Source organism: Suncus etruscus, chromosome 14 (assembly GCF_024139225.1).
Source record: "Suncus etruscus isolate mSunEtr1 chromosome 14, mSunEtr1.pri.cur, whole genome shotgun sequence".
NCBI classification, from domain to species: Eukaryota; Metazoa; Chordata; class Mammalia; order Eulipotyphla; family Soricidae; genus Suncus; species Suncus etruscus.
Genome location: NC_064861.1, coordinates 19,806,481 through 19,878,569, shown reverse-complemented (window position 1 = coordinate 19,878,569; position 72,089 = coordinate 19,806,481). Strand labels below are relative to the sequence as shown.

The 72,089-nt window shown below is 35.1% G+C and overlaps 1 non-coding gene across 1 annotated transcript; it reads right to left on the bottom strand.

Annotated features, from left to right (window-relative positions):
- Nucleotides 1-49,307: 49,307 nt before the first annotated feature.
- Nucleotides 49,308-49,414, bottom strand: LOC126029062 (U6 spliceosomal RNA). The gene has a single exon (XR_007502718.1). It is a non-coding gene; the product is annotated as a U6 spliceosomal RNA (small nuclear RNA).
- Nucleotides 49,415-72,089: the final 22,675 nt, after the last annotated feature.

Here is a 72,089-nt window from a genome sequence, read left to right as displayed (position 1 = left end):
GGCCCTTACAACATTTTGTGGCCCGCGGCCAACCTTCAAAAATCGCAGTATTTGCGATTATTCACTTACCACAATAAAAATCACATTAGTAAGAAAAAAAATCGCATTAAACATTTGCATATCCCGAGCAGTTCTGTTCGGGGTATGCAAACGTTTAATGCGATTTTTTGCGATATTTTTTCTTACTAATGCGATTTTTATTGTGAATTTTCGGTAAGTGAATAATCGCGAATACTTTGTGCCTAGTGCAGACATCATTTCTGCTGCTCCTGCCCACTGTCCCTTGCATTATCAGAGGCCTAAGGGAGAGAAGTTTATTACAGAATTAGATTTTGTCATACCTTCATCATGACTTCATCAAAGCCTGCAGTGAAGAGAAAGATTGATAACAAGCACAGACAATTTCAGGAAAAGTAGGAGATGCAGTACTTCTTTGTTGAGCACAGGGGCATCCCCAAATGTCTTATTTGCTCAGAGAAAGTTGCAGTGCACAAGGAATACAACTTGAAGCTCCATTATTCAACTAAACATGCTGAGGAATGTGCAAAACATCAAGGAAATGAGAGAGCCAAGCAGGTTGCCAGTCTTAAAGCACGTCTAATGAGGCAACAAGATTTCTTCAAGAAAGCAACCAAAGAGAATGTTGCATCAGTCGAAGCTAATTACATGGTTAGTGAGATGATTGCTAAGGCAGGGAAACCATTTACAGAAGGAGAGTTTGTTTTAAAAAATGCATCTTACAGGCTGCAAGTATTATCTGTCCAGAAAAGAAAGGTCAGTTTAACAAAATCAGCCTTTCTGTCAACACTGTGGCAGAGCACATTTCTGACATGTCAAGTGACATTTATCATCAACTGTGTGAGAAAGCCAAATGTTTTGAGGCATACTCAGTTGCTCTTGACGAGGGCACAGAGATAACAGACACTGCGCAGCTCACAATTTATGTCTGTGGTGTTGATTGCAATTTTGAATTGACAGAGGAGCTGCTCACAATAATTTCAATGCATGGACAGACCACTGCTAATGAGATATTTCAGCATCTGTGTGATGCCATTGAGCATGCAGGTTTGCCATGGAAGAGGTTTGTTGGAATAATAACCGATGAAGTGCCATCCATGACAGGGAGGAAAAATGGACTGGTGGCACTTGTTCAAAACAAACTTGAAGAGGAGGGTGTAGAGAAGGCCATTGCTCTTCACTGCATTATCCACAAGCAGGCCCTTTGCAGTAAATGCCTGCCTTGTGACAATGTGATGTCTGTTGTGAAATGCATCAACCAAATCAGATCCAGGGGCTTAAAGCACAGGAGGTTCCATGCTTTTTTAGAGGAAATGGAGTCAGAATATAAAGATGTGCTCTATTTCACCGAGGTACATTGGCTCAGTAGGGGAAATGTCCTGAAAAGATTTTTTGAGTTGAGAGAAGTGAAAGCCTTCATGGAGAAGGATGGGAATGCTGTTTCTGAGTTGAGTGATAACACATGGCTCACGGACTTAGCTTTTCTTGTTGACATCACACATAAGCTGAATGTACTAAACAAGATGCTACAAGGCCCAGGACAGTTTATTAGTGCTGCCTATGACAACGTGAGAGCATTCTCCACAAAACGTGTGTTATGGAAATCCCAGCTCTCTCAGACAAACCTTTGCCATTTCCCAGCATGCAAGGAACTTGTGGATGCAGGCATACCATTCAGTGGTGAGAAATATGTTGATGCTATTTTTAAGCTAGAGAAGTAATTTGATCACAGATTTTCAGACTTCAAAAAGATAGAGCCACTTTCCAAATTTTTGTGGACCCCTTTTCCTTTGATGAATAAGATGCCCCTCCTGTGCTTCAAATGGAGCTCATTGACCTGCAATGCAACTCTGATCTCAAAGCCAAGTTCAGGGAAAGCTTGGGACCCATCCAGGAGGGACCACCCAACACCCACTTTTTCTGGCCACCTGCACTGGCAACCCAGGGAAGGCCTGAAGGTGGGAGCAGAAGAGAGGAGGACGGCTGGGGCATATCAAAGTTCCCAGCACTTCCAAACCAGGAAGAAGGCCTTCAACATGGGGTCTCCCTAATCCCCATGCCGGGTACAGCTAGCCTCCAGATCAAGAAAAGATTCGGTAGAGAACTGGAAGCCAGGATCTGCCCACCTTCCGCCCTGTGCCCTTCCCACCCTAGTGCTGTGGGAAGGGTGGGGAAAGCTTGAGACCCCTCCAGGAGGGATCACCCAACACTCACCTTTTCTAGGCCACCTGGGCTAGCAACCCAGAGAAGGCCTGGAGGCCTGGAGCAGAAAAGAGGATGGCTGGGGCCTATCAATGCTCCGAGCACCCCCAAGCTGGGAAGAAGGCCTTTGACGTGGGTTCTCCTCAAACCCCATGCCGGCTAGAGCTAGCCTCCAGATCAAGAAAGGATTCGGTAGAGAACCAAAACCCAGGATCTGCCTGCCCTCCGTCCTGTAACCATTCCCACCCTAGTGCTGGGGGAAGAGCGGGGAAAGCTTGGGACACCTCCAGGAGAGACCACCCAACACCCATTTTTTCTGGCCACCTGGGCTGGCAACCCAGGGAAGGCCTGGAGGTTGGGAGTAAAAGAGAGGATGGCTGGGGGCCTATCAATGCTCCCAGCACCCCCAAGCTAGGCAGAAGGCATTTGACATGGGGTCTCCTCAAACCCCATGTTGCCTAGAGCTAACCTCCAGATTAAGAAAGGATTTGATAGAGCTGTATGTTGGCTTTTAACTTTGACCTACTCTGCATTTTATAGTCAACTGAAAACTCCTTCCCCTACACTTGAAAAGGATGAGCTTTAAATGTGACTGCATTTTGCTGGCTACTAGTCATTTCAATGAGGGGATTGACTTTTAAAATCATATAATGATGGCCAGAACAATAGCACAGCAGTTATAGTATTTGCCTTGCATGCAACCAACTTGGGTTTGATCCCTGGCATCTTATATGGTCTCCTGAGTCTACCAGGACATATTTCTTTCTTTTTTTATAGTTTTTATTAAGACCAATACGAATCACAAGTCTTTCAAATTTATGTTTATGGTACATAGTGCCAGTGAAGTGGGGCAATTTCCACCACCCATGTTAACCACCTGCTGCCCCTGTTCCTAGCATGCATTCCATAACTCTGCCAGGAGCTATTTCTGAGAGCAAAGCCATGAGTAACCCCTGAGCACCACCGTGTGTGGCCCCCAAAACAAAACAAAACAAAACAAAAAAATCATAGTGAAAATACCATCTAGTTTGTAAGCAAACAAATGTTAAAAAAAAAAAACTATTAAGTCCTGAAATACTGTTTCCTCATGTGCGTTTGGAAAAGATCATAATATGTTTTTGCTAAAACCCTTAGGAATATTGAACTTAGTGAAGAATATTATATAGTCATTGGCATACAGTAGGGGCCCAAAGAGATCTTAGAAAGCAAAGACAGCCACATATTATTGAATGCTTATGGTATGAATAAAAGTAAAGAGTTGGCATTTTAAAGAATATGATTAGTTTGTATATCTAAGTTATTATTTTATTTAGGTTATGAGTTTTTTGGGTAACCTACCATCATCTCTTGTGGTTTTTAGGGACCCAACTTGGCCAAGACAACAGGCAAGACAAATGTACTAACTCTTTAGCCCTCTGAATCTGTTTTTGCCATAAAATCTAATGTACATAATTGTTCAGAACTAATTAAATAGCAATATGATTGCTGATACTTCAAGTATGTGTCAGGTATTTAACCAAGTACTAATAACATTCTTTTAAACTCTCTGAAATCCTGTCAAGCATCAGTACACAATGCAAAAATTTGTACAAAAGAAAAAAATGTTACTCTCATATTGGCAGGCAGTTGTGTGGGAAGTAAATAAGGGTGAAGTGGGAATTGGGGGAGGGGGGTATGTGAACACTGGCAAAGGGATGGATGGGTATTAAAACATTTCTGGTAAAACCAATCATGAACAATTTTGTCATTTCATGAAAACTAAATAAAAAATTAAATATTCCAATTAATTATATGAAGTTTTCTTTTATTTTAGGACCTTCAAGGGATTTTTATTGGCTATTTTCAATAGAATTGTTTTGTGTGATCTACCCTTTAAGATCACACTAAAGAAACAGTCACTAAGCTGACCTATTTCTTTTCAAGCTAGCATTTTTCTCTCAATAAATACAATTACATCAGTCCCAGTCCTTGTAGGATTTTTTTTCTCTCTCTTTCTCTCAGGACATGTTCTGCCACTCCAGGCAGTGTGTACTCACATCTCTCTCTATTTCCGGTAAAGGTAATAGAATTGTAATATTGACTTTCCCCTGTGGGCTGCTAGAGTGATGCTCCCTCTAATCATTTCCAGTACAGAGTTCCATTTTGGAGGTTACTTCACCACTCCATCTTCTACTACTGAAAAATCATACAGCTCACTGCTAACATCCTTTGAAAATCACCTGCAAAGGGAGTCCATTGCTAGATTTCCCATTTATTTTCATCAGATCATATGGCTTTTGACAATAGATTCCAGGAAGATATCATTCAAAATGTGTGAGATGCAGCCTGCCTCGGGAAGTTTGCTGTCAGATGATTTTGCACACTAGAATTTAAACTTTCAAATTGTTTTCAGAGTTTGGACATTGTTTTTAGTTGATTGTACCAGGATGATAGCCAGAGACTCAGTCACAACTGACCTGTGACTATAACCACATTACTCTGAAGCCACCACATGAATAAAAAAATTGCAGCAATAGCTGCCTACATTATGGGGGTGACATTTGATAAGAAAACAGATTGCTCCAGAAGATTCCAGAAATTTTCCATAATCAAACTGATACAGGAAAAGATTATTTAAAATATAAAATAATACTATAAATAAAATATATAAATATATAAATAAAAATATAAATATATAAAATACGACAAATAAAATATAAAATACTATATTTGATAGATTGTATTTTTATTAGTCTCTGGAGTCCACACTTTTCAGGCTGAGCAACACCAATATCAAAACTACTAAAACTAAAACTGTTTTAATTCTGGATACTAGTTCTATGACAACTGAAGTTCATTATTGATGGTGGCCTTCTTTTGCATTGATGTACCACACTTTTCAATTTGCAGATCCTAAATAGATACATTCATTCTTAACTGTTCACAAAACTCCCACAATTCCTTGAATCAAGGGTAGAACACATATTGTGGTGCCATTTTCACTAAATAAAAGGTAAGCTTCACAGGGCACATGTTTCAAATGGCCAACAGTAAACAGAGTAAAATCTCATTATATGAGCTTTTAACATTTCTAACCCATATGTATTTAAACCTCTTGTTCATGGTGTAAAAGCACTACAAATGATACCATTATATGAATAATCATCAACTGAAAGCCACCTGCCTGCCTGAGTATGATATTATAGGTTTGATACAGTCAGATCCCAAAGATAACTGCAAAAATTTATAAAAAATACTTTATGAAATCTTCAAAAATATTTACCACAGGTGCTTTTAAAACATGCACTAAGCTTAGAACTTTAGTAAAATAGATTTTTGCCTACTTATTTATCATTTCAGGAGACCTCCTCAGCAGTTCCAGGGGTCACCAGTGTTATCTTGGTTGCACTGTGAAGGCCTTATGGTGCTAAGAAATGAAGTTAGGGTCTGACATATTCAACTTATGAGCTCCAGTACTTGAAGCCATATCTCTCTAAGTTCCTATAATTTGATTTCTGAGCCATACCCTGTGCAGCTCAGGGTCCATAAGAGCCACAAATGGTGATGCCATGTGATTTTGAGATGGAAACTAGAGCCCTGCATCTGCAAGTGTTTGGTGTCAGGTGTTTGAGCTTATTATTCTTCAAGTAAAGATTATTTGAATATCTTTTTTTGTGTTTTCTTCTCATAAATAATAAGCTTTATTATACTGCTTTTATGGTTTTCTCATTCTTCCTCCATTCTTTACAGACAATGATGAGAACTAAAATTCTGGAATGCCCATATGTTCTCAGCTGTTCTTAAGGCCAAGTATGCTTCTTTTCAGGGTCCAGGTATCTTACATTCTTTGCAGCTGAATAGGTCAGGAGGCTGTGGTATCATTCAGAGAACACTATTTTAGTAATCATAGGCCTGACTTTGTGCTAAAGGCAAAAGCAGACTCTTACATAAGCACTGGTGGATTCTAGACTGTGAACTTTGACAACAAATTTCATTGGTTCAAATTTTAGCTGTTACCTGAATGACATTAATGACTCAACCCCCCTAAATGTTCTAATAGGCAAGAGTATTTTATTCATGGTTGTCATTATTAAAGGGAGAGCTAAATAGGAATCATTTAGGAAAAAAACTAATGTAATAAAAATTCCCCCAAAGTATAGTTATTGTAACATAGAGATTAGTAGTGGTGTTATTCAGTTGTTTGTTAATAATTTTAATCACATAAAATTCTGTGTTATGTCAAATGCTAGGGAAGTAATAAAACATCAGGCAATCAATTATGTTCAAAAATGATGGAGTCAAGATTTATAGATAAGTAGGCAAACAAATAAGAACCCAGTAACACCAAGATGGCTATTTTCTATTGCAAGACTGGCATTCCAAAGAGATGTGATTTCCACAATTGTTGCAGTCTGACCTGTAATGATACCTTGGAGAGAAGGAAGTGTTTGTGAATGGAATCTCAAACAAGCAGGGCTGTGTACCCAAGAACAGGAATCTAGTGCTGTGGTGCCCTTACGGTATGATATTTGTGAGGAAATGAACTGCTTCTCCTGAGATGTGCTCAGGAGACACCACCAACACTGCAAAGGCAGAAGTTGGGGATGGCAAGAAGCAAAAGGAGTGTTCCAAGGGAATTTATTTATTTACTTATTATTTGCCATGTACCTGGGATTATAGGGGATATGAAATTGATTAGAAGGAAGGGAACCTCAGGCAATTTTATAAGTGAGAAAGACTGGCTAGATCTTGACAAGAATCTATCATGCATAGATGGTTGATAGTGCTTATTTTGAAAGAGAGCACAATTGACAGATGTGACCTATGTTAGGATTAATTGTAACTTTTCATAGAGTTATTTACTTATTATTTTTGAATTTAATTTTCAAATGCAATGCATTTTCTACATTATATGTAGGACAAAATTATTGACCAAAATCAAGTCTTTTCGGGGGGGGGGGTTGAGCCACACCATTTAATGTTCAGGGGTTGCTCCTGGCTATGCAATCAGAAATTGCTTTTGACTTGGGGGACCATATGGGATGCAGGGTGGTCAAACCACTGTCCATCTTAGCTCATCGTGTGCAAGGCAAACGCCTTATCGCTGCACCACCACACTGGCCTCAAATCAAGTCTTTCTGATAAAAAGAAACTTTATCAGCAGCTCTTAGGCCAAATACATTTTTCACCTTAACATTTTATATTATTAAAGGAATGCTTAAAATGTACATATATGCTTATGAACATAATATTTTGGGTCATTGACAAATGCTGGTGCTATCTACTCTATCTTCAGAACTAAATTAGCTTGTTTACTACCATGAATTCATTATATATCTTATTTTACTATATAGCCTATAAAATTTTAATTTTCTATTATAGTAAGCAAATATTAATCTTATTTTTTGTTGTATTCTTAAAATGTACATGTCACTAAAGACTTGCAAAGAACTATTCCATTGGTCAATAATTCCATTGGTACCTATAAAATTGAATATATTATGTAAATTATATGAGGTTTATCAACTTAGCACTCTTCATTAGATATTCTTATTGTATAATAATGAAATATCTGGAGAAGCATATTTACTACTAATAGATCTCCAACAAATCAGATAAGTGAAACTTTCAGAACTAAGCCAAGTATCAAGTCATGGAACATGAAATCTTTGCACCTGTCCAGAGAACATCAAGTTTCATAACAATGAGAAATAATGAGAAATATTTGTCTCAAAGAGAGAGTTATTGAAAATTCTGGCAATGAAGGTCATGACTCATTCCAGTAAAAATATCTCAATTTATGTTCCATGGGGAAAAAAACAAAGTCAAAGGACTTTTGGTTACCTTGAATAATATAGTCATATAGAATTTTTTTCAGAGATTTGTTCTGTATCCAAGTATTTCCAACTGACAGATATATCAGATGTATACAAATAGAATTAATTCACTTCTCAGGATAGTTTACGTTAGGTAAATGGTGAAACCTGGATAAGGTAGATGTGATAAAAAATAATATTAGTTATCTCTGGTAAAGTACATAGTATACTCATTTTGGTATTATTTTTAAATGTTTTAGTAAGGCACATTCATTCTGTGTTGGAGATTTTAATAAAAGTAGTAGTGGTAGTAATGAATGGAGCAAGGGAAGATAAAGTACTCAAACTCTTCGAGTGTGAACTTTCTCAACTTTAGGACATCCATATATTAGACATTATAAATTTATCATAAAGGTACCATGTTTAAAGAAAATACATCAACTCAGAAAATAATAAGTGTGCTAAATTAAAATTATGTAATTTAGCAAGGTTAATATTATTATCTGTTTAGGAGACCTCATTTTGGTAGATTTATATGAGGATCATCAGGAGACTATTTGATGATATTAAAGTTAAATGCAAAACAAAAAAACAACTACTGAAATTTCTTCATTCAACAATCCAAGATACTCTAAAATATTTTCTATTGAAATATGTTTTATAAAAAATAAATAATAACATTTCTTAAATCAGGATCACTCCTCATATATATATATATATAAAATACAAAGATAAATGTTTGAGGGCAAGAAGTTACCACTCCATTCTAGTTAATGAAAAGCCCAACATCCACCCCCTCAACAATTTATTTTGTACTTATAAGAAAAAAAGGACACTAGCACATGGCTGTGCTCCAGCGGGAGGGAAAAATGGCAAGTACAATTCCTACAGTAGACATTTCCAATCACAAGCACCACTACAGCAGATTACAAGTGAGTGCCCTACAGGAAACCCTTCCCTTCCATTGGTATGCTACTGAGGCTTGATGTAGAGAGTTTATAAACTCTGAGAATTCATTCATAAGGAAATTTTCAGAATACTCCAATGTATGTCTAAGAATTTCACTGTAATCCCACAGGCTTCTGGTGTTGTTGTTGTTGTTGTTGTTGTTGTTTGGGGGGGCGGGTCACACTCGGCAGCGCTTAGGTATTACTCCTGACTCTATGCTCAGAAATTGCTCCTGGCAGGCTTGGGGGACAATATAGAATGTCGAGATTCAAACCACCATCCTTCTGCATGCAAGGCAAACACCCTATCTCCATGCTTTCTCTCCAGCCCCAGGAACCACTTTTAAATTCATTTTAAAATAAATTTATTTCAATCATTCATTATAAAACTGTTCTGAGAAAGGATTGACTCAAGAAAAAATCAGCAAAAATCTGATCTTCCAGTTTAATGATTGACTGATTTTCAGGCCATGTTCTGCATTGCTCAAGGTTTATTCCTAGTGTTCTTACACATGTATGTGCAGACTACTGAAAACCTCCCAGGTACTTGTTTTTCATACTTCACTCTGGTGCATATCAGCCATTTGTTGAGGGAGAGTCATACCTGGAACTGTTCAGGCTTTAGACCTTTCTCTAAACTCAGAATATGCTCAAGAAGCATCATATCTGACTCTCCAAGAACAAAAATGCCTTTCTCATCTAAAATGTGGTATGTATGCTAATATATCAAAGATAGGGTTTATATATATAAATCTTTATTTAAGCAGGATGATTAAAAGCAAGTTCATAGTCATAAACAGAATACCCTCCCTTCACTAGTGAAACATTTCTACTATCAGTGCCCATCTTCACTTCCACCCTGCCTGTATGTGTGACAGGCATTCTATTTCTCTCATTCTTTAACATTGTCATGCTAGCTGTTAGTGTAGTTATTTTTCTAATACTAGCGTTCACCTTTCTTTGTGGTGAGCTTCAAATTGTGAGCCAGTTCTTCCTGCCCTTCTAGCCCTTAACTTTATTGTCTCTGAGCAATATTACAGTAATGTCTTTGATCTTTCTCAAAACCCATAGATGAGTGAGACTATTCTGTGTCTATCTCTTTCCATCTAAGTTTCTCAGAATATACATTTTAGGTCAGAAGGTTTGTAACTGTGATATTGTATATATGTACCTTATATATAACTGTGAAAAACTTGTAAAAAAAATAGAAAAAATATATTGAACTTTCATTTGACTAAGTTTCTCAGAATATACATTTTAGGTCAGAAGGTTTGTAACTATGATATTGTATATAGTTCCTGATTAAAGTTCTATTTTTATTGATAAAAATAAAAGAAAAGATGACTGGATAAAGAAACTATGGTATGACTATATTTGCCATAAGAAAATATGAGATTCTACTATCTGAGTGAATCTGAATATATTGTGGGGAATGAAGAAGAGAGACACAAAATGAACTCTCTCATGTGCAATTGCAGGACATAAAGAAACAGACAATGCCGCAGTTGAGCAGAATTTTTTCTGGGACCATAAAGAGAGACATTGGGGTTGGATAAATTACATGCCCGGAGCCAGTCGTCAGGCAGAGACACCCTGTATCTCTTAGGCCAAATGAATTTTCTTTCTAATTTCCCCAACATTTGATGTGCATATACCAAAAAAAAAAAAAAAAAAAAAAGCCACACCTGCCTCTGCCCCTTAGTTTTTCTTTTCTTCTTTTAATTTTACTTATATTCTAGATAAGGGTAGAATCATAGAACTAGAGTCACTTTGTTCTGTTTCATATTTCTATGTCTTTTTACAAATTGAAAAAAGACAAAACAAGTGGATGGGGTGCAGGGCAAGGAAAATTGAGTGAGGAAATAAAAAGAGGTCAGCTCTAAATACCCAAGCCAAAGCCAACAACAACAGAATCCAGAGACCCAAATTATAATAAATTAAACACAAAATAGACTTGTTACACTACTAATCCAGGGGGGCTAGAGGTGGAGGTTTGGAATGCATGTCGGGAACTATGGTAAAGGGAGATCAACACTGGTGGTGGGAATGGACTGTCACTCAATACTTGAAATACAACTGTGAAAGACTTGTAATTCACATCGCCTCAATTAAAAAGAAAAAGAAAGAAAAAATAAGAAACAGACGATGAACGTAGCAAATATTCTAAGGCAATAGGATCTCAGAACTTATCTACAAAAGGAAGCTACCACTGTAGAAGAAAGTGGATAGAATGAGTTGGGAGACACTGAAACAATTGAAACTGGTGAATGATGTGGCTCTAGAGCATTTTATGCTTGAAACCCTACCAGGGGCAGAATTGTAAATGAGGTGCCTAAAATTAAAAATCAAGCATATGTAATTAATTTTTTAAAAAAGGAAAAAGGGAGAGACATTCCATACAATAAAGTACCTAAAATGTCAGAAACACTGACATTTCAGCATTGTTTGTTATGTTAGAAAAGAAAGCAAATATGTTTTCCAAAACAGGAAAAAAATAAATAAAAGGTTGTGGTTTTTTTCTATCAGAGTGCAAGTTTATATATGTATATATAATTTCATATATTGATATATGTTATGTTTTTCACATATATATTTTAAAAACCTAACCCAAATTATTTCTATTATGTTCCTTTGACAAAATATTATTAATTCAGTAAATACAAGTTTATGGTTGAACAAAATATATTAGTTTTGAAAAGACCAGGATGCTAACTGTGTGTGGTCACTTGGGCTTAATATTTATTCAGTCTAATTGCTTTGGGAAATAGTCTTCAGACAATATCAAATATTCTCTTTTTAATATGCTGAATTTAGCCAGTAGTAATTGGCTTATATGACCAGACTCTTGCTATTTTCTATTTGTCTTCACACATAAATAAGCAATAACTTAGCATCTCTAGTGCAGCTGTGGCTAAATCAAATCTAGTCATGTTCAATGATGATTTCTATTAATCACTTTCTATGTCTAAAAATTCACAGGAGTTTTCTATTTAAAAAGGAAACGTTTTTTTTTCTAAAATATTTATATGCATAAGCAAAAATTATCAGCCTAACATCTAGTGTTATAAAATGTAGGAGACCGTTTCAAACTAAAAAGCTTTGTGTCAGTGTTTTTCTAGTTAACATGACCAAAGTGTAGAAGGGGCAAGAATACAGGCTAAATTAATCAAAATATTGTTCAATATCAAGTTCTATTTTTTATTCTTTAATGGAATATAGAGTTATTTCCTCATTTTGTATTTGGGCTTGTTCCACACTGGTTTATTTAGTTACTTAAAAATTAAATGAGTGTCTATATGTGAAGGACAAGGCTAACACAATTTTTAGCTTTAAGCTCAAATGCTTTTCATGAGAATACACAGATTCAAACTCTGAATTCTCTTTAATTAAGATTCGAGGCATATTTTAATTTCTTTATAGTTTATATATAATATAATTTTAAGTAGTAATGATGTTGTTAAAAATTAATGAGGGATAAAGCTTTTTCCCATGCCTGGTCCAGAGGATGTTTTGTTTTAAGCAGGGGTGTCTGGAGAAGCTTTTCTTATGAGATAATATTTGATTGGATACCTAGACCTTTAAATAGAAGCAATAATTCAGGCTCCAAAAAAAGGAAATTTCAAGAAAATTTAGGAAACATGAATTCGGAATTAAAATTATTTTATGTGATTTAACAGATGCTTGTGAGAGTAATAAGAGTAAAATAAAGATGTATGTGGGAAAAGGAGATAGATGTTGATTAGGCAAGGACTTAGGAACTAAGTCATAATTTTTCATGGAAGAAATTTAGTTTTTTTGTTTTTGTTTTTTTACTTTTTAAATAACTTTTTATCATGACCAAAGCGAATTACGAATCTTTCAGTGATATTTAAGGTACATAGTGACAATGAAGACATTTAGTTTTTACTTTAGAAGGTCAGTGGAAGATTGAAACTGTAGACTGAAAAAAAAAAGAGATTTAATCTTTAAAATTACATGTATAGAGCAGGACAGGTTGAAATAAACAGAACAGAGCAACCAATTCAGACTGAGAAGTGATGGTGTTTTGGAATATGGTAAATTCTAGAATATGGGCAAGATATTACTTCATTCAGGATATCTTTGAAAGCAGAATTAAATTTCTACTGGATAGATTGGAAAGTCTGAGAAAGATCCAGTAAACCCACATAAGTTTATTATGTATTCAATTAGTTACCATTATTAGTTTTGTTCTGGGGAGGCATCCAAAGCTATCCTTGGGAGATTCAGGGCCCCCGTGGCATTTCTTTGCTAACCTTTGGGTGGGTGAGAACAAGAACTTGAGGATGGAATTCTGCTTGGGGCACTTCAGTGTGGGGGTGGACTTGGAGAGGAATACACTGGGTGTATCTGGAGAGAGGGTGCCTCCAGAGTCACATTTAAATGTGCTCTTGGGGACCTCAGGGCTGCACTCAGAAATTCTCAAACAGGTACTCAAACTTGAGTCAGGCTTCTGTGCTCTAACCACTTTACAATTTCCTGCCATCCCTAGTATTGTGAGTTGTGCTATTACTGACATGGACCAGTCACAGGGTAAAGCATGTAATTGGAAGATCAGTAATTCAGGTTTACATATGTTAAGTCTAAGGTGTCTAAGGTGTCCTTCAACTACAAAGGAACATATGGCCAGTAAATTTCAGCCATGAAGTCTAATGCTAAAAAATTTTTTCCTGTGATCTTAAAGAATTTAATAATTGATAGTTGATCAAACATTTATTTTTTCCTGCATTGTATTATCTCTGTATTATAGTCCTCTAGAGAAATAGAATTTATTACATATATGCTTCTTCCATTAGTCTAATGTACATCTTTCCATATACATATACAGAGCTCTATATTAATATAAGAAATATTTATTATGTATTGAGTATAGCCCAAATAGCTATAAAATATCTACACCTATACTGTATATTTAGATATGTACTTTAGGTAAGATACCACTTACAATGTGTTTCTATATGTTAAAATATACTTACAGTGGATTGCAAAGAACAGCGCTAGTCCACATGTATAGAAGTTTGAATACCACTACTATTTCAGACTTATATGTAAAAATTTTAAATATATAAAAATGTTATTCATACATTATACACTTACAATATATTAACTAAATATGCATATATATGGAGAGATAATGAAGAACTTGCTTATAAATTATAGAAGTAAAACTCCACATTCTCTAGATCTCCAGCTGACTGCATAATGGAAACCCTAGAAAGTAGGTGGTTTAATTCTAGTGTGAGTAAAAATCCTGGAATCAGGAAAGTCACTGATAGCTCTCTCAGTCCAGGTTCAAGAGATGACAGCATAAGCAGGCATAAGCAGTTATGCAGGGAGAAAAAGAAGATCCATTTCTTCCATATGTTTTATTTGGAATTTCAATGAAGAAATTATGTTGTCTGCATGGTGGAGGAAAACCTGTTTTTACTAATTTCGCAATTTGGGGGGGGGGGTTGGACCACACCCCGGGGATGCTCAGGGGTTAAACTTCTGGCTATGTACTCAAAAATTGATCCTGGCTGGGGGACCATATAGACAACCAGGGATCAAACTCAGGTCCGTATTATAAAGGAATGATGCACTCAGATAGTTGGTACTTCAAATTTTTCATAAAAACAATTATTCACCTGGTCCAAGTGCTAAACCCTTAAATAGCATGTCTGAACTGTTTATTTTATCTGATTTAAGATGTTTACCTCTAATTAGTTTTATTGGCATACTCTACTCTAACCAAAATATTCATTTTAGATATAAAAGAAAGTGAATAAAAATGAGGTATTTTTCTTTTTCTTTTTTGGCTGAAGAATGATTTTCAGAACTGAATAATTTCCTCTGTTTTCACTTCATTTCATGTATAGCCATAGGCAAAGAACTCCCAATAAAGCATTTCTATTCCCACAACAGGTTGTAAGTTCCTCTGGCATGGCAAAAAAACTTCATTGCTAGTGTGCCAGGCACACAATTTTCCAAAGCTCAAGCTAATTATATGAGATTTATCTATGTGAAAACACGGGGATTAAACAAACAGAAAATAGGCAAAAGTTATTTAGTGACTGTGTTTAACAAAGATAATGAAAGTAGGGTGATGCTAAACAAAATCTCTTCTGAAATAAAGACCTAAACAGTGAAGGGAATCATATGCTTGCTTTTATCCTGGGCTAACAAAAATGCTACCAGTAATATGAAAATATAAAACTAACATATTTGCCTTTAAGCCAGTACTAGAACCTCTATTAAGCTTACTTCTTTAATATACTTGTAATGAAGCTTCCTGGTTCTTATTTTCATATTATTTCTTAGTGGAGCCCATGCTAAAATATCCTGCTATCTTGTATGCTCATTTTTCATGGAAAGCATATTATTTAAATATACTTTTATCCATGAATAATTATTTATAATTAATTACTTTGTCTGGAATTTTAAATTTTGTTTGTACATTTTTTTCAAGAGCCCCCTAAATTAATTTTTTCTTTTAATGCTAATTCCACACTATAATCAGCTCCAAATTATTATATTATACAAAAATTTTAATAGGGGAGGCACCATTGTTTTAGTTTTACTTCATTTTAATATAGAATTTTAATATCCTCAATTTGTAAAGTTAATATCTTTGTTCACTTTTATAGACTAAATTGTAATATTTTATACCCTGATGACCTTAAACTTTAATACATTATTTAAGAATCTTAAAAGTGAGTTATCATAGATATGGATTACTACAATTAGTCTTTTTATATGAATCAGAATAAAATGTCTATTCAGGTTAAGGCAATATTAATATTTTTACCAACTTAATTAGCAATAACATTTTCTCTTTATTACCTCACTCCTAAAGGGTCAATTCTTTAGGAAGCTCCTCCTTGGCTGTCATTATGTTTCTTGGTTTATTTGAGAGATAAAATTCAATCAGATCAGAGAAATCCCAAAATGGTTTTCTTCCGTATAAGGCAATTTCACTGAATTGCCAATTGTGGACTGAACTAATGCCTGTTTGGAGCCTAAAAACCTAGGGTAGGCACTTGGTACCAACTGGTACATGTCTTTCCAAGTCCCTTAATCTCTCTTTATTTTCCTGTAAGTCTCCTTATATTTCCCCCTTCTTGTCTGTTATAAATATAAAGGAAAAAAATCTAAGAAGGCAGATGCCTAAGAGAACTGAGACTGAAGGATAAGGTAAAATATTAAGTATACATTCAAAATATTTTATGCCAGTAGGGTATATAAAGTGCTTCTATATGATGTTTTATATTTTACATTATATTTTATATTTAAAATCTTTAAAGTATTGAATATGGGAGTATCAATGATGTTGAAACCAGTGATCTGTCCAGATAGTTGTTCAGAAAAGCTAAATGGAAGAACTACAACATAGTTTTCAGCTGCATTTATGAACAGTTTTATTTACTCTTTAAGGCTGGAAGTCAGATAACCAAGAACCATATGTCAATTAATAAAACCAACTAGTCTAAAAATTAGTCCAACAGCTAGTCTACTTTTTTTCTTCAGTGTTATTAATAATTTCTTTATTTAAGTACTATGGCTACTAAAGTGTTTGTAGCTTGGTTTTAGTCATCCAATGAACACCACCACCCTTCACCAGGGTAACATTTTCCTGACACCAATGTTTCCCTCACTCTCCTCTCCCACTCCCTGTCTCTATCGCTACCATTGTCATAGTAGTTGTTAGTTCAGTTGTTTCTCTAACTGTTCTCACCACTCTTCGTGGTAAGCTTCATATCAAGGTCCTTTGGCCCGTATCTCTGTTATATCTGGGTATTATTACCATATTGTCTTATTTTTCTTAAATCCTGCAGATGAGCAAGTCTATTCTGTGTATATTTCTCTCTCTCTGACACATTTAACTCAGCATGATAGTCTCCGTATCCATTCATAGGCAAATTTCATAATTTTATTTTTCTAACTGTTGTGTAACAGTCCATTATGTAGATATGCATAATTTCTTTAGCCACTCATCTGTTTTCATGTTGTTTTCAGATTCTGGATATTAAAAGTAATTTTTCAATAAACATAGAAGTGTAGAGGGAATTTTTGTATTGTGTTTTTGTGTTCCTAAGGTATATCTCTAGGAGTAGCATTGCTGGATCAGATTGTAACTCAAGTTCCAGTTTTTTGAGGAATATACATATTGTTTTCCAGAAAGGTTGGACTAGAAGGTTTTTGCACCAGCTGTGGATGAGAGTTCCTTTCTTACCACATCAACTAGTCTACTGAACAAGGCCTTATAAGATTTTTAATTGAAGCCAGAACGATCCAGAGAAGACTGGACACCACTCCAAAAAAAAGTTTCATCAAGAATAAAAGCCAGGAAGGAACATCAAGAAACAATATTTATCAACTGAACCCAACCTTTCTTTATGGCAATTATGCTAGCAACAGACTTTTACCTAAGTAGAAAGTCCCCTGTGGGGTAAGTTGGAATAAAAAAAAAGCCCTATATAAACCTAAAAACAAGGAGGTGCACCTCTCCCGATCATGTGACGGTAGGAGAATTTCCCCTACCTCTGCCCTCCCCTGATTGCGTCCCTGAGGCATTCGGTGCCTGTTGATGATAGGGGACCTTCCCCCATCTCTGTCCCTCCTCATAGTGTCCCTGAGGCTTTTGGCACCTGATGACGGTAGGAGACATTCCCCTGTCTCTGCCCCTCGCACGATTTTGTCCCTGAGGCTTCTGCGCCTGCTGATGTAGGGGACCTTCCCCTGCCTCCGCCCCTTCCCCAGTCGCATCCCTGAGGATTCTGGCACCTGCTGACGGTAGGGGACCTTCCCCCATCTCTGTAACTCCCCTAATCGCATCCCTGAGGCCTCCAGCATGGGGAGACAGTAGGGGACCTTCCCCTGCCTCTGCCCCTTCCCCAATTTTGTCCCTGAGGCTTCTGGGGCTAGCAGACAGTAGGGGACCTTCCTCTTTCTCCACCCCTGCCCCACTAGGTCTTGGCGCCCCTGGGACGAGATAGGAAGTACAGATGGGAGGGGCTTCCGGCAGAGGCCTGGAGGGGGCCCAGCTCTGCTGACTTCCAAATAGGGGAGGAGGACAAGGGAGCCAGGCTCAACAGCGTTCTCCACCATTGTGGCCAGGAGCAGTACTGCACTGGCTGACAACAAGAGGGGGCAGCAACTAATCAGGCTCCGCAAGAGGGCACTCTAGAGGCCAAACCTCAGACAGCTCACCCAACAGTCCCACCCAGAGCTGCAATCCAGAGAAGGGATCCAGCCCCAAACCACAGAGAGCAAAAGCAGGCCGAAATCGGAAGGCTCTGCTCTCCAAGCCACACTAATAAATGCAAAAAAACATGGGTAGACTGAGGAGGACCCTAACAGCTGGAGATACTGCGAGAAGCCCTCGTAAGTTCCCAAGTCCACCAAAACGCACAACTCCAAGAGCTGAAGATTTAAAAGCAGCTATGAGAAAGGAAATGCAAACCATGGTAAAGGAAATGAGAAAATCGCTAGCCATTGAGTACAAGAAATCCATGGAGGAACAAATTAGCCAAATTAAAGAAAATCTGATACAAAACATGAGAGACTCCATACAAAAGGAATTAAAGAAATTAAAAGACACAGTTAAAAGCTATATGAGCAGAATCAAGACTTGAACAAGCACATAGAAGTACTCAAAGAAAAACTTCAAACCAAAACGACCAGGAAACCTACAAGGAAATAAGAGGCAATGGTTAGTACTCAAGACACGAAACCTATAAATATCCAAAAGTTGATCTATTATTTTCCTTTCCTTACAAGTACTATACCTACCTATCTTTCTGTACTCAGCATATCTCTTGCCCTGCCCACCTCTCTACATTAATATATACCTAAGCTAACTTCTATATGTTTATATTGGGGCAGGAGCACAGAGAAATAGGAATCCTCCTTAAGAGACAAACCTAAACCACAAACAACTCATACCTATACCCTATATAACTCCTCCCATGTACTATTCTCTCTCCCCCCTCAAAAACCTGACTATCCATTCACCCCTTAATCCAATCCCATTATCCCCACCATGTTATAACTCTTCACCCTTAGTTCTTAACCATTAGGCATCAAGACCAACCTCCTACACCAACGAACCAGTACCCAGTACCCAAGTGAAGAGACACCCACTCAAACTCACACCTCGTTCCTGTCAAGAAAATACAACCAACACCCCCACTGACTCATGAAGTGTGGCCCTCCTAATCACCTCTCCCTATCATGAACTGTGGCTTAATACCGGTTTAGCTCCAAAAGTACTCCCATTGTAAGAACTCTAAGACCTCCCTGCCTGGAGCCCACACCTCGCAAGGAAATCTTAAAAGACAATGGGGAAGCCTACACTATTATCATAAGTGCAGACCTATATAACACTACCTCTTATACTCTTTCTTCCCAAATGTAATCTCCTGTATCACTTTCTCCATTTTTCCTTGTTTTTTTTTTTTTCTTTTTCCCCCTTGTTCGTTTATTTTTTATTTATTTGTTTTGTTCTAGTTATTTTTTTATTTGATTTGTTTTGTGCTTCTTTTGGGTAACAGTTGGCGGCGCTTGGAGGATGCTCCTGGCTCTGTGCTTGGAGGTTGCCCCTCGTGGGCATGGGGGGCCATGTGGGATGCCAGGATGTGAGCCATCGTCCTTCTGCAGGAATGACAGACGCCTTACCTCCATGCTATCCCTCCCTGCCCCACTTTATTCCTTTAATTATGTCTTTTATTTAATCTTTTTTCTTTTTAGTAACTCTTTCTTCTTTAGATATGTCTGAGCATATATATTTTTAGTTTTTGTCATTGATCTCTATTCTTCTCTCTCCACCCCCAAATCTACCAGTAATATAATGTAGCACCACTTCTTCCTGCAAAGGCATATTAAAAGTAGGGTGAATTTTACATGTAAAAACAAGCTTTTATCTACTAGGGATAAGAACCTATACTTTTTTACAATACAGGGACATCTCCCACCGTGAATATATGTCATGCGGAACCAACCTAGACTCCAGGGCAATAGGCACTGACCGTCCAGCCTTGACTCCTGGATCCCAGACATAGAAACGACAGAGTTCTCCACAACAGCTCCAGGAACCAAATCCCCTCCAGGGCATTCATAATGCTGCTCTGACGAACAACATATACCAGTTCTAAATTGATAACCTGACAACGAGGAAATGGGAACAAATAGATCTAAGAGCAAGTTATTCTACCTCACCAGCCAACAATAAGACAAAATCAGAAGACATGTCACCCTTTGATCTGTGCAAAAACCAAGATTGCTATATACAGATGACTGGTTGTTACAACCAGTACTACACAGTACTTATCCCGGGACCAACAACAACAACAACAACAAAAAGCTCTAACCTAGGTTTTGGTCTACAATCTGTTCAACAAACAAGATCTCTAATTCCAGAGGTCTGACTGAGACAACCGCAAGTGAACGGGTCTTCCAGAAACATAACGGAAGACTATCCCAGGCTCCATCCTAGGAGCAACATAATGACCAAGAACACCAACTACAGAAGATGAATTAAAACGACACTGAAGAAGCAGAACTGCTAGAACCACAAAGAAAACCTTCATCATAAGCTCCATTCCTTGAGCTGCATAGTCACCAAGATCTCTAGATACAAAAGTCTGATTTTATCATCCATGATGAAGCAGAAGTCTTCCATACACCACAAAAGCACTGAGGGGAGAGTAAATGATCATGCAAGGAGTCTATATTTAATCCCATGACAGTATAATTCAGGGATGGAGAAATCCTGTATCTCCTAGGCCAAGGGAATTCCCTCTATAATATCCCCAATAGTTACTGTGCCTATGCAGGGGAAAAAGAAAAAAAAGGGGAAAAAAAGCACAAAATAATCATTTTCCACATATATATTTATTTATTGATTGATTGTTTTTTGACATTCTTATTTTGGTATAGATATTGAAGTTGATGTCTCCCTTTTATTTTATATTATTTTATCTTATCTTTCTCTTTCTTTTTGCATCTGGCATGATTTGATTTCAGAACTGAGACTAGTGTGTGGTGCTTCTCTTTATTGCTGTAGGGCTCACTGGATATTTAATTTGACATTTATTTTTGTGTTATGGTATTTCAATTACCTTTTTCAACTGAAGTTGATAGCCACTAGAAGGAATCCGCCCATTTTCACCATTTTAATTTAAAAAAATTTTTTTTGATTCTTTACCCCATTCTATTGCTTTTCTTTCCTTCAAACAAAACCACATAACTTGATTTATCTAGATTAGCTCTCAAATAGAGGGAGAAACAAGGGAGGGCACCAGGACCAAACAGATGTATGATCACTGATAGTAAGCTAGACAAAAAGGGGACCACCTATTCTAGCAGCCCGGAGGGTGATGGTGGGGGATATGGGTTGCAGAAAGGGAATGGGGAAAGGGGGAGGACAAATTTGTTGGTGGGTATTCCCCTAATTTAATGTTAATATGTACCTAAAATTCTAATGTGAATGATATGTAAGCCACTATGATAAAAATAAAAATTAAAAAAAAAAGGAAGTGCACACATGTTGCCTGCAATCCCCTCTTGAGATGTGGGTTTTCCTTCTTGAATTCTGGGTTGTGTACCAGGGCTCTCTCCATCTTAGGGAAGCCCACATTTTCCTTTAATTGAGTTACTCTCTTATTTCTTTCCCTCTTACTCTCTTTCTTCAATACCTCCCAAGAAAACCTGTATTTACTTCACTGCTCATCTCCTGAAATTCTTTTCTGAGTGAAGACAATAACCTGAACCTGAAAGCAATGCCATAGTGGTGGAAGTGGAGAGAGAGCAAGCAGCAGATTCACTTCTCAGGACTAATGTTCATTCTTTTTCCTGCTCCATTATGCATCACTTTGCAAAGTTTGTGAGGTCTTATTTCTAAGCAGGTACATAGAATATCTTAATCTGTTTTCCTCTAACCTACTCTTTGTCCTAGGGTTGAAGCAGATACCTATAAATGGTATCCCCAAGGTCTAGGGCATTTCTACTTCCTCTTGGTTTCAGTAATAATATGCTGAGCATATTATGTGGTACATATTTATCTTTCTATATTTCTCCCTATGATTGAATCCAGCCTATATGATAACTTTTCCTCATCATCTTCTAGTTACATAATGAATTCAGAGTGTCCTGAAAATTTCTTCCACCAATATCTGACTTAACAAATGTCCATCTACACTGATTTATAACATTGAGAGTGGTTTTTATGCTTTACATATCACACATTAAATTGCATTGATCCCTTTTATTTCTGTCTAAATTGAAAGTCAATGAATGTGAGCACCAGTATGACATATTAAAGTGTCACTAAGACTCAAATTATTAATTTTAATTGATTATTTAGTGGTTCACTAGTTATAGACAATAAATAAATTAACCAACTGATAAATTAAATTTAATTAATTAAATTCATTGATTAAACTATTACTTTTAGAAATACTAGCTGAATATATGATAAAAAGCCAAAAAGGAAAGCATTTTCTTATAAAAATTTGTGAAATAAATATGGAATTTAATTTTTATATCCTTTAAATTTAATCTCTTTTTTTGCTTCAGAATTCTGTTCCAGATGTCGAAATATTTTTGTATGTGAGCCAAGTAGTCAGACAATCTTTCTAGGTTCAAATATTGACCTAACCATTACCAAGTTTTGTGATTTTGGTTGGCATACTAATTGTAGAAGTTCTATGTTAACATATAATTAAAATAGTATCTATCTCATAAACTTTTTTGAGAACACTAATGTACAAATTGGGATAGTATCTATTTAAAATACATGACAAGAAATTATATAGCATTTCTCTCCACAAAATAGTATCTATAAAGTCTATATAAGTTAAATAACAATGTAGAAAAGTAAAACTTTAATACTCACTAAAAATATTTTTCTGTTTGCGAGAAAATAACCTTAAAATAAGATATAACAGATATTAACCATAAAGTGAAAAATGTATAGTTTGAGAACTGTCACTAAAAATTGTAAAAAATAGCTTAGAAAAGTTCAAAGACAGTGAGTAAATACACAAATAAAAAATAAAATATTTACTTCAAAAATAGCTCCAGCATAATTTAATAAAAAGTTAAGTCTAACATAACCTGCTCATTGATTGGGAGGAGTAACTTCATTAAAATGTCAATACTGCCCAAAGCATTGTACAGATTTAATTCAATCCTTCTAAGGATACCCATGATATTCTTTAAAGAAGTGAATCAAACACTCCTGAAATTCATTTGGAACAATAAACACCCTCAAATAGCTAGAGCAACCCTTAGGAAAAGGAATATGAAAGACATCACTTTCCTCAACTTTAAACTGTATTACAAAACTATATTCATAAAAACAGCAAGGTATTGGAATAAAAACAGACCCTCAGATCAGTGGAATAGACTAAAGTATTCAGAGAATATTCCCCAGACATACAATCAATTAATCTTCGATAAAGGGGCAAGAAATGCAAAATAGAGGATGAAAAGCCTCTTCAACAAGTGGTGTTGGAACAACTGGTCAGCCACATGCAAAAAGGCAAATGCATACCTCTATCTAACACCCTGTACAAGGGTCAAATGCAAAGATATTAAAGACCATAATATCAGACACAAAACCATAATGTATATAGAACAATACATAGGTAAATCACTCTAAGACCTTGAGACTAAAGGCATCTTCAAGGAGAAAACAGCACCCCCCAAACAAGTCAAAGCTTATATATATACATTTGGGACTATATTAAGCTGAGGAGTTTTTGCACCTCAAAGGAAATAATGCCTAGGATCCAAAAGCTACCAACAGAATGGGAGAAGCTATTCACCCAATACCCATCAGATAAGGATCTAATATCTAACATATACGAGATACTGAAAGAACTTTACAAAAAAAAAATTAACCCCATCCAAAAATTGGAAGAAGAAATGAACAATTTCCTAAAAAAATACAAATGGCCAAAAGACACATGAAAAATATTTCCACACCATTAATGAGATGAAACTTAAAACAGCAATGAGATACTATCTAATGCCACTAAGACTGGCACACATCACAAAAAAACAAGAACAATCAGTGTTGGCAGGGATGTGGGGAGAAAGGAACTCTCATTCACTGTTGGTGGGAATGCCATATAGCCAAGCCCTTATGGAAATAAATATGGATATTCCTCAAAAACCTGAAAATTGAGCTCCCATATGATCCAGATATACCACTCCTAGGTGTATGTCTTAGGAACACAAAAATACAATACAAAAATATCTTCCTCACACCTCTATTCATTGCAGCACTATTTACAATAGCCAGACTCTGGAAACAACCAAGATGCCCTTCAAAAGATGAATGGCTAAAGAAACTGTGGTACATATATTCATAATGGAATATTATGCAGCTGTCAAAAGAGAATAATTCATATAATTTTCCAAAACATGATGTACATGCAATCTATTATGCTGAATTATATAAGTCAGAGGGAAAGAGAGAGAAACACACGTAATAGTCTCACTTATCTATGGGTTTCAAGAAAAAGAAAAGAGATTATTAAAATAATTTCCAGAGATTCCAGGGTCAGAAGTATCAGCTCACCATATGAAGCTCACTACAAAGAGTGGTGAGTGAAATTAGAGAAATAACTACATTGAGAACTATCACAACAATGTCAATGAGTGAGGGAGATAGAAAGCCTGTCTCAAATACAGACAGGGGGGAGAGAGATAGGGTCTTTGGTGATGTGAATATTGTACTGGTGAAAAGGGATGTTCTTTTAAGACTAAAACCAAACTACGATCATGTTTGTAATTATAGTGTTTAAATACATATATTTTATAAAAGGTTGTAGTCTAATTATATACACTAGTGTCAAATTTTAATATCTTGTAAAATATATGGCAGAAATTAAGCCAAATGGTATATATTATTTGCTAAATTAAAACTTTGACTCACAAGTTAATTAGCTAATTGTATGAATTTAACTATATTTATATTTTTATATAATGTTATTAAAGTTGATAAAAATATTAGCTCATTGAAATAAATTTCCTTGACATCAGCTACTCAGCATTTTGCCAGTAAATTACAAGATAATATTTAAACTTTAATCCAAAAGTTGCCCATTTAAACTCTTTTTATTCTATGAAAATGATAGAGTATACAATATAAAAAATTTCAAAAGATATTTCTGTATTTTTATGTTGCAAATAACTGTGTATATGGTGACTGTGCTCATCTAGAATAATTACAATCAGAATTTTAAAAGTAATTTCTTGTTAGTTGGAGACACTGGAAGCCATTGTATGATAGTAAGAAAACTATGTTTTCAACATTTAGATTCACCTGGATTCTATATAAGAAAAGTAGCATTATTCTATATTTTTTAATTAATTTTGCTTTGAAATCATATAGGTGAGAGTTAAATAGTTATTAATGTCAGAGGCTGTATATAATGATTGCCTTTCATTTTTAAAGTACTAGTAACTATTATTCAATCAATGATAACTTTGATCTTACATGACTAATTGAATCTAAATTATAGTAAATCATTAGGTATACATAATGTCTTCTTTATGCTGGGTTAAAAAGAAATTGCTTTTTTCTGCTGTTTAAAGAGTGTGATTCAACATTCTCTTAATTTTTTACACCTGAAGGAAAAACACATCATAGGTTATAGTTATGAATTCCTATTTTATCATTGCAGTCTTCTCCAGAGATACATGACAGTGACATGAACATAGTTATAGGTAGTTATGGCTTCTCATAAATATCTACCTCATCAATGCAACATGTATTGGTAAAACACTGTTAATGAATGATAAAATGAATTGCTCACTAATGATTTGCATCAAAGTTAATAATCATAGTCACTAGTCATCACTAATAATCTGGGTAATGAAATCCTATCAAATTCATGTCAGAGGTACACTACTACTGGGCCATCTTAGCAAAAAAAATCTAAAGAAAAAAATCTTAAATAAAGGATTTTATATCACATTTAAAATATGCATTCCACCATGAAGAAATATCCAGAGGAAATCCATTCCAAATTGAGTAACTTATGAAAAATACCCTGAGATAATAAATAGATATACAATTTACTACAAGATAACCCATCATTATTTTTGAGTCTTTTGAAAAAGAATCAAATGAGCAACATATTCCATTGAGATTAATATGACCTTTCCTGACATGTGGTTAAGTGAAGTCCTAAATGCCAGCTTGTTCTACAACAGATGAGAAGTCATATGCCAGACATATTAAAACAAAGTCATTTAATGTGTAACATGAAGATCTAGAAATAACAAATGACAGGAAGGTCTTTATGTTCTGCTCACCTGAACAGTATATATAACCTATGATAGATTTTCTTCCTTTTCACTGAAAAGCAAGAAGACTTTGTAATAATTTTCAGGTACAAGCCTACTATGGTACTTAGCTTTAACACCAAACTACTGTGCTACTGTGTAGCGTGAAGACATTGTCAGTGGGAAGGCATGAGATCACAGTACACAAATATTATTAAATAATAAAAGATATAGTTAAATCAAGGCTACTGATAGTGCTGGGATTCAACTGGTATACCTAGGAGAGAAGGAAGTATATATATCTTTGTTTCGTTTTGTTTTTTGGGGGGTCACACCCGGCAGCGCTCAGGGGTTACTCCTGGCTCTAAGCTCAGAAATCGCTCCTGACAGGCTCGAGGGACCAAATGCCCTACCTCCATGCGATATATCTCTTTGGCCCCTGAAGAATATATATATATATATATACACACACACATATATATACACACACATATATGTGTGTGTGTTTCGGGGTCATATCCGGCAGCACTTAGGGGTTACTCCTGGCTCTACGCTTAGAAATTGCCCCCCGGCAGGCTCAGGAGACCATATGGGATGCCGGGATTCAAATCAACTTCCTTCTGCATGCAAGGCAAACACCTTACTGCTTTGCTATCTCTCCGGTACCAGAAGAATACATTTTTAATCTTAAAGCTACTGCTTGTAATTCTTTCTTTTTGTTTTGTTTGTTTTGGGGCTACATCGTGTTGCACTCAGGGGTTACTCCTGGCTCTGTGCTCAGAAATAGCTCCTGGCTCAGGGGACCATATGGGATGCTGGAGATCGTGTGGGCAGCATGCAAGGCAGACATGCTACTGCTGTGCTATCATTCCTGTCCCAGACTTTGTGTATTTCTTTTAATTTTTTTTTGACTTTGTGTATTTCTTAGCAACTGCTACAATGGGGGTGATGACTGGAAATCAAAGTAATGTTTTACACAAAAGGAATTATGAAAAGCCAACTGACTGAGCAAAACCAACAAAAATAAATAAATCAAACTTTCATGGTAAAAAGAAAAAAGAACACATAAAGTAAACCAATACTAATTTTAGTTGCCAGTAAACAAAATATTTTCTCCCTTTTCCCAACTTTCAAACCTAAACTTTATTTTTATCAAAGTTAAATCTAAAATGCTAGAATTTTCAAAGCAAGAAGTACATCTACTCTGTGTATGCTTTTTGGGATATGATCAGTGCTTGCTACTTCATTTTTGAAAATAAGACACTGCAAGTATGTCGTATTTGTATTTGTTGCTGTTATTGTTGTTTTTGTTTTGGGGCTACACCTGTTGACGCTGAGGGGTTATTCCTGGCTATGCACTCAGAAATCACTCCTGGCTTGGGGAAACCATATGGGACTCCAGGAAATTGAACCACAGTCACTCCTAGGCTTGCACTTGCAAGGCTAATGCCTTACCTCTAGCACCACTAGGAATTGACCAAAAGTGAACTAACATATGACTTAAGTTTTATCAAGATCACTCTAGCTACTCTATTTAAAACGGGCAGTGTTTGAACAAAAGAAAAATAATAATTGGAAGGATGTTGCAGTAGTAGCAGTGAAAGATGATTAAATTCATTTTTTCAGAACAGAATTTTCTGCCTAATATTTCTACTTATATGAATCATTTATTAAATGTTTTTATTTTATATTTAACTACTTTGTATTTGATTTTATTTAAATTTGTATTCATTTTATGCTTAGCTTATTCCAGGGACATAAATCTCTGTCTCTTCAGTTTCTTCTGTGACATCCATTTCTTCTGTGAAAACTCCACTTTACATTTAGTAACAATCGTTCTTTTTGCAGTTAAAGATAATTTCCAAGTCAGATAATTTCTGAAGCATTTGATCTGACCAAAGTACTCTAATTTCTACAAAACATCTTGGGGACTTTTTTCACTTGCATATGTTTAAAGACTGAATAATATATATTTAAACCCTTAAATTCAGCACAACTTGCTTTATTTTTAAAAAAAAATATGCAATAAAAATTTAGCTTTCACTCTATGACCAAGACCACCAACTACAGAAGACATTAAAACGACAGTGAAGGAACAGAACTTCTAGAACCACAAAGAAAGACTTCATCATAAGCTCCATTCCTTGACCTGTGCAGATACCAAGATCTCTAGATATAGAAGCATCTGATTTTATCACCCATGACGAAGCAGAAGTCTTCCATACGCCACAAAGGCACTGAGGGGAGAGAAAACGAACATGCAAGGAGTCTATAATTATTTCCATGACAGTATATTTCAAGGGTGGAGAAACCTTGTATCTCTTAGGCCATGGAAATTCCCTTTAAAATGTTCCCAATATTTACTGTGCCTATGCAGGGAAAAAAAGCACAAATAATCTTTTTTATTTACTTATTTATCTATTTATTTAGTTTTTTTATTTCTTTGTTTTGGTCTGGATGTTGAAATTATTGTCTTCAATTTTTTTCCTTTTTGCACTCTGTTATGTTTTTATTTGAGGACAGTGGTTATTATGTGGTGCTTGTCTTTATTTCTGTAGTGCTCACTGGATACTTTATTTGATATTTCCTTTTGTATTGCTGTGGTGTTTCACTTTTTCCCTTTCTTCTCTCAAACTGAGGTTGAGAGCCTCCAGAAGGACTCCATCCATATTCGGCTTATTTGATTTTTACCCCATTTTATTGCTTTTCTTTTCTTCAAACAAAACCACATAACTTGAACTGTCTAGTTCCGCCTCTCAAATAGAGGAGGAAATCATGGAGAGTACCAAGACCAAACAAGTATGATCACTAAGTAGTAAGCTAGACACAGAGGAGACCACTCATATTAATAGCCTGGGGGGGTGATATGGGATGCAAGATGGGAAAGAGGTGGGGTGGGGGAGGTAGACAAATTTGGTGATGGGAATGCCCCTGATTTAATGTTAATATGTACTTAAAATATTACTGTGAAAGATATGTAAGCCATTTTGGTCAAAATAAAAATTATAAAATAAATTTTAATAATTCAGCTTTCTTTTGAGGTCACTGACCGTATACCAGTCTCACTGTTTTGCGTGAATACATCTGCCATTATCCTCATTGTAACGATGGAATCACTCATCTTTCTTTGACAGTGTCATTCTTCAAATATTTGATATTTTCAGGTTTTGTGACATGGATGACTGGAAAGTTTTAGTAGGAGTGTTATAAAGATGCACATGAGGGCTTGATTTTATTTATTTTGTATCATTTGTGAGTTTTTCTGAGTCAAGTAAATAGCAAACATTTTTAGATCAACTAAAAACTCTAATAGGAGTCATATATCTATCTGTCTGCTTATCTATCTATCATCTATCTATCTCATCTATCCTATATAATATTTTTGAAGTTAGTACAGTTATGAATTGGGTAAGGGCAAAGATAAGGCATAAACCAGCAGTTATAGTTAGAATAAAAAGTCAGAAGAAAAGTTGCTTTTTGATGTTTTTTTAGGCACACCCAGAAATGTTCAGGTGTTTCTCCGGGCTCTGTTGTCAGAAATTATTTCCCTCAGGCTCAGGGGACAATAAACCCAGGTTTATCTCTTGCAAGGCAAATGCTCTACCCTCTGAAAAGTTTTTTTTTAAAGTGGGGGATAGTATCTCTTAGGCCAAGGGAATTCCTTTTCGAATGACCCCAATGTTTACTGTGCCTATGCAGGGAGATGGGGGAAGACAAAAAACACAAAATAATCTTTATTTTTATTTTTATTTTTTATCTTTCTAGTTTTTATCGATTTCTATGATTTGGTGTGGATATTGAACTTGTTGTTTCCATTTTTATTTATTTATTTTTCTTTCTTCTTTTCTCTTCTTCTTCTTCTTCTTCTTCTTCTTCTTCTTCTTCTTCTTCTTCTTCTTCTTCTTCTTCTTCTTTCTTCTTCCGTATTGTGCTCTGTCACGTTTTTTATTTCAAGACCATGGCTATTATGTGGTGCCTATCTTTATTGCTGTAGTGCTCACTGGATATTTTATTTAATACTTCTTTTTATACTTTTGTGGTGTTTCACCTTCTTTTCCCCTTCATCTCTCAAACTGAGGATGAGAGCCTCTAGAAGGACTCCGTCCATTTTTGGTGTATTTGATTTTTACCCCATTTTATTACTTTTTTCTTCTTCAAACAAAACCACATAACTTGAACTATCTAGTCCCACCTCCCAATTAGAGGAGGATATAACGGAGGTACCATGACCAAACAGCTATAAGATCACTAAGTAGTAAGCTAGGCACAGAGGGGACCACTCAGCCTAGCAGCCCCGGGGATGAGGGTGGAGGATATGGGAGGCAGGATGGAGACGGAGGTGGAGGGAGGACAATTCGGTGATGGGAATTCCCTTGATTCAATGTTAATATGTACCTAAAATATTACTGTGAACAATGTGTAAGCCACTATGATTAAAATAAAAATTATATTTAAAAAAAGTTGGGGATAGCATCAAGGCTTTTAGGAATAAAAATGGAGTTGCAGGGGGGAGGAGCAATAGCACAGCAGTAGGGCACTCTTTGCTATGACAGACCTAGGACTAATGCTGATTCAATTCCTGACATTCCATATGTGCCCCCGAAGCCTGCCAGCAGCAATTTTTTTCTTTTTCTTTTTTTAACTTTATTTATATTGATTGATTGACTGATTTTGGGGTCACTCCCAGTTGTGCTCAGGGGTTACTCCTGGCTCTGCAGTAAGAAATTGCCCCTGGCAAACAGGAGGACCATATGGGATCCAGGGAATCAAAACAGATCCCTCCCTCCTTGGTAGGCCACATGCCAGGTAAATGCCCTACCACTGTGCTATCTCTCTGGCCCCAGGAGCTATTTCTGAGAGTAGAGCCAGGAGTAACTCTAGAGCACTGCCAGGTGTGACCAAAGACAAAAACAAAATGGAGTTGCATAAATGATGTGAGAAAGGGTTCAGAGGTAAAAATAAATGTTTTATTTAGAAAAAGAGAAAGAAACTGGTGAAAGAAAGGGAGCAAGCAGAAGCATAAAATGGTTTGTTTAGGAGAGTCAAATACATAAAAATATTCTAAGCACAGTTAAAATTTTAAGCAAAGGGCCAGAGATATAGCACAGTAGTAGGATGTCTGCCTTGCATGCAGTCTACCAAGGACTGATGGTGTTTTAAATCTTGACATCCCATATGATCTTGAGACTGACAGGAATGATTTCTGAGTGTAGAGCCAGGAGGAACCTCTGAGTGCTGCTGGGTATGACCCAAAAACAAAAAACAACAACAAAAATATGTCTGTGGGCCAAAGCGATACCACAGCAGATATAGATTTGCCTTGCATGCAACCATCTGAGTTCATTCTCCAACATCTTATATGGTCCTCAGAGCACCACCAGAAATGACCTGAGAAAAGAGCCAGGAGTGACCCTGATCACCTCTGGGTGTGCCCTCCAAAATTATGTTTAAAAATTATCTTTCAAAACTGTATCTAGAAGGGATCAGAGCAGTGGTGTAGGTGGTAAGGCATTTGCCTTGCACACACTAACCTAGGATGAACAGTGGTTCCATCCCCTGGCATCCCATATGGTCCACCAAGCCAGGAGCAATTTCTAAGCACAAAGCCAGGAGTAACCCCTGTGTGTCACAAGATGTGGTCCAAAATAGCAAAAAACAAACAAACAAAAACCCATATCATAAAAACAATTGATACAAAACATGAACAGTAATGATGGCTTGTCTAGAAATTTTGAAAAAGACTAAATATGGGGAAGCTGCTGAACTCTGCTGGAACTCAGATGCCAGCACCCCTATCTGCCTGTCTTCTGTGCTGTGCTACATTTTTGGCCTGATTTCATCCTGTGTGTGGCTCATCTGTGGATGGTTCGTCTTCCCTGGAGCCTTCCCAGGAGGTGAGCTTACATGCCCAGAAAGGGGAAGCCGCTGAACTCTGCTGAAACTCAGATGCCAGCAACCCTGTCTTCTGTGCTGTGCTCCATCTTCGGCCTGATTTCATCCTGTGTGTGGCTCATCTGCCGAAGGCTCACCTTCCCTGGAGCCTTACCTGGAGATAAGTTTACAAGCCCAGAAAGGGTGGAGCCAGAGGAGCACAACCGCTCTGCTCCACTTCACAGCAGTACATATCATTTAGCCAATTAATACAACCACACATGTAGAAAAACCCACAATACAAGTGTGACAATGGGGGAAACAACGCAGGCCACGCCAGACATAGAGAATGACTGGCAACTCTGATGACTTGAACATGACCATCCAACTAGTCAGTCTCTCAGATAAAGAGTCTAGAGTCACAATATGGAAAATGTTCAAAGAACTCAAAGAAATATAGAAGAGAACACTAATAGGAATCAAGAGAATATGAAGATAGAAATCAGAAAACTCAAAACTGAAATTTCAGGTCAAATAACAGGTCTGAAAAACTCAGTAGATGAATTGAAGAAAAACATGATTGAGCTTTCCCATGTGTTAACAGCAGCTGAGGATAAAATTAGTACACTGGAATATGAGATGAATCACAATTCCATACAGCAGAAGAAAGTGGAAAAAAAGCCTTAAAGCAAATGATCAAACAATGGAAAAATTACTCAAAGAATGGGAACGATGAAAACAGAAGTCTATGATAAGCTCAACAGAAACAACTTAAGAATCATTGGAGTCCCAGAGACCCAGGAAGAAAATCTCCAGGAAGAATCAACGGTCAAGAACATCATTAAAGAGAAACTACCAGAGCTAAAGAATACATGCAATTAAATCCTGCATATCCGAAGAGTACCAACTAAAAGAAACCCCAGAAAAATCACCCCAAGACACATCCAAGTCACAATTACTAATCCCACAGATAGAGACAGAATTCTGAAAGCAGCAAGATCGAAAAGATAAATTACATTCAAGGGAAGATCCTAGAGATTTACTGCAGACCTGTCACTGGAAACACTCAAGGCCAGAAGTCAGTGATGGGACAAAGTGACAAAACTCAATGAAATAAATGTTTCACCTAGAATACTACACCCAGCAAAACTCACTTTCAGGTTTAAAGAAACAATACATGGCTTCACAGACAAACAACAGCTCAGAAACTTTACAAACTCAAAACCATTCTTAAAAGAAAAACTGAACGGCCTACTTAAAGACAAAACTGACCAACAGATACACCAAACTTTGATACAAAGATGGCACTAACTCCAAAGACAATTTTTTCTCTCAATGTAAATGGACTAAATGAACCAGTTAAGAGACAAAGAGTGGCTAAATGGATCAAAAAACTCAATCCAATCTTCAGCTGCCTACAAGAAACGCACCTGAATAGTCAGAACAAACATAGACTCAAAATAAAAGGCTGGAGAAAAATCATCCAAGCAAACAATACCCATAAAAAAGCTGGAGTGGCCATACTAATATCAGATGATACAAACTTTATACTTAGGAAAGTTGTAAGGGACAAAGATGGACATTTTGTTTTAACCAAGGGATATGTACAGCAGGAAGAAATTACTCTCCTAAACATCTATGCACCAAATGAGGGGCCAGCAAAATATTTAATAAAATTGTTGACAAATCTGAAAAATAATATCAATAACAACACAATAATTGTGGGATACTTCAACACAGCATTGTCAAGACTTGACAGGTCAACCAGACTGAAACCCAACAAGAATATACTAGACCTGAAAAGAGAAACTGAAGAAAGAGGCCTAGTAGATATATACAGGACACTCCACCCCTAGAAACCTAGATACACATTTTTCTCTAATGTACATGGGACATTCTCCAGAATATACTACATACTAGCACATAAAACATACCTCCATAATATCAAGAGGATAGAAATTTTGCAGGCTAACTTTGCTGACCACGATGCCCTGAAATTATATGTAAACTATAAAGGGACACAGAAGAAAATCTTTAATACCTGGAAGTTAATCAGCCTAATACTGAATAACCAGTGGGCCCAAGATGAAATCAAAGAGGAAATCAAAACCTTCCTAGAAACAAATGACAATGGAGACACAAACTATCATAACTTATGGGACACAGCAAAAGTGGTACTGAGAGGAAAATTTATAGTTTTGCAAGCACACATTAGGAAAGAAGAAGGGGCATACCTGAATAGCTTAATGACACAGCTCATAGAATTAGAAATTACTCAACAAAAGGACCCAAAAATAGGGAGACAGAAGGAAATAACAAAGCTGAGAGCAGAAATCAATGAAGTGGAAACCCGAAAAACAATCCAAAAGATCAACGAAAGCAGAAGTTGGTTCTTTAAAAAAATAAACAAGATTGATAGACCACTGGCAAAACTAACAAAGAAAGAGAGAGAGAGAAACTAGATAACTGGTATTAGGAATGAAAAAGGAGAGATAACTACTGATATAGTAGAGATCTAAAGTGTAATCAGAAACTACTTTGAGAAACTCTATGCCACTAAAAATGAAAACCTGAAAAAAATGGATAAATTTTTGGACTCTTATAATCTTCCACAGTTGAATGAAGAGGATGTAGCATATCTAAACACACCCATCACTATTGAGGAAATTAAGATAGTAATCAAATGTCTGCCCAAAAACAAAAGTCCAGACCCAGTTGGATTTACTAATGAATTCTTTCAAACCTTTCAAGAGGAACTTCTACCAATCCTGGCAAGACTCTTTCATGAAATCGAAAAAACAGGAACACTTCCAAATAGCTTTTATGAAGCCAACATCACCTTGATACCTAAACCAGCCAAAGATGCTACCAAAAAAAGATAATTACAGACCGATATTGCTGATGAATACAGATGCAAAGATCCTCAACAAAATCCTGTTAAATAGGATTCAATGCCTCATTAAGATCATCCACTACATTCAAGTAGGTTTCATCCCAGGAATGTAAGGCTGGTTTAACATCCGTAAATATATCAACATAATACACAACATCGACAGAAAAATAGAAATCACATGATCATATCAATAGATGCTGAGAAAGCATTTGATAAGGTTCAACACCCATTCTTGATCAAAACTCTCAGCAAGATGGGAATTGAAGGAACCATTCTCAATATAGTTAAGGCCATCTACCAAAAGCCAGAGGCAAATATTGTCCTCAATGGAGAAAAACTGAAGCCTTTCCTCTAAATTCTGGCACAAGACCAGGCAGTCTTCTCTCACCACTCCTATTTAACATATCACTGGATGTACTTGCTATAGTGATTAGGCAAGAAAAAGATATCAAGGGAATCCAGATAGGAAAGGAAAAAGTCAAGCTCTCGCTGTTTGCAGATGACATGATACTCCTCCTAGAAAACCCTAAAGTCTCTATAAAAAGCTTCTAGATACAATAGACTTATATAACAAGGTGGCAGGCTACAAAATTAACACAAAAAAACAATGGCCTTTCTATACACCAATAGTAATAAGAAAGAAATGGACAGTAAGAAAACAATCCCATTCACAATAGTGCCACACAAACTCAAATATCTTGGAATCAACTTGACTAAAATGTGAAGGACCTATACAAAGAAAACTATAAAACTCTGCTCCAAGAAATAAGAGAGGACACGTGGAAATGGAAACAGATAGCGTACTCCTGGATTTGCAGGATTAATATCATTAAAATGGCAATACTCCCCAAAGCATTGTACAGATTTAATGCGATCCCTCTAAAGATACCCATGACAGTCTTCAAAGAAGTGGATCAGGCACTTTTGAAATTCATTTGGAACAATAAACACCATAGAATAGCTAAAGCAATCAGTGGAAAAAAATATGGGAGGAATTACTTTCCCCAACTTTAAATTCTACCACAAAGCAATAGTTATCAAAACAGCATGGTATTGGAATAAAGACAGGCCCCCAGATCAGTGGAATAGGCTTGAATACACAGAGAATGTTTCCCAGACATACAATCACCTAATTTTTGATAATGGAGCAAGAAATCCTAAATGAAGCAAAGAAAGCCTCTTCAACAAGTGGTGTTGGCACAACTGTCTAGCCACTTGCAAAAAATTAAACTTAGACCCCCCCAGCTAACATCATGTATGAAGGTTAAATCCAAATGGATGAAATACCTCAATATCAGACACAAAACCATAAGATATATAGAACAACACATAGGTAAAACACTCCAGGACATTGAGACTAAAGGCATCTTCAAAGAGAAAACTGCACTCTCCAAGCAAGTGAAAGCAGATTAACAGATGGGAATATATTAAACTGAGAAGCTTCTGCACCTCAAAAGAAATAGCTCCAGGATACAAGAGCCCCCCACTGAGTGGGAGAAACTATTCCCCCAATACCCATCAGATAAGGGGCTAATCTCCAAAATATACAAGGCACTGACAGAACTTTACAAGAAAAAAAACATCTAATCCCATCAAAAAATGGGGAGAAGAAATGGACAGACACTTTGACAAAGAAGAAATACAAATGGCCAAAAGACACATGAAAAAATGCTCCACATTACTAATCATCAGGGAGATGCAAATAAAAACAACTATGAGGTACCACCTCACACCCCAGAGATTGACACACATCACAAAGAATGAGACAAGCAGTGTTGGCGGGGATGTGGAAAGAAACTTTTATTCACTGCTGGTGGGAATGCTGTCTAGTTCAACCTTTATGAAAGCAATATGGAGATTCCTCCAAAAACTGGAAATCGAGCTCCCATATGACCCAGCTATACCGCTCCTAGGAATATACCCTAGGAACACAAAAATACAATACAAAAATCCCTTCCTTACACCTATATTCATTGCAGCACTATTTACCATAGCAAGATACTGGAAACAGCCAAGATACCCTTCAACAGACGAATGGCTAAAGAAACTGTGGTACATATACACAATGGAATATTATGCAGCTGTCAGGAGAGATGAAGTCTTGAAATTTTCCTATACATGGATGTACACGGAATCTATTATGCTGAGTGAAATAAGTCACAGAGAGAGAGAAAGACGCAGAATGGTCTCACTCATCTATGGGTTTTAAGAAAAATTAAAGACATTCTTGCAATAATAACTTTCAGACACAAAAGAGAAATGAGCTGGAAGTTCCAGTTCATCTCATGAAGCTCACCACAAACAGGTATGATTTTATTTAGAGAAATAACTATGTTTTGAACTATCCTAATAATGAGAATGTACGAGGTAATAGAAAGCCTCTCTAGAGTACAGGCGGGGGTTGGGTGGGGAGGAGGGAGATTTGGGACATTGGTGATGGGAATTTTGCACTGGTGATTGGTACTGTTCTTTACATGACTGAAACCCAAACACAATCATATATGTAATAAAGTTGTTTAAATAAAAAAATTTATAAAAAGAAAAAGACTGAATATTATAACTTAAATTAAAATTAATTTAAATTAAACTTTAATGCTCAAGAAAGATTTCAAGTTTTGCTGTTATACTTTTATTTGAAACATAAAGGCAAATTTTTCATGTCTACTTAATTAGAATTTCATGTATCTTATATCAATATTAACTGCTCTTCCAGAATTACCACTTAGAAAACATGAACTGAAAGCTATAAACATTCATTGTCCTGTACTATTGCACTTACATTGCACTTTTTTTAGGTTATCATTATGCAGGGAGCTGGACTTAGCCAGAAGTAGACTAAATCAGATAACATAATTGTTGTATGGCCATAAAATCAATATAATCAATAGAGAAGTCAAAATTCTAGGACCAGAGAAATAGTTTAAATAGTTACATGTATGCTTTGCATATATTTGGTTTGATTATCCAAAAATTCAATTTCTATTGATAACTTTTTCTTGTGTCCCCTACTAGCATTCTCAATAGGGAGCCATGCATCCAGTTTTGAGAACAAGGATTTTTCTGGTGTAGTACTTGCCAACACTTTGTGTATATCTTTAACACCTAGCTATTAATTGGGTAGTGTATTTTAATATATATATATATATATATACATATACTGGATTCAATAAAAAAGTGAAACATGCTTTACGAGCATGTTTTAGGGAGGGGGAGAAGTCTGGAGACCCCTAATAGAGTCCTAATAGAGTACCATAGATATTTAAAATAAAATGGGGGAATGGACTCTCAGTTTGGGAAGAGACTATTTTGAGTGGGGGTACCATATATTTTCAAAATAAAAATGAGAGGATGGACTCTCAGGCTGGGAAGAGGCCAGTACTCGTTACCTACTTGTTCACTCTCAACAGCCTCTTGGCCTCTTATTTCTTTTATTGTGTAACTGTGGTTGCTACATACTAGGATTCTGATTAGTTCCTATAAACGGTGACAATTGAGTCCACTGTCTTAAGCTAGATTGTTTATTTTCCCCACTTTTTATCTTTTCTCCTCTTTGTGAACTGTTCAATAAGGTATTTTGGTGAAAGCTTTCCTTCCCTTTGTTATTTGTTAAATAAGGAAGTTTGTAGAAGTGTCCCTCCATTTAATGTTTATATAAGAACCAACTCAATTGGATTATTGGACTTTTTCTAGCATCCCATAGGCACCACGTTTGCCATGTGATACTGTTCTTCCTTTGCATAGGCACATTAAAACGGGAAATTATATACAAACACGTTCTTATAGAGATGGGAACACACAAATTTTCTTAAACGGTGACAATTGTGTCCACTGTCTTAACTTAGATTGTTTATTTTCCCCATTTTTTATCTTTTTTCTCTTTGTGAACTGTTCAATAAGAAATGTTGGTGAAAGAGTCCCTCAGTTTAATGCTTATGTTTGAACCAGGTCATGGGGATTGTTGGACTTGTTCCTGCAGCCCCCTTATGCCCTGATAATGCCAGGTGGCATTATTCCTTGTTTGCATGGGCACATTAAAATGAAAAAATACTATACATACAAATAAGTTCTTATCTAATAGAGATAGGAACACACAAATCTTGTGGTGCAATGGAACCTTACACCCTGAACATTGACTGGCACAGGCCTCAGAGGTATGGGCATTTTCCAGTCACCCCTGATCCAGGGAAGCCATCTACAAAACATCCAAAGTTGTCTATGACATCACCTGGAAGCAATTCTCTTCGAGGGAAGACCCTACTGCTGCTCTGACATCGACTTACTCAAAAGAGTCTTCCCTTAACAATGAGAAGATTTAAACAACAACAACAACAACAACAACCTGCATACTGGACAGGGCTTTCTGCATTGTCCTTTAATTCTGAGTTGAATGATGCCGCTCCACACCGTCCTGACTTCAATGTAGGATATACATATTCTAGGACCTTCAATACAGAAACAGGATACCAACAACAGAGACTGTGAAAAATATAACTGTATGGGCACCATAGACAATGACCAGGATTGGACAAACTAGTATGCCTGAAGCCTAAAAATTGTCTTATGTAAGAAAACTTCAGGGGTAGGGTCTCCTTGTACTTAGGCCAAAAGATTTTTCTTTCCATGACCCCCATACTTTGGAGGGCCCATGCAAACGATAATTATCACTCTAACATTATTTATACAGTGCTCCTTTGACTCTAAACCTTTAAGAAACCACTAGAAAAAATATCTGGAACTGCAAAAAAATGGTTCACATTAGTGTTAACATATATGCTTTTAGTTAAACTAGCATTCTGGGGAATAAAGAAGGGAGAAAGGGATATATGCTTGGGAACAGGGATGAAGGGAGGACAACACTGGGGGTGATGGATATTCCCCTGATTCAATGTTAATACGTACCTAAAATACTACTGTGAAAAATGTGTAAGTCATTATAATCAAAAATTGTGTTTTATTTAGAAATGTTCTTTGACTTACATGTATTATTATATTCTATTAATTATATGTTATGTTATGTTACTATAGTATGTTATGTCAATTTACCTCAATATGTTAATCAATTTTGACTCTTGAATAAATTCTTACAATAAAAAAATAAAAAAATAGGGTCCAAAACTATTACATACCTAGGAATCAACCTAACAAGAGAGGTGAGAGACCCATATCAAGAAAACTTCAAAACACTTCAGAAAGAAATTGAAGAATACCTATGCTCAAGGATTGGAAGAATAAACACCATCTAAATAGCCATCTCGCCTAAACTAATATATAGATTCAATGCAATCTCTACTCAAATTCAGAAAATGTTCTTCAAGGACTTAGAGCAAATATAAAGTTCATATGGAACCATAAAGACCTGGTATAGCAAAATTCATATTAAAAACTATGAAACTTGGAGGCATCTCATTACCTAACTTGAAGTTCTACTATAAATTCATAGTGATCAAAACAGCATGGCATTTAAGCAGAGACATATTTTAGACCAATGGGTCAGAATAATATATCCAGTGACAACCCCACCAACTATATGGTCAACTATTGTATGACAAAGGAACAACGAATTTGAAATGGAACAATCACAGTCATTTCAAAAAATGGTGTTGGATCAATTGGATAACCAGGTGTAAGAAATTAAAGATATTGTAGATCAGTCCATTTTTTAGACCTTACAGAAAAATCAATTCAAAGTGGATTATAGACCTTGAAATTTGACTGAAATCCATAAAGTTTATTGAGGAAAACATAGGCAAACACCCCCAGACTTATATGTCAAAGAAGTGTTTGATGATAGGATGCCAATGGCAAGAGCTATAGCTTCAAATCTAAGTAAATGGGACTACATCAAACTTAAAATTTCTGTATGGAAAAAGAAACACAAACAACTGACGTAGAGTTTCCCTGCATTGACACTAAATGGTGAGATGAATCCAGAAGACACTTCATGACACCTGACTTGGATATAGGATCTGTGCAAAAACCAGATCTCGAAATAGATAAGCCATTAAAAACCAGGAGTGCATTTTAAAAATTTAATTTTTGTCTAAACATTCAATGTGAGATTTATAAAACTAAAATACCAGACCAATCAACCTATGTATAGGATACTAGTTTTTCAGAGATATTTTTCTAAAGTATATAAACTTGAAAGGTAATATAGGTCAAACTATTTAATGCAGCGTGACCTAAATGGAATCATTTGTTAATAGTAAATTTGTGAAGTTACTAAATGCCCATTGTAAAATATAGGTGATAGAGATGACAATGATGATGATAGTTATGATGGTGAGTAAAAATAATTTCTGAGCCTATTTTATATAACCTAGTAAATTAAGCTCATTAGCATGTTTAATTTTTTTTAAAAGATGTTATTGAGAGCCTTGGTGAGGAGTTGAGCACATGTAGAACAAAACAGCACCTCAGCACAGGGCCAACCATCAAACAACCCTGTACAGAGCTGAGCCAAATGCCCACAAGGAGCATTGTGCAGAAACCCAAAATAGAAACTAATTTAAAAATACTAACGCACATTGCTTCATGAGGAATAGTAAGCGAAGTTTCATTTTTGTTTGATATGCAAAATTTAATCTTCATAATCTTATAAGTAGGCACTTAGTGAAGTGCCATTTGACAAGTCAGGAAATCGAAGCAATAAGTCATTGGGACTGAGCTCCAAAGTAAATGAATGAATTGAAATTCAAACCAGGTCTGTTTGATTTTGGAAAAAGAACCACTAGACATGATCTTTCATATGAAGTGTCTACATTTTTTTTTTTTTTTTTTAATTTTTTTTTTTTTTTTTTGGTTTTTTTTTTTTTTTTTTTGGGGCGACACCCGGTAACGCTCAGGGGTTACTCCTGGCTATGCGCTCAGAAGTCGCTCCTGGCTTGGGGGACCATATGGGACGCCGGGGGATCGAACCGCGGTCCGTCTCCTAGGCTAGCGCAGGTAAGGCAGGCACCTTACCTCCAGCGCCACCGCCCGGCCCCAAGTGTCTACATTTTTCTGTCTATGCTAGGAGTAAGGTAGAAGAAATGTAAAATTATAAAAGTTTAAAATGACTAAGAGATAAAAGAGAAAGTTCTGAGGGTACCTACTTAAAGGTGACTTTCTGAAATCTGTACTAATTTTCTACAAACATAAAGCAATTATGTTTAATGTTTCAAATTTCAAAATTTGTTTTAACTTTATTTTAGGAAAACATTTGTAATCCTTGTTATACTTAGCATACACACATAATATTGACTCTTAATAAAAAATTATGAAAGAAAAACTCAATGATAATACAGTGGGAAAGACACTTACCTTGCACATAGCCAACCTTCAACCCTTTGTACTGCAAATGGTTCCCAAGCAACATCTAGTGATCTCTGAATGAAGAGCCAAAAGGAAACCCTGAACACCATTAATGATTGCCCCCAAAATAAACAAAAATACTGAAAAGAAAAAGAAAAGAGTTGAAAGCACTCCATAGCCAGCTATCAGAATATAAATATATAGCAAATAAGGAAATTGTGTACATGATCACACATCAGAATACCTTTGTGAAAGTGAAGAATAGCAAAGCAACCAAAGTAAAAGCAATCAACTGAAATATCTTCTAAATTCCTGGGTATTCTATGTGGTTGCACATAGCATTACAGCATGTCAAGATTACAGAAAGAAACTCACAGAGCTCTGACTTTCTTGAAGACTTTGCTAAAGACTAAATTTAGTCTGCGTGTTAGTTAATTCACCAGAACAGTGAAAAGTCATTGAGAAAAAATGCTACTGCATGTTTCAGTCCTGGGTTGGGGGCGAGGAGGGTGTTGAGGAACAGCCAGGCACAAGAATTTGCTAAAGATTAAATTTAGTCTGAGTGTTAGTTAATTCACCAGAATAGTGAAAAGTCACTGAGAAGAAATGCTACTGCATGTTTCAGTCCTGGGTTGGGATGAGGAGGTTGCTGAGGAACCGCCAAGGCACCTCAGAAACAAAGATTTGGCCTAGAATGCTGCATATTGCAGGTGTAAATAGTCATTTCCAGAGAATTTTCTGCGGAAAATATTTATTAGGAGTAAAAAAAAGCCAAACAAACAAAAACAACAAAATCAAACTAGCAGACAAAGTGACAATGTGCGCGTGCACGCGCGCGCGCGCGCGCACACACACACACACACACACACACAAAACCTTCAAATTTGGAAAAGTTGACAGGAGAAATGGAATAACAGTGTTTGTCCTTTTCCCTTCCAGAACAAGGGGAAATCTGCTGGGCACATTTCAGCTTCAGCTTTTCCTATGTGGAAGTTCATTGTGATACCAAGAGCAAAATCATACTGGTGGGACTTAGAGCCATGGTTTCCCTGCCCACTACTGCCAATCTGAGCGTGTTAGTTTTTACTATTATTTTTATTATAATTAATAGTTTTTTTATTATAATTAACTGATTTTTATTATGGGTTGTTAATATTTGTGGTCTTTAGGATGTGATGTTCCTTATTTCAGATTTTCACAGATGCCTCATATGGTACACAAAATTCCCTGGAGGTTTAAGTAAAAAAAAAAAAAAGGTCAGATATGCTTTAATTTGCTTAAGGCATTCAACCCAAAAGTATCAAGACAAACCCATAAGAATATGACTCCAAAGTTCATGTGCTTTCTGTATTCTAGCTCTATTTAATTATCTTAAATAAGAAAAACATCTCTTGAAAATCTGTGACCTTATAGAAATCACATATGTTAGAGAAATAGCACAGTGCACATATGAGTTATTTGTTTCCTTCCTTACTTTAAGTTTTCTTTTCTTTAGCTGTTGGAGTCCAAAGTTTCAATTTTCTTTGCTGTAAGAGAGACTAAAGGCAGTTTCTAAATGTATTCCAGCCCAAAGTATCATTACTTTAGCTTTAAATATAGAGAATAAGGATTCATTCAGATGTAATAGAGACACAATGTGGGAGTGAGTAGATACATTAAGAAGAAAATTAGACCAATACAAAATAAAAATCAATAGTCTTTTCATTAATATTTTATAATAATTTTAATTTTGTTGATTTCATTTTATGAGACCAAAAACACAAAGTAAATGACAATCATTGGGAAATAGTTTCACAGCATAGTTAGCAAGTTCCTCTAAAATTAGCTTGTCATCAATCATGACAGTTTGATGGGTCAAGTGGCAGTCAAATCTTGATTATAATTTCTCTGTGGAAAAACACTTGAAGATATAAGCCATAGAGTCAGAAAGACTTTATTATTTCTAGATGCATCAACTGCATATTACTAATTATTCCAAATCATTACTTATCTCAAACTGTCTATAAATTGTTAGTCAATAATTTTAATCAATTTAATCACAGAGACTATATTAGTTCACAAACAGCTAATTCAATCTGTTTATGAATAGCTAATTCTGATAAATGTGAAATTTTACTGAAGTTGAATAGAAAGTTCTTTGCTATCCCATTCTTGGGTATTCTAAAGAACCATCATTTCTTTAGAAGAAGATAGTGATTTGAGTGATTTTTAAAAAATATTTTCATAATGATATATATATGCTATTTTATAATATTTGGTTTTGGGTCACCCTGTACTTAGAAGACTTTGCTTGGACTTGTTTTCAATGATGCTCCAGGGACCACATGGTGGTGGGAATCAGAACATCTACTTCAACCATTTGACATATTACCTCCACCTATTATCTGACAATATTTAAACTATCATTATGGACTAATATTGCTATTAGTCTGAATTTCTTATGATTTGTACATAATAAATAAATAATAATAAATTAGGAAATAAAATAGAAATTAATAAATTAGGAAAATTAATTAGGAAAATTTTTTTCTCTCATTAAACGTAATTTAATCAATTCCACACAACCAAATGGTTGAGGGTTCTATTAGATATTACAATTAAGAAAATGAAAAGATCAGAAAGATAGAGGCACTTGCCCACTATCAGATTTTGGGTGTGTAAGTATGGGTCATCAATGTAGAGATGGGGTAATAGTATGGTAGTGGGTTCATCAGTGCAGGGTTGAGGTAATCGTATTAGAGTGACATTGCTAGGAGTTAATGGGTGATTTTTCTTTATTCAAACCTGTGTAATCTAACCATTATTTACACTACCACATCTGATATAAGTGTACAAATGATAATAAATATTTTGTTTATTAAAACATGTTATTTATTAAATATATAAAATAAATTACAAAATTAATTTTAATACTAAATTAATTTCAAAATAATATAAAATTATAAAATATTGTATTTATTTTTATATATTTATTTAAACACCTTTTTTCTTTTTCTTTTTTATTTATTTAAACATCTTAATTACAAATATGATTGTGATTAGGTTTCAGCCATGTAAAGAACACCCCTCTTCACCAGTGCAACATTCCCAACACCAATGTCCCAAATCTCCCTCCATCCCACCCCACCCCCACCTGTATACTAGACAGGCTTTCCAATTCCCTGATTCATTCACATGGTCATGGTAGTTCTTATTGTAGTTATTTCTATAACTACACTCACCACTCTCTGTGATGAGCTTCATATAGTGATCTGGAAGTTCCAGCCCTCATCTCTATTGTCTCTGGGCCTTATTACAATAATGTCCTTAATTTTTCTTAAAACCCATAGATGAGTGAGATTATTCTGTGTTTATCTCTCTCCCTCTGACTTATTTCACTCAGCATTATAGATTCCATGTACATCCATGTATAGGAAAATTTCATGACTTCATCTCTCCTGACAGCTGCATAATATTCCATTGTGTATATGTACCATTGTTTCTTTAACCATTCATCCGTTGAAGGGCATCTTGGTTGTTTCCAGAGACTGGCTATTGTGAATAGTGCTATAATAAAAATAGGTGTGAGGAAGAAATTTGTGTATTGTATTCTTGTGCTCCTAGGGCATATCACTAGGAGTGGAATAGCTGGGTTGAATGGGAGCACAATTTCCAGATGTTGGAGGAATCTCCATATCGCTTTCCATAGAGGTTGGACTAGACATCATTCCCACCAGCAGTGGATAAGAGTTTCTTTCTCTCCACATCCCTGCCAGCACTGATTGTTCTCATTCTTTGTGATGTGTGCCAATCTCTGTGGTGTGAGATGATATCTCATAGTTGTTTTGATTTGCATCTCCCTGATTATTAGTGATGAGGAGCATTTTTTTTCATGTGTCTTTTGGCCATTTGTATTTCTTCTTTCACAAAGTGTCTGTTCATTTCTTCTCCACATTTTTTGATGGAACTAAATGTATTTTTCTTGGAAAGTCTGTCAGTGCCTTATATATTTTGGATATTAGCCCATTATCTGATGGGTATTGGGTGTATAGTTTCTCCCACACAGTGGGTAGCTCTTGTATCCTAGGCACTATTTCTTTTGAGGTGCAGAAGCTTCTCAGCTTAATGTATTCCCATCTATTTATCTCTGCTTCCATTTGTTTGGAAAGTGCAGTTTCCTCCTTGAAGATGCCTTTAGTCTCAATGTCATGAAGTGTTTTACCTATGTGTTGTTTATATATATATATAGTCTGATATCTATGTCTTTAATCTATTTGGATTTTACCTCCATACATGATGTTAACTGGGGATCTATTTTTGCTTTTTTGCAAGTGGCTAACCAGTTCTGCCAACACCAATTTTTGAAGAGGTTTTCCCTGCTCCACTTAGAATATTTTGCTCCTTTGTCAAAGATTAAGTGCTTGTATGTCTGGGGGACATTCTCTGAGTCCTCAAGCCTATTCCACTGATCTGAGGGTCTGTCTTTATTCCAATACCATGCTGTTTTGATAACTATTGCTTTGTAGTACAATTTAAAGTTGAGGAAAGTAATGGCTCCCTTATTCCTTTTCCCTAGGAGTGCTTTAGCTATTTGAGGATGTTTATTGTTCCAAATGAACTTTATAAGTGTTCTATCCACTTCTTTGAAGAATGTCATGGGTGTCTTTAGAGGGATAGCATTAAATCTATGTAATGCTTTGGCTAGTATTGCCATTTTAATTATATTAATCCTGCCAATCCATGAGCAAGGTATATGTTTCCATTTCCGTATGTCCTCTGTTATTTTTTGGAACAGGGCTTTATAGCTTTTTTGTATAAGTCCTTCACGTCTTTGGTCAAGTTGACTCCAAGATATTTGAGTTTGTGTGGCACTAATGTGAATGGGATTGCCTTCCTGAAGTCCATCTCCTCCCTATCATTATTGGTTTATAAAAAGGCCATTGATTTCTGTGTGTTAATTTTGTAGCCTGTCACCTTTCTATATGAATCTATTGTTTATAGAAGCTTTTCGTTGAGTATTTGGGGTTTTCTGAGTATCATGTCATCTGAAAACACTGATAGCTTGACTTCTTCCTTTTCTATCTGGATTCACTTGATATCTTTTTCTTGCCTGATCGCTATAGCAAGTACTTCCAGTACTATGTTGAAGAGGAGTGCTGAGAGCTGACAGCTTTGTTTTGTACCAGAATTTAGAGGAAAGGCTTTTATTTTTTCTCCATTTAGGATAATATTTGCCATTGGCTTGTAGTAGATGGCCTTAACTATATTGAGAAAGATTTCTTTCATTCCCATCTTGCTGGGAGTTTTGATCAAGATTGAGTGTTGGACCTTATCAAATTCTTTCTCTGTGTCTATTGATATGATCATGTGATTTTTATTTTTCTTGTTGTTGATGTTTTGTATTACGTTAATAGATTTACAGATGTTAAACCATCCTTGCATTCCTGAGATGAAACCTACTTGATTGTAGGTTGATGCATTGGATCCTATTTGCCAGGATTTTGTTGAAGATCTTTTCATCTGCATTCATCAGGGATATTGGTCTGTAATTTTCTTTTTTGGCAGCATCTCTCTCTGGTTTTGGTATCAAGGTGAGGTTGGCTTCATAAAAGCTGTTTGGGAGTGTTCCCGTTTTTTCAATTTCATGGAAGAGCCTGGCTAGGATTTGTAGTAGTTACTTTTGTAAGGTTTGAAAGAATTCATTAGTAAATTCATCTTGCCTGGGCTTTTATTTTTGGGCAGACATTTGATTATAGTTTCTATTTCCTCAATAGTGATGGGGGTGTTTAGATATGCTACATCCTCCTTACTTAACTGTGGAAGGTTATATGTGTCCAAGAATTTATCTATTTCTTCTAGATTCTCATGTTTAGTAGCATAAAGTTTCTCAAAGTTGTCTCTGATTACCCTTTGGATCTCTGCAATATCTGTCGTGATCTCCCCCTTTTCATTTCTACTACGGGTTATCAGGTTTCTCTTTCTCTCTTTCTTTGTGAATTTTGCCAATGGTCTATTAATCTTATTTATTTTTTCAAAAAAACAACTTCTGCTTTCGTTGATTAGATAATTTTCTGTTCTCTCATTGGGTTCATATATGTTTAGGAGTCTGATTTCTCCCTGTTGCACATATCCCTTGATTAGTACAAAGTGTTCATCTTTGTTCCTTTACAACTTTTCTGGGTATAAAGTTGGTGTCAACAGATATTAATATGGCCACCCCAACTTTTTTAAGGGTGTTGTTTGATTGATAATTTTCCTCTAGCCTTTGATTTTGAGTCTATGTTTGTTCTGATTATTCAGGTGTGTTTCTTGTAAGCAGCAGAAGGTTGGGTTCATTTTTTTTGACCCATTTTGCCACTCTGTGTCTTTTAATTGGTGAATTTAGTCCATTGATGTTGAGGGAGATGATTGTCATAGGATTTACTGTCACCTATGTAAATAAATTTGCTGTGTTTGTTGGTCTCTCTTCTCTTAAAGTAGACCTTTCAGTTTTTTGTTTTTTTTTTTTTTTAAGGCTGGTTTTGTATCTGTGAAGTTTCTGAGCTGTTGCTTTTCCATGAGGCTATGTATCCTTCCTTCAAACCTGAATGTGAGTCAGGCTGGTTACAATATTCTTGGTGAGGCATCCATTTCACTCAGTCTTGTCACAATATTCCACCACTGTCTTCTAGTCTTGAGTGTTTCTTGTGACATGTCTGCTGTGAGTCTTAAGGATGCTCCTTTGAATGTAATTTTCCTTTTTGATCTTGCTGCTCTCAGTATTCTATCTCTATCTGTGGAATTTGTCATTGTAACTAGGATGTGTATTGGGTTGTTGTCTCTTTTAGCTGGTACTCTTTGGACATGCAGGATTTGATTGCATGCAGTCTTTAACTATGGCAGTATCTCTTTGATGATGTCTTTTATAGTTGCTTCTTCCTGGGAATCTCCTACCTGGGCCTCTGGGACTTCCAGCATGCTGATTCTGTCCTCAGCTGCTGTTACCCTGCTGAAGAGGCCATCCACTGAGTTTTTAAAAATATGGAGCTCTTCACAAATTTGCGTGTCATCCTTGCACAGGAGCCATGCTAATCTTTTCTGTATCATTCCAATTTTAGTATATGTGCTGCCGAAGTGAGCACAGGAAAATAATTTTTAATAATAATATGTTTATGATTTTATTTCAAGTCATTTCCAAATACTTAAAAATATTTCTTATATGGCCTTCAAAGCTACCTTTGCATGTATTATTATTGTTATTCTCTATTTGTAAATAAATTAATATCTATTAAATTAATATCTAGAGATAGTATTCCAGTCATACAGCTGATAATTTTGTCTTATGGTTCTGAACAAGCCTTAAGAACTCCTTAATATGAACTGTTTTTATTGCACTATACCAATTCCTGCTGGCTTGTGAGCCTCTCAAAAAAGATAGATTATATTGAATTGATCACTTCATTTCAAAGGTATGTTATTGATTACAAATTTCAAGATAAATATTTAAATATGATGTCAAAATGTAAAAATCTTGACACATTTATTTTTAGTACAGAGGGTAGGGTATTTGCCTTGCACTTACAAAGCCCAAGTTCAATCTCCAGCACCCATAACGCTATCATGAAGGATACCTGAGTCAGGAGTAAGCCCTGAGCAGTACCAAGAAACCAAAAGAAAATATTGAGCTCAGTAAACTTAATCCAGGCCTTTATTATTTTCAATGTTTAATTTTCTAATTTTTTATTACTTATTTTATAATCTTTATTTGCCTTTTCCTTTTTCTATGAAATATCTTGGAATTGTTTAGAATATTTTTTAATATTCTCTATATATTCCCTGATATTTAGTTAGAAATAATTCCCAATAAATATTTTGCCATGTTTAAATATTTTTGGAAGTCTCATTTTATATAATATAGTATCTTTCTATATTTTGTTTCAAGTATTTATTCTAAATTATGCTATATCTTTGCTATGTTTTGGAACTTTTTGTGACTCTCACAGCTTACTCCTGGATCTTCACTCAGAGATCATTCCTGGTCAGTCTCATTAGACTATAAGAAGCCCAGGTAAGTGACATGCAAGACAAGCACCATTTCTGCTTACTATCTTTTCAATCCACTAGGTTATGTCTATTTCTAAAATCATACTACATTGTAGGTGTGATTGATCTAAAATTATAAATATTCAAGTGTTTCCCCAAAAGAACTTAAAGCACTTGCACTGCTCATTTAAAAATATTATTTTTTTAGGTTTGGCATATGGCTGACCAGGTTCAATCCTTCACATTTTATATATATCCTCAAGTCTAACCCTTGAGCACTTCAAGTGTGATCCCCAAACTAAATAAAAATAAAAACAAAACATATGTATATCTCTCTTTCTCCAAGCTTTCATAATGTGATATAACAACTTCTAATAAAGAAATGGGTAAATCACAAAGACTCAATAAAATATTTTTAAAAATGTGAAATAACAATAATTTTCACTGCCAATATAATATAACTGCCAATGAACTCGCCCCCCTTCTTTTTCCATCTTTTTTAAAATTCTCTATTTTCTTTCTATGTTTGATTAACTTCACTTTCTGTCATCCTGAAACAAATGTACATGATCAGTTATGTCAACTATGGAATTTATTTTCTTTTAATAAATTAAAAATTAAATAAAAAGGAAATAAGAAATATCAATTGACAACATTTATGATAAAATATTTATGATAAAAACTCACTATAATAAGTTATAGAAGCTAAATTCCTCTAGTAAGCCATCTGTGACAAAAACCCAGTTAGTACAAAATACAACTCTGAAAAATTGAAAACTTATCCCTAAAATTAAGGACAATGAAAAAATTCCCACTAACATAATTAATATTCAACATAGTAGGGGTTATATTTTATGAACTGTGTGCAAAGCTAAACTTTATTTACATCAAAGTTACCTTCCAAGGGTCCAGGCCTTTATTTTCCTTTTTTTATTAGTTTATATATACTTGGGAGCTAATGCAGCAGTGCATTAGCTTTAGCATTAGGTTTACTCCTGGCTCTGCACTAAAAATTGCCCAGGGAACCATATGGGATTCCAGTGATTGAACATGAGTTAACAAGCTGCAAAGCAACCTGCTGTTTTGTTTTATTATGTTGTATTATATTGTATTGCATTGTATTGCATTATTTTATTAGTATTAGTATACACAACTGCCTATGTTTTAGGGGTAAAATTTCATGTCTCTGAAAAACGCACACACCACAATTTTCACTACCAAAGACCCAATATTCCTCTAACAAATTTTATTGAACTTCTCCTTATTAATAGCACTTTGTCTTTTGCTATCTAGCAAAATTTCTGTGGTCTCAGTTCTTAAAGTTTTATGTTTTTGTTTGTTTGTTCTTATCTTAGTTGTCTGTTTTTTGTTTTGTTTTGTTTTATTTTTGGTCTGTGCCTCTATTCACAGGTCATGTTAAATTAAAGTCTTCCTCCTAAAAAGGAAGAGCTCTTAGAAAAGGAAAGAAAATAATGATTACCAGACAGGATGCAGCTGATTAAACTGGATTTAAAAAAATCAATGTTATGGTTATGAATGGGAACTAGACTTTTAGTGACAATTATTACCAGAACCAAGCTGCCAGAGATGGGTCCGCACTGCTGGGGTTCGTGGGGACCTTGCAGTCAGATTCTGACAAAATACTTCAATTTTTTTTTTTAATAGAGGAGCCCAGGGGCCTGTGATAAATCCTGAGGCCTGGAGAGGGAGAGAGAGAGAGTGAGAGAGAGAGAGAGAGAGAGAGAGAGACAGACAGACAGACAGACAGACAGACAGGCAGACAGGCAGACAGGCAGACAGACAGAGACAGAGAAAGAAAAGGAGAAAAAGCTGGGTTTGGGACCAGGGTAAGGTCAGATTGAGAGTCAGTTAAAGTGGAAGCAAATATTAAAAGTAAAGGATAATCTATTCAAGAGATACAGCCTGAATGAGGGAGAAAGCCATAGCCAGGAGTAGAAACAGATTGCTTCTCCAACAGCCTTTTCATACTGCCACTGACTCCCCACACTGACTCTCCACACCAACTCACTATGGGTGTTGGTGGTAGTGGTGGTGGTGAAAAGGGAGTTTATAGTTCATCCAGCCAGTAATAATTGAGTATGGTCTTTATATGTATTTATATATATTTGTTTAAACAATACATATATAACATAAATATAACAATAAATATATATATTTATATATCTTTAAGCAATGTGATTACAAACATGACTATATTTGGGTATCAGGTCTTTTTAAGGGGGTGGACCCCTTTTATCACTGGTGCTGGACTTCTGCTGGAGTAATCATAATGCAGAACAAGAAATTATAATGTTCTTTCTATGGAACCTGCTTCACATTAAACCTAAGCAACTTTAAATCAATTAATTCAATAACATTATTGGGGGGATAAACATAACTTAAAGGTAAGCCAAGAAAACAAGAAATATCTATTTGCTAAAGAACATGTTTGTGTGAAAAAAAAGTATAAATTCAAACTCTGTGGGGTTTATTTATATTATATAATTATGTAGCTTCCATAGATCTTGTGGTATATATATATTTATGTGTGTATATTTTTGTATCTATGTGTGTTATTTATTCCTACTGCTCTGTTCAGGTGTCATTCCCTGCCATGGGGTTTGTATATGCTTCCAGTTATTTAATCATGGAAAGCCATATGCAAAAGTTGCTTATCTTCTATATTTTTTTAATCCATGACAATGCATTTGAGATAAGCATAATCTTATCTCTTAGAAGCATGAGTCATAGATTTGATATCTTGTCTGCCATTAAGAAAATTTCTGGGGTAGGAGCAATAATGCAGTGGTAGCGCATTTGCTTTGCATGCAGCTGATCCAGGTCAGACCTCCAATTGATCCCCAGTGTCCATATGGTACCGCAAGCCAGGAGTGATTTCTGAGCTCATAGCCAAGAGCATCACCGGGTGTGACCGAAAAACAAAAACAGAAAATTTTTATTATTTACCATCACTTTGCCTTTTAATTAAGTAATGTATACATTTGTTTTCATGAGTTCATTCACTTTTTTTATTAACCCTTGCAGTATTTCAGGTAATCTTATGGGCATTGTAGATATCAGAAATGAATTTTTTTTCTTCAGAGTACTCATAACCTAGTGTAAGGACAACCAGACAGCAACGTGCTAGATAGCAATGTAAAGAAAAACAATACAATAAACAATGACACATTGTTTTAGCACAGCTATTTTTAGAATAGTTGAGAATATAGTAATCTGTTCCTTAGCTTATAAACCAAAAAATCTACTTGAACATAAAACTTAATGGGTTAGAGCAATAGTACAGTGTGTAAAGCACTGTCCTTGCTTTGTACACAACTGATCAGATTCTATCCCTGGTATCCCTTGTGATTCTCTGAGCACCACCAGGAGTGAGCCCTGAGCACAAAGCCAGGAGTAATAAAAAGTAAACCCTGAGCAATGTCTGGTGTGGACCTAAAAGTCAGAAAGCAAATATATATACACACACATATGTAAAATATATACTTATGTATATGTATATATAAAGAAAAATTTAATTGCCTTGAGGCATAAAGGAATCACATTATCCTTGAATATAAGTAAGATAATATAACACTAGAATATTAAAAATGCAATAAGGTTAGAAAACTGGACAGAAACCAAAGTCTTCACATCTTTCAGAATAATTTATATTTAATAAAGTAATAGAAAAAATTTATAAAATTTTGAGCCAAAGAACAGCATAATTAAATGCTAGTGCTCAACACCACATTTATTTGTAAAATATGCCATTTTATATTGACAGTAGACTAATCTTATTCCAACTTCAATATTTTCTGAAGCTCACTGTCTTATTTTCTATGATTCTATCTTATATGTTGTAATCAGCACAAACGATGAAATGTTTTAGCCACAGTAAGCATGACCATCATTTTAGGTTTTGCACATTACTGTATGTGGCACTTCTTCTGACCTTCCAGAAACACAGTCTGCTTACATTGTCATACAAGATATTTCAATTAGACTTTCCATGAACTTCACTTCTCAGCTAATACTATGCAGGAATTTACAGATGTATATCCTCAAATACTGCAGAGTGGCAGAATGAGAGAAAAATGTCTAATTATCACTGTGTTTTATCCTGAATCCTGATAAAAATTTACTTTAATGATGACTATCATCAATGCCTGGGGAGAGCTGACAAATACAAAAAAGGTAAAATTTGATGAATTGATAAAAGAACTAGTACACTGTACATGTCATACTAACACAGCGGATAAATTTGAGAGTGCCATGGTACATGTATAGATTTAAGGAATTCAAACCCCTAATTCAAAGTGAGACTAAGGTCATTTTTCATATGACTTTTTTTAATTTTAATTAATTATTGTGTGCAAAGCTTGTGAGTGATTCCAGAACTCCACACAAGCAGTCATTTTCATTGTTCTACTACTGAGCTATATCCTTGTCTCCAAAGTTGAAACTCTGATGATAGACATTTTTGTTTTCCTAAAACATAAACATTTATCTTCTTGTCAAAAAATAATACTGCCGTAAAAAATTAATTTAAACAAAAGAAAAAAATCACTTAGAAAGTTTCCACAGTCTATTAACAGTAAGCTTTCTTTAATATAATTTTTATTTTGATCGTAGTGGTTTATATATTGTTGACAATAATATTATGGGTACATATTTACATAAAATCAGGGGGGTTTCCATCACCTATTTGTCCTCCCTACCACTCCGTGTTCGTCCTACCTCTCATATCTTCCTCCCTCACCCCTGGGGCTGCGAGAATATGTGGTCCTCTCTGTATCTAGCTTACTACTTAGAAGTCTTGGTCTTGGTGCCTCCCTTATTTCCCCCTCTAACTGGGAGGAAGGACTACATAGTCCAAGTTATGTGGTTTTATTTGAAAAAAAAGAAAAGTAGTAAACTGGGGTAAAAGTCTAATATGCTGAAAATGGGCGGAACCCTTCTAGAGGCTCTCATCGTCGGTTTGAGAGATAAAGGAGAAAAATAAGGTGAAACACCCCAACAGTACAAAAAGGATTGTCAAATATCCAGTGAGCACTCCAGTGATAACGATAGGCACCACAAAAAAAGCCATGGTCTTGAGTTAAAAAACATGGCGGAGCACCTAAAGAAAGAAAAGAAAAGAAGAAAAAAAAAACAATATAAATATAAATGGGGACAACTTCAATAACCACACCAAAACAAAGAAATCGACAAAAAGTAGATAGTAAATAAAAATAAAAATAAAAATAATAAATGAAGAAAAAAATAATATATAAAAGATAAAAAATGTTTTGTGCTTTTTGCGTTTTTTTTTCCCTCCAGCACTGGCACAGTAAATATTGGGGTCATTCGAAACAGTAAGCTTTTTTATTTATTTATTTCTTGGGTGCAGCTTTTTTTTTATTGCCAAGTAATATTCTCTGTGCATAAGTTCCATAATTTCTAGTCATTTGTTCTTGGACATTCAGGTAGTTTCCAGATCTTGGTTAGTGAAAATAGTTCTTAACAAATATAACAAAGAACATAAATGTCTTTTCAAAATAGTGTTCTTGGGCCTTATGGGATTCATGCCAAGAAACAATGTTGTTGGGTCCTATATATGAAAGTTTTCCTCATTTTTTTTGGAAGCATGTCCATATTGTTTTCCAAAGGCTGAACTAGTCGACATTTCCACCAACAGGAGATAAATATTTTTTATACCCACATCCATTCCAACATGCTTGTTTTTTGTTTTTGTTTTTTTTTTGTTCTTTTGTTGCTGCTGTTGCTGTTGTTTATTTTTTATACCCACATTCATTCCAACACTGCTTCTTTTTTGTTTTTGTTGTTGTTTTTGTTGCTGCTATTGCTGTTGTTTACTTTTTAATAATGTGTGTGGGCCTAACTAGGGTGAAGTGACATCATTACTGGTTTGATTTGCATTTCCTTGATGCTACATGGTGGAGACCTTCTTTTTTTAAAGATACTAAAAACTCATCTGTATGTCTTCTTTAAGTGTCTGTTTATCTCTTTTCTACAGTTTTTCATGAGGTTCTTTACTTTTGTCTCTATTTCATAAATATATAATTATGTTATATAATAGATATTGACTTTTGTCATATGAGAGATAAACGACAAGTTTCTCCTAATTTGTTAAATATTTTTTTATTTTATTCATCATTTTTATAATTTCACTTTCAGTGTAGAAGCTTCTAAATTTTATGTAGTTCTATTTATCTATCTTTGCTTCCATTTGCTAAGTCAATGGCATTGAGATACTGTTAGATAAATGTCATGAGAAGTTATGCCCATATTTGCCTCAATATAATTTATACATTCCAGTCTGATACTGAGGTATTTAATCCATTTAATTAACTTTAATTCATAATTTTATATAAAAATCTGAATTATCTTTTTAATATGTTACTGAACATATTATCCAAAAATATACTTTAAAGAGGCATGACCTGTTCCACTTCATACTTTTAGAACCTTTATATTCTGCTTAGAAATCAATTATTTGCTCTTAATTTTAAGATTTATTTCCCAGTAGATGTAAACTTTTAATGGATATTTAATAACTATCACTCCTAAAAGGAAGAAAAATTGTTCTTATTGGTAGTAGTTTGCTAACTATATTTACAAAGGCTTTTTCCTGTCCTTCATTCAAGATTTCAGTATGATGTCAAGTTTTGCAGCCTTAGGAAGAGGTAGCAACAATGGGCTTGCAACAACCAGAGTTCCTCCAGGATGCTAGTGTTTGTGGTTTTCTGAAAAAAGTTAAAGTGTTATATATTTGATTATTTCTACAAGAAAATCTGATATTGAATCACTTTTACAACGTGTTTTAAAATTTATTCTCATATTCATCTTTTTATTTTCATATTCTACTTTACACTTTCTTTTTTTTGGGGGGGGGGCACACCCGGCGGTGCTCAGAGGTTACTCTGGCTATCTACTCAGAAATAGCCCCTGGCAGGCACTGGGGACCATATGGGACGTCGGGATTCGAACCAACCACTTGAGGTCCTGGATTGGCTTCTTGCAAGGCAAACGCTGCTGTGCTATATCTCAGGCTACTTTATACTTTCTTTCATTCTTTTGTTCTTTCCTTGCTTTGTTTCTTTCTTTTTGCTTTAACTTCTTTTCTTCAAACTTCCTCTTTTCCTTTTTTCTTTCTTCCTTCATCTTTTCCTTCTTTTGTTTCTTCCTCCTATCTTCCTTTCTTTCTTCCTTTATTCCTTTCTTCTTTTTATCCTTTATTCCTTCCTTTCTCTTTGTTTTTCTTTCTTTCCTTCACTTCCATCTTTCCTTCAAAGTTTACTTTCTTTTTTCTTTCTTCCTCCTTTCATCATTCTCACTTTCTCTTTCCATCTGTTTTCTTTCTCTTTTATTTTCTGTTTTTGAGTCACAACCAATGATGCTCAGGAATCACTACTGGTGGAGTTCAGTAGACTATATAAATCTAGATTCCAACCAGTTTTGGCTGTACTATCTTCTGGCCTGAGTCTTGTCTTTTTCAACTCCCACTTCATTTTTATTGTTGTTTTGTTTTTTTTGTTTGTTTGTTTTTACACTGAAATAAGACAAACATTTTTATTAATATCTTTATTTAAATACCTTGATTACAAATATGATTGTAGTTGGGTTTCAGTCATGTAAAGAACACCTCCCTTCACCAATACAACATTCCCATCACCAATGTCCCAACTCTCTCTCCTTCCCACCCCGACCCCACCTGTACTCTAGACAGACTTTCTACTTCCTTCATTCATTCATTTTATTATGATAGTTCTCAATGTAGTTATTTCTTTAAGAACACTCATTACTCTATGGTGAGATTCTGTTGTGAGCTGGACCTTACAGCCCTCCTCTCTTTTGTCTCTGAGGATTATTGCAAAAATGTCTTTTATTTTTCTTAAAACCCATAGAGACTATTCTGCATATATCTCTCTCCCTCTGACTTATTTCACTAAGCATAATAGATTCCATGTACATCCATGTATAAGAAAATTTCATGACTTCATCTCTCCTGACAGCTGCATAATATTCCATTGTGTATCTGTACCAACTCCTACTTCTTATATCATTCTGATACTTTTTGTAATTTTGCTAATATCATCAGATGAAAACTAAGTTTCTAATTTTTTAAAAATCTCCTTTCTTTAGCAATTAAGTTGTCTAAGCTAAAATTTTCCTTTGGTTACAAAGTTTGTTCCATCTCTTAATTTTTGTCTTTTTAATATAATTCTTTTCAATGCTTCTAAGAATTTAATTTTAATTTGTATGCTTGTTTTTTAATTTATATTTACTAGAAAATACTGTAATGAATTATTGATAAATAGTCATTCAAATATACTTTGAATAATAATTAAGAAGCTGATATCTTCTTTTTTAAATGTATGTGTTTCTGCCAGGGCTATTCTTACTGTCTCGGCAACTCAATTCTATGCATAGTAAATTCATTTTTCCACTTTAACCCTCTGCATTCTCTTTCAGCTCTAGAAAGAAAAAACAATGTTTTTTCCAGTGAAACCTTTCAGGAATTCCCAAGTAAAGACACCTTTTGCTTTATACTTTCACAGGCCCCTGTATCTTATTAGGGCCTATAATTACAATAAAGCAAATCACCCCTTAAGTGCTTTCACAGAGATATGAAAGTATGTGAGCTGTTAAGGTTGGAAGGCAATTATAGATACCAAATTGACTGTGATATGGGATCCTATATAGATAATAGAACATTATTTCTGTGTTTCTGCAAAGGTTCTGGGAAGAGAGTAAAATCTGAAATAGCAAACTGTGTAAAGATTACTTTCCTGGTGTAAACACACATCTTCCAATCTATCAAAGACCTGAATAGGTCAGAAAAACAAATGAATATAAAAATTTTCTCTGTTATCCATATTATTTTGTCCTTCTACATGTTCCCTGTTTTTGTTCTTGCCTCAGATATAAAGCACTGATTTTCTTGGTTCTTGCATTTACAGACAACCTCGTGGAACTTGGACTATTCATATGACTCAGTTCCTATAAATACACACACAAACTTTTTATTCTAGTTATCTCCAAATAAATTAGGTAGGTTACTTTCTGGATTCAAGTCAGAATTCCTGAAAGAATCTGTAAATTACATTTAAATACTAGGGGTGGGGTGAGTTATTCAGGTTGTCTCCTAGTATTTTAATGTCTTTAGTTAAGAAAATATTTTTGTTTCAGATTTTGACCCAGGAACACTTTAAATATAGAATTTGTTTAGTATGACTAGAAATCATGTACTAAATGCACTTTGGATGACACTTGTTCTGATTTTGTTTTATGTATTTATAATATCTTTATTCAAGGACCTTGGTCACAAATATTTTTGTCGTTGGGATTCAGTACAAAAAAAGTATATACCCTTTTATAAGTGTAACTTTATTCTATTTGTGAAGTAAAGAGAGATAAATGAATGAAATTCTTATGTGCATCATTCATTTCTTTATAAGCATAGTCATCTATATTTTTCAAGCCTTCATTAGAGCTAAAGTTCTGATTGGCACTCTAGAAGTGATGTGCGGTCTAGTCCAAACTGAGTTATTATGACATTCTATTTATTTAAAGATGGTTAATGAATCTGTCAACCTAAACAAGGGAAGAAGGTTGTTCTGAAAGAATAAAGCACCATCTTTGTTAAAACAAACAAACAAATAAAACAACACAAAAAAAGCACATTTTTAGGGGCCGGAGCTATTGTGCAGCAGTAGGGCGTTTGCCTTGTACGCAGCTGACCCAGGACAGACCTGGATTCAATCCTGGGTTCGCTCCCAGATGGTCTCCCAAGCCAGGAGTGATTTCTGAGCACATAGCCAGGAGTAGCCCCTGAGAGTTACCAGATGTGTCTCAAAACCAAAAAACAAGCTCCCTACCCACTTAACCGCTCCATCAGGATTTTTGAATGTTGTTCTAATAAATTTACAATGCAACCAGGTTTGCAAACTATTAATTACAACTTAGGGTCGGTTTTCTCCTGCCACTATTCTCTCCAGAAGCTTTTCTCCTTAAAAGTTGTATATTAGTGTACTTGGATGCTTACTTTCACAGTTGGCTTGGCTTCCTAGTAGCAAACTGTCTTTATAAACTTAATAAACCTATTTTTTTTCTGCTTACCTACCTGTTCATTGTGATGAGTGATAACTTTATAGGGCAGTGAGGGAATCTATTTATAACACTGTAGGGGTTAAAAATATTTCCATGTGACTAATGGGCGTTTTGCCCTCAATATTGACAGAAAAGATTTTAAAGGCAGGAAAGGCAAAATACTTTCAATAATATGGAGCTGTCCATATTTAAATAGAGGACACCAATGGTTAAATGTAATATATTTATATAGCAACAACAAAAAATATATTTGCTATCTGGCCTGTTTTTCAGATTCCAAAATACTGAAACATCGGGGTTGGAGAGATAGCACAGAGGTAAGGCATGCGGAAGGTCATTGATTCGAATCCCGGCATCCCATATGGTCCCCCGAGCCTGCCGGGGGGGGGGGGATTTCTTAGCATAGAGCCAGGAATAACCCCTGAGCATTGTGGGGTGTGACCCAAAAACAAAAATAATATTGAAACATCATTGCCAGAAAATATAATAGTGGTTGGCAGGTAAAGAGAAAAATCTTTTTTTTAATGATGGAGGACTTTTTATCTACACCTTTAGCCAAACATTATCGTTTTTTTTTTAATGTGAAAGGAATAAAGTATATGTGCATTCCTATAACTAAGAGATTGTTTACCTGAACTGTAAAATCTCTAGATTTAATTTTCTCTTGGTCACGAAGTGAGATAATTGGACAACATTGAAAGTTTTCAATTTTCAGCGGGATTCTCATAGCAGCAAGATCTAGGACTTGTGACATGTTCATGGTATATCTCACCTCTACTGAATGAGAAATTTTGAGTGTAGCTTTGCAATTTGTGTTTTATAAGAACCTCCAGGTAACTGTGATTTGCACTAAATGTTGAATCACTAGACTAGATGATGAGATAATGATTAAGAGTTTTAAGAGTCACACAACATGAATTTGATCAAGTCTTAACAACCCACTTGCTCCACAAGCATTACTGAAACATTCTAAGTAACTATTTCCGCGTCTTCAAAGAGACTGTAAATAGTTCCATTCCTTCTGAAAAGTTATGAAGGAGCAAACATAAATATATAAAAGAAAGTGCTTGGCATTTATGTGATTAGTTAGTAATTGATGTGTATACTTTCTGTGGTACAAAATTCTTTTAACACTTAAAATTGAGATTCCATGTTATTTGAAGATGCTAGCAAGAATGCACTGACTAAACAATGTTGTTACCAAAAAATAAATAAATACATAAATCCCTAGGTACTTTAACAAACAGTTCCTCGGAAAACAATTCAAGTGTAAACTAAAATTGACATATTGCAGTAGCAAATGTTTCTATTGCAAGAGGTAGTCAGCATTAGTACAAACAGGTAAAATGCAGCATTTTAAATCCAGAGTACCAAGAAGAAGCAATGTTCCTCTGTATCAGACCAGCTACCCTATTCATGACATCTGTTAGTTTGCAAGCTGTTTGGACTAGTTAAGTGTAGTCTTAGATGTAAATCCAAAAATACATTAGGATTACTATATTAGACAACACAATACGCATTAATTGGATAAAGAATAAAGAGTATTTTTAAGGAATTATACCATTTGAAACCTGTGGATGTCAACCATGCTTTCCCACTATGATTCCCTTATATTCCTTCTAATCTGTAGGCAAGGTAATGAAAAATAAAGTACCAATAGCTTCATAAAATATGTTAAACCATTGGAAGATAGGAAAAATATAAATGAATGGTGACTTTCTAGCCTCCAGCCCTTGAAAGCAGTGCTTATGTTATAAATTCACCTGTCCCCAATAACAGAGTCAAGAAAAGGTAGATTTCCTAAGTGTTCTTACTTTTTAGCAAACCTAATTTCTGTAACATTGTGTAGCCAGTAATATTAGAGTGAATATAGTAATGATCAAGATCTAATTCATTGGAATCAGGCACCTAGTCTTATTAGGTCGAAGCTCCATCATTTACAAATTGAATAATACTGAAAAAGTTAAATATTACTAAGCCTCATTTTTTTCCTCATAAGTAAAATTGGGATAATAACAGTGTCTACCACAGATGATGGTTCTGAGAATGAAAGAGCATTGTGTTTAGAATAATGTCTGACATAACAAGTGTTCCATTAGTCATAATAATTTTTAAATCCCTGAATTATTATGTCTGTGGAAAGCCTGAGACATCTGTTATTAAGGCTATATTAGGAGGTTCTCTATATCTACCACTGTAAATTTCTATTTGTTTTCATTCTAAATTAGATGAGAACCATATAAATCTCTATGGATTTCAAAAGAAGCTTGCTCAAGTCAAAGATGACTTTACTTGTATAGGTGATATGGGAGAGCAGTGGAAGGTCATGAGTATTTTGGCTGTAAGCAACTCTATAACCATGGCCACTATTATAGTCATGTTACCTATTTAGAGTTAAGATTAAAAAAATAATGAACTAGTTTACAAGTTTAAAAGAAAGTGATAAATTGTTGTTTTAGAACTTGATTATTATCTTCAAGATGATTTTGGGGGGTTAAGCCACACCTGGTAACACTCAGGGGTTACTCTTGGCTATGCATTCAGAAATCACTCCTGGCTTGGGGGACTATATAAGATGCCAAGGATTGAGCCGAGATCCATCCTTGGTCAGCTGCATGCAAAGAAAACTCCCTACCACTGCATTACCACTATAGTCTCTCAAGATGATTTTTATATGATTTATAAATTTCACCTCCAAATGGGAAAATGTCATTAAAGAACTTCACATCCTTAAGACTCTTCCTTTCAACTTGAGACATTCCATGTTTTGTGATAATTCTGTTGTGGAGAAAAATAAAAGGTACACACTCTATTCTTTTCTTTTTCCTCATCCACATCTCTATATCCTGCCAGTTCAATTTTTATTTAGGTAGAACTTGGCTTTAAGGAACTATTAAAATATAATTTAGTTTTTTTATAATATATCACCTATCCATAAGAATTTCTTTTGTGGGGCCGGGCGGTGGCGCTAAAGGTAAGGTGCCTGCGCTAACCTTGGACGGACCGCGGTTCGATCCCCCGGTGTCCCATATGGTCCCCCAAGCCAGGAGCAACTTCTGAGCACATAGCCAGGAGTAACCCCTGAGCGTTACTGGGTGTGGCCCAAAAACCAAAAAAAAAAAAAAAAAAAAAAAAAAAAAAAAAAAAAAAAAGAATTTCTTTTGTGAGTGGCAAAATGGATCAAAAAGTGAAGACACAAACTATCAATTGATGGAACACAGCAAAAACCGTACTAAGAGGAAAATGTATAGCATTGCAAGCACACATCAGAAAGGAAGAAAGGGCCTGCATAAATAGTTTAATAGCACAACTTTTAAAGTTAGACAATTATTGACAAAAGGAACCGAAAATAGGTAGGCAGAAGAAAATAACAAGTCTTAGAGCAGAATTCAATGAAATAAAAAATTAAAAAAATCAACAAAAGCAAAAGTTGGTTCTTTGTAAAAGTAAACAAGATTGATAAACCAACAAGCAAAACTCACAAAGAAACACAGAGAGGGGAACTTAATAAACTGGATTAGAAATGAAAAGGGTAACACCACTACAGATATTGCAGAGATTCAAAAGGTAATAAGAGACTACTTTGAGAAACTGTATGCCATGAAACTTGAGAACCTGGAAGAAATAGATAAATTCTTGGACTCCTAAATCATTCATAGTTAAAGCAGGATAATCTAGCATATCTAAATAGACACATCACTACTGAGGAGATTAAAAGATTAAAAGTCATTCCAAACACAGAAGCACAGGCCCAGATGGATTCACTAATGAATTCTCTCAAACCTTTCTAGAAGAACTACTCCCATTTCTTTTTAGGATCTTTTGTGAAATTAAAAAATCAGGAATTCTCCCAAATTGTTTTTATGAAGCTCATATCACCCTGCTACCAAAACCAGACAGAGATGATGCAAGAAAACAAAACTACAAACCAATATCCCTGATGTACACAGATGCAAAGATCCTCAACAAAAGTCTGGCAAATAGGAACCAATGCCTCATCAAGGTTATACACCATGACCAAGTAAAATTCATTTCTAGGAATACAAGGATGGTTTAACATACATAAATAAACCAAGATAATACACCATATCAACAAAAAAAAATAAAAACCATATATCAATAGATGCAGAGAAAGCATTTGATATGGTTCAAAACCTATTCTTGATTAAAAATAATACTCATCTAGATGGGAACGGAAGAAACTTTTCTCAATATAGCCAAGGCCATCTATCACAAGCCAATGGAAAATATTATTTTCAATGGTGATAAATTAAAAGCCTTTCCTCTAAAATCTAGTACAAGACAAGGATGCTCTCTCTCACCAGTCCTATTCAACATAGTGTTGGAAGCTTTTGATATAGCGATTAAGCAAGAAAAAGATGTCAAGGACATTGAGATAGGAAAGGAATATATCAAGTTCTCATCGTTTGCAGATAATATTATACTCTATTTAGAAAACACTAAAGACTACAAAAAAGCTTTTAGAAACAATAGATTCATATAGCAAAGTGGCAGGCTACAAAATTAACATGCAAAAATCAATGACCTTGTACACCAATAATGATAGAGAAGAAATGGACATAAAAAAACAATCCCATTCACATAAGTGTCACACAAACTCAATTATCTTGGAGTCAACTTAATTAAAGATGTGAAGGACCTATACAAAGAAAACTATAAAACCCTGCTCAAAATATAAGAGGACACAAGGTTGGTAGGATTAAAGTAATTAAAATGTCAATACTCCGCAAAGCATTGCACAGGTTTAATGCAATCCCTCTAAGGATGCCCATGACATTCTTTAAAGAAGTTAATCAAACACTACTGAAATTCATTTGGAACAATAGACACCTAAGAATAGCTAGAGAAACCCTTGGGAAAAAGGAGTATGGGAGGCATCACTTTCCCAAATTTTAAATTGTATTATAAAACTATAGTCATTAGAACAGCATGGTAACGGAATAAAAACAGACCTGCAGATCAGTGCAATAGACTTGAGTATTCAGAGAATGTGCCTCAGATATACAATCAATTTATATTCGATAAAGGATCAAGACATGCAAAATTGAGCAAAGAAAGCCTCCTCTTCAACAAGTGGTTTTAGAGCAACTGGTCTGTTGCTTGCTAAAAAGCAAACTCAGACCTCCATCTAACACCATGTATGAAGGTCAAATTCAAATGGATTAAAGACCTTGATATAAGACTGAAACCATAAGGTATATAGAACAACACATAGGTAAAACACTCCATGACATTGAGACTAAAGACATCTTCAAGACAGAAATAGCAATCTCCATACAAGTGGAAACAAAGATAAACAGATGAGACTATATTAAGTGGAGAAGTTTCTGCACTTCAAAAGAAATAATACCCAGGATACAAAAGCCATCCACAGACTGGGAGAAACTATTCACCAATACCTGTCAGACAAGAAGCTAACATTTAATATATACAAGTTAGTGACAGAACTTAACAAGAAAAAAAAATCTAACCCCATCAAAAAATGAGGGAAAAAATGCACAGACAATTTCTCAAAGGAGAAATATAAATGGCCAAAAGACACATGAAAAAATGTTCCACATCACTAATTATCAGGGAGATGCAAAATCAAAACAACGAGGTACCATCTGATGCCATAGAGACTACCACACATCACAAAGAACAAGAACAATTAGTTATGGCAGGGATGTGGGGAGAAAGGAACTCTCATTCACTGCTGATGGGAATGCCATCTAGTACAACCTTTATGGAAATAAATAGGTAAATTTCTCAAAAAGCTGTAAATTGAGCTCCTAAAAGATCCTCCTAGGGCTATATCCTAGAAATACAAAAATTTCTTCCTCACACCCTATTCATTGCAGCACTATTTACAATAGGCCAGACTCTGGAAAAAACCAAGATGCCCTTCAACAGATGAATGGCTAAAGAAACTATGGTACAAATACAAATATTATGCAGCCATCAGGAGAGATGAAGTCCTATACATAGACATGGAAACTATTATGCTGAGTTAAGTAATAAGGAAAGACACACAGAATAGCCTGACTTATATGGATTTTAAGGAAAATAAAAGATATTATTGTAATAATGCCCAGAGATGTGGGCCTTAAGTACCATATGAAGCTTACCTCGAGGAGGGGTGAGTGCAGTTAGAACACTAACAACTACCAAGACAATGTTAATGAGTGAGAAAAGTGGAATGTCTGTCTCGAATATAGGCAGGGGTGTGGGTGGAGGGAGAATGGGGTGCATTGGTGATGGAATTGTTGCACTGGTGAAGGAGAGTGTTCCTTTTTGTGACTGAAATTCAACTATTCAATTTCTAATAAATTTTCTGTTTGAATAAATTAATCTATTAAATATCCTACTTCATTAAGTTTAATTTAATATTTTATTTAATTTTATGTTTTATGAAGTAATCTCTTAAATTTTTAATTTTATTAGAAATTAAATTAAATTTTTAAAAAATTAAAAAATTAAATTAAATTTATTAGAAAATTAAATTAATGCAATTAGAGAAATTAAAAATTAAAAAATTTTATTTTATTTTTATTTTTAATTCTATTAGAATTTTCAAGAAATGGGGACTAGAGAGATAGTACAGTGAATAAGGCCCTTGTCTTGCATGTGCCCAACTCTAGTTCAATTTTCAGCATCCCATATAGTCCCCTAAGCCACTGAGGAGAGATTTCCGATCTCAAAATCAGGAGTAAGCCCTGAGCATAGCCAAATCAAACAACAAAACAAAAGAATAAAATAACATCAATACTTAGGATTTACAAAGCATCTGTTAACTTGATACTTGAATAATTAAATTTCAGTCTCTCTGGATTAGGCCCAGTAATCCATTTGTTAAGAGATTCCTAAGTAATACTTTAACATAATATTTCATAAGTACAGATATAAGGAATGATTATATAAAGATAATTTCTCAAACTAAATGGATAGTAAATGGATAAGGTATTTGTTTTGTACTTAGCCAATGAGGGTTCAATTACCCAGTACACCATATGGAATTCCAGACACGGCTAGGATGACCCAAAAGCACAGAATCAGGAGTAAGCCCCAAGCACCATGGAGTGTGGACCAAAAACCAAGAAAATAATACAATCAAGAAAATGCCTGTAACAAACCATTGCTTTAATATATCATGTTCTGCGGCCAAAATTATTTTTCCTATCTGTAAAACAGTAAGGAATGACCTCAGCCACTTCAGAGACTCCCTTATTGCTGTAGGCAGCTTCTGTCCTACAGTGCCAGTAGGATTTCAATGAATCCACTTCAGAGACAGTGAGTTGCACAGGTGGCTAAATATAAAATAAATGATAACCACACACAAATATTGTATATGGGGACCCATGTCTTCTGGCATAGATGTGAGACAAGTTTAATTTGTAAGCAGGGTTTTTTTTTAAGGGATAAAGCCAGCCATAGGTATTGAAAAGAATGTTTACAATCACAAAGAAAAATAGACAAAACTTAAGCTATGGGTGCTATTTCTATTATTCACTCTTCATCCTACCAGATTTAAGGAAGCAAACTAAATGCTCTATTATATTTCCTTTCCTGAAAGTATGTTCTCTTTTTCCTCTTATACTCAACCCCGTGATGTATAATCCTGAGAGAATATAAAGATGTAAATAAGAATTTTTTAAGAATTATACCTCGGGGCCAGAGAGATAGCATGGAGGTAAGACATTTGTCTTGCATGCAGAAGAACGGTGGTTTGAATCCCGGCATCCCATATGGTCCCCTGAGCCTACCAGGAGCGATTTCTGAGCATAGATCCAGGAATAACCCCTGAGCACTGCCGGGTGTGATACAAAAAAAAAAAAAAAAAGAGTTATGTCTCATTTCTTTTAGATTTAGAGTATGAATTACCTAAATTATTCCTAAAGATGAATTTACTCAACAGGGGAATTAGATCAATACATTGGTTTTATTTGTTTGTTTTGCATGTTTACTCTCACTAAAAATTTGAGTTGTTTATTCTCACTATAAGATTTTTGGTAAGACTCATTTGTAGAGTTTCTATTTTTCATTAAACTGAAATAACTGGAATACATATTCTTTAAGATTTCAAATATTTGACTATCATAAAATATTTCGATGATATTTACTGTTCACGGTAATTTTAATGAGAAGTTATTTTTATTTAAATGTATATATTTTCATTTCCACCACATTTACTAATATATTGTGATTTACAGTACAGTAATTATATTTTTATACACACATTCATAATCAGAATGTATAATTATCATTTTAACACCACACCTATTATCTGAGTATCTGCTTCCCTCCACCATCATCCCCAAAATGCCTCCTAATTTTTACTCCCAAAACACTCATCCCTGTACATCAACTCTTCTACTTTTTCTTTATATCCTACATATCAGAAAGATAATTCCATAAGTCTCCCTTTCTTTCTGATTAAATTCACTTAGCATGATACTCTCAACTTCACAAATAGTAGGAAAGTGCATGATTTCATTTTATCTTACAACTGTAGTATTTTATTGTGAACTATACCACAACTTCTTGATCGATTGATCTGTAATCAAACATTTGGATTGACTCACACCATTGACTATTTTACTAAGTTCTGCAATGAACATAGATGTATATAGCTCCTTTCTAATTAAAATTTTTGTGTTAGTGGGTTAGATATCAAGAAGTGTTATTATGGGTTGTATAGGAGTTCTGTCCTAAATTTTCCAAGAAATAACTAATTTGCTTTCCAGATAGGTCAAACTAAGTATAACTAGCAACAAGAGAACAGAGGTTACTCTCTCCCTGCATCTTGCCAACACTGCTTACTTCCAGTCTTTTTGACAAAATTTTCTCTCCTTGTGAGATGATATCATATTGTTTTTACTTACATTTCTCTAATAATAAATATAATAGGCATTTTTCATATTCCTATTAACCATCCATTTGTATTCATCAGGGGAAGTGGCTATCTATGTGTTTCTCCAGATTTCATCCTTAGTTCTAAAATAATTGTCCAGTGACTTGTCATAATTTCTCTCTGTTTTGTCTATGCCCTTCTCCTAGTACTTTACATGATTCATTTCAAGAACAAACTTGTCTATGCTGTTTCCTTTCCTGAAATTTTTTTCTCCTTCTCCCTATAGATACTACCCCCAGGCCTTCTGGCTCAGCTCTTTATTACAGGATACATGCCTTAAGTGCAACTCCTTAATATGATCATTCTCCTGCTAAATTTTGTGAAATCTGTGGTTCTCGTGACTAACTTTGTAGAATTTAGCAGTGACATATTATGATATGGGAATATCAGCAACTTGTTTCCTTGAATTGTTTATGAAATTTTAGCGATTCTCTGGGCTACCCACAAAAAGGAAGAAGAGTTCACAGTATGCATTTTGATTTTTTTGTTTGTTTTTTTTTTGTCTTTGGGTCATACTGGTGGCACTAGGGGTTACTCATTGCTCTGTGCTCATAAGTTGCTCCTGGCAGGTTTGTGGGGCCATATGGGATACAGAGGATCGAACCCTGGTCAGCCACTTGCAAGGCATATATGCCCTACCCACTGTGAAATCCCTCAAATCCTGATAGAATCCATTTTTAATGAAACCTTATTTCTGACTTCGTTCCCTTCTCCATACACATCTTTTTTTCATAGTGTTAATTGGAAGTTTCATTTTTACATTCTGTGTCTTCTAATTAATGCCCATATATTTCTATATTTCATACAGAAATGTATATGTATATATAAAACATTTACATCTACAGAAAGCCTTCTGTTTCAAGTGACAAAATATAGCCCATTTTCATAAGGCTTAATCAACAATTACATTCCTTGACTAGAATAGAAAAAAATAAATTCAGAAATTTAAGTTATATTAGAATCTAGATAACTGCTCTCTAGTTAAAGGGCCTCCAACAGATAACTTGAAGGGCTAAAAAAAAAAAAGCCAAATCATTACATTTAAAGAAAATACCACTTTTTATTGTGGGCTTCTTAAAATAGAGAAGATGCTTCACTCGAGAAATTAATGTCCATATCATTGATTAAAATTAAGTCTTGTGTTTCTTTTATATATATTCAGCTCCACGGGCTTTGTTAATATTTTACAAGCAATACATTAAACATATACAGTTTATAATGGTTAAAAATATGTTCACAGAAAAACGAGTGATTTTGGAAATTGAGCTTAAAGACTAGAAACTGAAACTTTTTTTTTTTTTTTTTGGTTTTTGGGCCATACCCAGTGGTGCTCAGGGGTTACTTCCTGGCTATCTGCTCAGAAATAGCTCCTGGCAGGCATGGGGGACCATATGGGATGCAAGGATTCGAACCAACCACCTTAGGTCCTGGATCAGCTGCTTGCAAGGCTAACGCCGCTGTCTCTCTCTCTCTTGCCCCTAGAGACTGAAACTTAAAACATTTTTACTATGTATGAAACTTTGTAGATAATTGCTTTAAACATTTCCAGGTGTTAGCAATTTCTGTACACGAAAACTTAAAGATCTTCCACTTGGAATTGGTCTTCAACTGTCTTTGTCAGTTTCTATTTAACTATATAACACCCTAGTCTTCAAATAAATACACTTTTTGCTTGCTTTGGTTTACTGTTCTAATATATAAGTGATTTAAGATTTCACCACAGAGACTTTTTGGATTTATCTCAAAAATTAATTTGTATATTTGGAAAATAATATTCAAAATAATATTGATTGTTCAAGAAAGTAATTGTATACATTTTAATTCTTACTGAGATAAGATAATTCAGAATGTGAAAGCTTGAGTAGAAGATACACAAATATCTTTCCTGTACTGTCATAATTTTATTAGCAGTATTTTCTATTTCATTTTACCCAGAACTATACTATCAGGAATTTCGAATGTAGTATAACTGAGATAAAGCATATTTCTATGTTTTTTCTTTGTTTTGAGCCATACCTGGCTCTGGACTTAGAAATCACTCCTGGCAGGCTGGGGGACCATATGGAATACCAGGGATTGAACCTGGGTTGGCCGCATGCACGGTGAATGTCCTGCCTGGTGTGCTATTGCTCTGGCTTTTAAATTTCCTCTGATCTGTCAATAAAGATATTGTATACAGCGTGAGAACAGGTAATGTTGCCAGATGTAACAGAAATGCATTCAGGACTCAGTTTAATGTACTCACATGCATTAAAGTGGAATCCTGTTTATATAACTTAGTATCTTCTATGTGAATTACCTAATCCTTATAGCTATTTTTATCCATGAAAACAGAGAGCATAATTTACTCATATTTTACGTGAATATTTGAAGATTAAGTGTTACATAGAGGATAAAGATTTAATTTAGGACCTAACATAGTTATAGCCTATCAAAATGGGTACAATATAAATAAGTATTTTTAAAATTAATTGAATTAGGTACTATATACTTATATAACTGTCTAGGTACAATGTGGCTCACTTAGTACAGAGAAAACTTGTCAACTTGCTGGTGGTTTGGATCAAAGCATGTCAATCCTCATCTAGGTTTGATTCACATAGAGTAAATATGTAAAAAAGTTTAATTATTGAATCTAAAATTATATTGTTTTACATCCTAATTTAATATAAATATCTCCAAGAATTTAGTTATTTTAACTGTCCCATATTTATTAATATTCATTTAAAATACCCCAATCCTACAAAGCA